The 72,089-nt window shown below is 38.7% G+C and overlaps 3 protein-coding genes and 1 pseudogene across 3 annotated transcripts; all 4 read right to left on the reverse strand.

Moving 5' to 3' along the window:
- Positions 1–4,565: 4,565 nt before the first annotated feature.
- LOC131932060 (uncharacterized) lies at positions 4,566–15,796 on the reverse strand. Its single transcript, XM_059288929.1, has 8 exons — positions 15,601–15,796; positions 14,381–14,532; positions 10,395–10,643; positions 9,360–9,486; positions 8,094–8,228; positions 6,684–6,785; positions 5,802–5,879; positions 4,566–4,848 (listed from the first exon to the last, which is right to left on the reverse strand). Exons 2-8 carry the CDS (start codon positions 14,502–14,504, stop codon positions 4,566–4,568), a joined length of 1,098 nt encoding a protein of 365 aa, XP_059144912.1. The 5' UTR covers positions 14,505–14,532; positions 15,601–15,796.
- A 939-nt stretch (positions 15,797–16,735) lies between these two features.
- Positions 16,736–28,864, reverse strand: LOC131932063 (procathepsin L). Its single transcript, XM_059288931.1, has 8 exons — positions 28,737–28,864; positions 27,904–28,009; positions 25,258–25,410; positions 22,725–22,848; positions 22,053–22,153; positions 21,269–21,421; positions 17,823–17,941; positions 16,736–16,986 (listed from the first exon to the last, which is right to left on the reverse strand). The coding sequence occupies exons 1-8, from the start codon at positions 28,862–28,864 to the stop codon at positions 16,887–16,889; spliced, it is 984 nt and encodes a 327-aa protein (XP_059144914.1). The 3' UTR covers positions 16,736–16,886.
- A 9,823-nt stretch (positions 28,865–38,687) lies between these two features.
- LOC131932061 (QRFP-like peptide receptor) lies at positions 38,688–56,167 on the reverse strand. Its single transcript, XM_059288930.1, has 7 exons — positions 55,955–56,167; positions 46,901–47,003; positions 43,915–44,015; positions 42,803–42,931; positions 41,018–41,302; positions 39,665–39,846; positions 38,688–38,732 (listed from the first exon to the last, which is right to left on the reverse strand). The coding sequence occupies exons 1-7, from the start codon at positions 56,165–56,167 to the stop codon at positions 38,699–38,701; spliced, it is 1,047 nt and encodes a 348-aa protein (XP_059144913.1). The 3' UTR covers positions 38,688–38,698.
- A 14,877-nt stretch (positions 56,168–71,044) lies between these two features.
- On the reverse strand, positions 71,045–71,943 carry LOC131932062 (protein N-lysine methyltransferase METTL21D-like; annotated as a pseudogene).
- Between the last annotated feature and the right edge of the window lie 146 nt (positions 71,944–72,089).

Here is a 72,089-nt window from a genome sequence, read left to right on the forward strand (position 1 = left end):
AAAACTATGTTTCTCTGTCACAGGGAGGTGTAAAACGTCGAGATTTGCAAAAATTTCGATTTTTTTTAACCCAATTAAAATACTTTCTCTATACTTCGTATATGAGAAAGAAAAAACAATCACACATTTTATTCATTAGAATATTGAATCGCAACGATCGTGTTTCTTCTTCGTTCATAATGTTAGTGTTCTATGGCGCATCGAACACAATTAAGTACAAGTGTCAACTGGTTATGCGCCATTGACGCCGTTGACTCAGATTTTAGCCTGCTACAAGGCAGCAGTTGTTTGATTTTGGAGTTGTCTCTCCTAGAATAGGTGCTGTCCCCTGAGGGTTCGACCTCGAGACTTTTCGAGTTAGCAGCCACGAGCTTTACCGACTTGACCACGCCGACCACGATAACATTCGAATGAGAATATATACCGAATGGTACCCTTGAAGGAAATATTACTAGTAGATTCACTGTAGATCTACACACTAGCCACGTTGTACCGTAATGTGACACGATATCTGAACGTATAGCGTGTTATAATGGAGCTGTTTACCAACATGTAGCTACCCTACACACTGGCTGCATTGACACGGGTGTAACATTACTCTCTAAGTGATCAGACTACTATAGTTACATATACTGACCCTGCTCAATAATTCGTACGGTGATATGTGTAACGATTTTCGCCTAAACCGAAACCACAACATGGGCTTATATATTGCTTTTAGGAATGAGTTAGTAAGAAAAACTAATGGCTTTAATTAAAGAGTTCAATTTTCGCTTAGTTGAAAGTAAAAAAAAAAAAAGCAGCTTACCATTTCGCAACCTTACATTTTATGAGGCAGGTAAAGTAGAGTTCACGCGTTTTAGTGACCTCAACATATAAGTGATAATATGGTCAGCATTATGCACAGCCGCCTTTACTTTCCCTAACGTGAGTCAGGTACCCGCCAGAGCTGGGTTGACTCAGGGACGTCGTAATAAGCCAGGGGATCCGAATTTGAGATTTTCAGCTCATTAGTCATAAGCTTTACCACTCAACCACATTGATTCCAGTAGCATGTACTAATGATTGAAATATATAATTCATATAGAAAATATATACTTTTACCAGAGTCGTCCCCCCCCCCCTCGGTGGATTTCAACACACTCCCCATTCGGAAAGTTTCAGGTGCTTTCCCCCCCCCCCCCTCCCACCCCCACTCAAAAAAGAGAAAAACGTCTGAAAGAAACAGTGAAGTGAACTTAAGATTACAATACTCAGAGTTTCTTCCAGGCATCATTTCGGGAAAGACCTCCCCCCCCCTCCCAAAAAAAAATAAGTCTACCACACTCCGAATGAAATGGATTTTATATAGAAAATATATACTTTTAACAGTGTCCGCCCCCCGAAAATTTTATTCCCCCCTCCCCCTGGAAAATTTCAAGTGCCCCAAGGAGAAAAAATTCTGGAAGAAACATTGACAATACTGCTAACTAACTCACTTTTTTTCCGAAAGAAACTATGGTCAGACATAGGTGAAACTAACTCTCTGAGTTTTAAAATGTAGGTATTGGAGTTTTGGCGTTACTAACTATAGACCTACGGATTATGTGGGCGCGGTATTTGACAAGAACTTACATTTACGCGGTTTGACCTCTGATTACTAAAGCCTCTGTCTGAATAAATAGGTCAAGGTTCAAGGACGTGTAATTTTCACCTGACTGGCATGACAGTGAATTGGTCAATTATAGCGCGTGAAATGTCAGTGTCAGTGCTAACTCATCATCCAATCATATTGTCCCAATCGGTCACGTGACCATTTTCGATTATTTTGATCTCAAGATAGTTAATATAATAATAGCTTACTTCATATTTGAATTGTTTTTTTTTTAGTACTTGGTAACAAATGCTCACAGAAAATCATAATGGAAAGAAGTGTAAAGACGTATTATGAATTGGGTTGGGGTTGATAATGAAAATGTTCGGGGAGGAGGGGTTGTGGCGAGGGTGGAGGTGAGGTTGTTTGAGTATTTTTCCTTAAAGCTTCCGAGCGCAAACTAGTAAAAAAAGCGGGCTTCACCGTGCCTCCCCCCCCCCAACCTTCCTTCAATCCAAAGCAAGCACGCCCCTCACTCGAAAGCAAGTCCACCGCCTCCTCCCACCCTGAACGATATATATATATATACATATACATATATATATATACATATATATATATATATATATATATATATATATATATATATATATATATATATATATATATATATATATATATATATATATATATATATATGGCCTGCATTGCATAATGTATAGTGTTTTTTTTTAAAATTCAACCTAAGCGCCCTGTTGTAGAAATTGTCATTTAACTTGAGACAAGGCTCAATTGGGGGGGGGGGGGTGCTAAATCCCACACTAATTCCCTCATCCCGCCCTCTCCCCCCCCCCCCCCCCTCCCTCCTTGCATACAACACTTTTAATAACCAAAATCATACTGTTCATAAAATTCCTACTTAGGAAATAATTGAAAAGAAATCATCACTAAAAACTTCATAAAAAATTTTAAAAATTTGCAAGTAAAAATACCCTAAGATTAAAGGAAAACATACCACATATGATAGATCACAGCCAAATGTATTAATCTGTCAAATATCTGTCAAATTTTTACTCTGTTACATAACGACGCGTGTCGTACCGTCTTGTTTATATAGCCCAGAACACATCACCTACAAGCTTTGTGTATTGACACAGCGGAGATGACGTATGTGATCACATTATAGGGGAATCCCCTTCCGATAAGATAAATGCCGGTAGTTATTTTTAGCTCGAATGGCTTTCCCAACCTAGATTGTGACACCGCGAAGTGTATTCAATAATATTTGTAAAGCTAAATGTAAGATATCCATACATTTTAGCACTTGGACTTAATATCATAGACGGAAGTATTTTAGATATATTTAGATATAAATCAACTCATAGCCGTATTGTATATAATTAAGTCAAACTTGTTTATTTTGGACAAAAAATATCCCTAGAAAATGTTATTAATAATTCATATCATAGTTGAATGAACGTAAAAGGTAATTTTGCAACGGCTCTTTAGCTTGCAATGATAATATGGCTAAGTCTATTGACATGAGAAAGCAGTACTATACCCCCCCCCCCCTTCTCCCCCAGCTCACTTAGCTGTGGAGTTAAACAAATAGAGAAAGCAAACTATTTTTATTTCCTATCATCGAGTTTCGAACTCGAGACTTTTGAATAAGCAGTGGTAAGGTTTACTATCCGACAAATCCGTCCCATCCTCTGCCTTATTAACATCATCACTATATTTTCTCGTTTGTGCCCAAAAACACATGGGTCATATGAAGTAGAGTTCACTTGTTTCTGTGACCTCGGCATATGAAGAGATCGTGTGGTCAGCACTTTGCCCGGCCGCCTTTATTTCCCCAACGTTAAGTAAGGTACCCATAAGAGCTGGGTGGAATCAATGACATTATACGAACTGACATTTTCCCATCATAAAAAGCTAAAAATATACTACAGAGTATAACAGTTGAGTTTAACTTGAACTGTATGTAATTATAAGACAAGTTGGTTTTTTAATGTACATAAATGATTATAATATTGATATAATAACGCTTTACATGTAGCCATCAGAACTGGTGAAAGTTTGGCTTAGAAAACGATTAAATACAGACATATTACATACAATTATCATTTTATTGAATGTAGAAATTACTTAATTTTGTATAGGTAACAAGTTTAGCATCGTATGTATGTTATTCATTGTTTCATCGTTAGTTTAAAGACGTCATATAAGTTTTAATGTACATCGCATTGTGTTTGTTTATTTGTTTTGTGGTCGAGTTTATCATTATTTACAATTAAAAAACATTGAGGGGAGTTAATCTAGGGCGTCGTTAGTCAGCTAAGGGAGATAAATCTAGGGGTCGTCAATTGTACAAGGGGAGTGAACATAAAGCTTCGTCAATCCACCAGGGAGTTAATCTAGATCGTTGTGTGTCTACCAAGGGGAGTTACTCTAAAGGGTCGTTAGTCCACCAAGGGGAGGTAACCTACAGCATCCAAAGCAGAGTTTATTCCAGGCATCTCTTCGCCCCTCCCCCCCCCCCCCCCCCGAAGAAAGTCTACCGAAATGGAACTATATAGGAAATATATACTTTTAACAGTGTCCCCCCCCCCCCCCCTCGGAAATTTAAAGAGCACCCCCAGGAGAAAAAGTCTCGAAGAAACTGATCCACAGTAGACATAAGGGAGTTAAATCTACAGCGTCGTCAGTCCAACAAGGGCAGTTACCCTAGAGAATCAGTCCAACCAAGGGCAGTTAACCTAGAGAGTCATCGGTAGAACAAGGGCAGTTAACCTAGAGAGTCATCAGTCCAACAAGGGCAGTTAACCTAGAGAGTCATCAGTCCACTAAGGGCAGTTAACCTAGAGAGTCATCAGTCTAACAAGGGCAGTTAACCTAAAGTCATTAGTCTAACAAGGGCAGTTAACCTAGAGAGTCATCAGTCAACCGAGGGTAGTTAACCTAGAGTCACCATTCCAACAAGAGGATTAACCTAGAGAGTCGTCAGCCCCACACACGAGTCACCGTCCAGCTCTTCCGTGGTGTCGCTCTCATCATCCGGTGACCAGTCATGCGCATGCGCGCCAGATTTCCCAGCCAACTTCCGGGATTTCATTCGCCGGTATCGTTTCACGCCATGCAGCGTTTCTTCGGACGATACCGATGCCATTCTAGACAAGGGATCGAGGGATTTTGTATTCGATACCTTGTCTATGGAATCGTCGGATTTGTTGGAGGTTTGGTCCGATATTTGAGCTCTTGGTATTTTATAAAATCTGTTGGGAATAAAATAAACAAGTTATGTAAAACATTGAAACAGAATAATAATGCATCAATTTCATAGTAATACAACTCCTGAATCATTTTGACTTGTATGCAATTCTAAAACTATAATTCAAATGCAATTATCTTATTCTTCATCCTTAATTGTATTATTGGGTGGGATTTTCTCCAATACGTGGCAAAATATTTTCTGCCATAGAGACCATTGACGCCGACTACAGCTTGCTTTTTTAATTGATTTGCTTCCATAGCCTTTGTCCACCCTAAGAATAATATGAAACGGGTCAGTTGTTTGATTTTTTAAATTCTCTCCTAGCTGCGGTCTCCAGCTAACGAACCTCACCTACCCGGGGTCCGAACTTGGGACTTTTGGAGTTCGGTATCACGCGCTATCCTTCTATGGCCATTAGTTAAGTTATTATTAGCTCGTTCTTATTAGCTACATTTTGTTCCGTGTGGAAATTATTAAATGACTTAAATACTCTTGGTCTCATCAGCAGCGCCAAATTTTAGTTTGTTGTTGTTGAAATCATAACTACAAAATAGCTTTGATTATATATAAACTGACAGATCCTACGATCAAAGACTTAACAATCCCTGCACTAAAATCACTCTTCGAATCAATCAATCAATCAATGATCTCCTGCAATCTTTAACCCTTACAATCATTGATTGATCCAATGCCCTCTCTGATCCCCCCAAAAATCATTGCTGCTATTTAAAAATTGAGCCCTAAATTACTTGATCACATGACCTCCACCCCTACAATCAGCGATTCGAAAAAAACAACCTTCGACCCCCACAATCTTTAACTCCTACAATCATCGACTTCATAAAGTATTAGACCCCAAAAATCAACGATCTTACAAAATCTCCGACCCTTAACATCACTGATCCCATACAAACTGCGACCCCTACAACCTATGAGTCAGTATCAGCGTCTCACCCTGACTCCCCTAGGGCTTTAAGACTCGACTGACTCCACTTGAAACCTGGCGTCTCCATCTGTCTGTTCAAACTTCGCCTAGAGGAGATTAAAAAGAATATTGTGTTATGTGGATCAATATAAGAGATAAAACCTTAACCTCTAAAACAAAATTGTATTGTTGTAACATCGATGATCATAGTATGTTACATAAAATATTTAAAAAAACCATTTTAGATCAACTTTGTGTGACTATTTAATGTCAAGGTCAGCCACTTGTCTAACCATCTAACTATAAGACCATAGCCAAGCAAATGACCAAAGCATACAAAGTCTAGCAGGTATCCGATCATCTACTTACAAGGTCAACCAAAATACCAAAACTAAATGTCCAACTAATTTATTGCAAGGTCAAGCAAAAGTAAAACAATTCACTAAATGTCAAACAATTCACTAAATGTCAAACAATTCACTAAATGTCAAACAATTCATTAAATGTCAAACAATTCACTAAATGTCAAACAATTCACTAAATGTCAAACAATTCATTACATGTCAAACAATTCACTAAATGTCAAACAATTCACTAAATGTCAAACAATTCATTACATGTCAAACAATTCACTAAATGTCAAACAATTCACTAACTGTCAAACAATTCATTAAAAGTCAAACCAATGTCTAACTGCTTACAAGGAGAAGGTAATTTGCAAAAAAAAAAAATTTACAAAGAGAAGGTAATATATGAAAAATTACAAGGAGAATATAATTTGTAAAAATATACAAGGAGGATTTAATTTGTGAAAACTTACACAAAAAAGAAAAGTAAGTCTGTAAAACTTACAAGGGGACGGTAATTTCTAAAAACCTATATTACAAGGGAAGTAATTTGTAAACACTTACTGTTGAGCCCAGGGCACGTCGTAAAATTTTTCCGAGTTTGTCTGCTCTTGTTTTTTCCATCTGTCATAGGCGTCTTCATAGAAGGAGGGGTTCAGGTAGGTGCTGGCGAGAAGATACAAACGATTGGAGTAGAGAGATGTCGGACAAAATTCCGACAGCTAAAAGGCCGACATGGGCAAATGGCCGACAAAGGCCTGATATTCATATCTGCGTTATATCTAGTAAGTCTTTAGAGAATCGGCTTTTTGGGTATCGGCCTTTTGGTTGTCGGCATTATGTCGAGTTATGGTACGTTGGCATTTCGTCCATGTGGGTCTTTTTAACGGAACCCCGGTTATAGGAAAGTGCCATCTTTATTCGTTCAACTGTTAACAGAAATGATAAATGGATTCAGTTTTCGTTTTAATTAACGATAGGAATATTCAGGATAGTGGGCACAGCCGCCGTTATTTTCCCTAACGCGAGTTAGGTACTCATCAGAGCTGAGTGGAAAAATGAACCCGGATTCGAACTCGGTACTTTCAGGTTAGTACTCTAGCACTCAACATCCAAGTCACGCCGTTCCCTAACTTAACTTAACAGAACACTTTACCTAAGAATCTAAACTTTACCAAGACGCTGACTAAAAAATTTACTTTACACAACAGACATAGATTTACCCAACAAACGGGGTAGGTTTAGAGGGTTTAGGGTTAGGCATTAGGATTGGGCATTAGGTTTAGGTATTAGGGTTAGGGTTTAGTGTTAGTGATAAGATTAGACCTAAAAGCTAGTTTTACATTTCATTAATATTAGATAAATAGGGGAATTTAAGAATCACATAAAACTGTCTCCATAGGGCTATTTGTAGTGAACTACGAGTAGCCGCATCCTACCAAAAACTTAACTTTACTTACCAAACTTTACCTACCTAAAAACTTAACTTTACCCACCTAAAAACTTAACTTTACCCACCTAAAAACTTAACTTTACACACCTAAAAACTTAACTTTACCCACCTAAAAACTTAACTTTACTTACCAAACTTTACCTACCTAAAAACTTAACTTTACCCACCTAAAAACTTAACTTTACCCACCTAAAAACTTAACTTTACCCACCTAAAAACTTAACTTTACCCACCTAAAATCTTAACTTTACCCACCTAAAAACTTAACTTTACCCACCTAAAAACTTAACTTTACCCCACCTAAAAACTTAACTTTACCCACCTAAAAACTTAACTTTACTCACCAAAAAACTTAACTTTACCCTGCAGTACTTTACCCACCTAAAAACTTAACTTTACTCACCAAAAAACTTAACTTTACCCTGCAGTACTTTACCCACCTAAAAACTTAACTTTACTCACCTAAAAACGTAACTTTACCCTGCAGTACTTTACCCACCTAAAATCTTAACTTTACCTACCTAAACACCACCGGCTTGGCGTATGTAATCTCGCTGTCGCTTGTTTCGTTTGTTGACCCGTACAGTCTGTTGCCCACATAGTAGGGGTCAACATAGTTTGACCTCTCTGTTGTCTGGCTGGCCTCTGACAAAGCGCTGTCAACAAAATAATTTTTTTAAATATAAATTTCTAAGGGCATAATTTTTTTTTCGTTATTAATTGAAATACAAAAGGGATTTTCTGCAATAAAATTAAGTATTACATGTTAACATGTTATGCGCAATAGTGTCCGTTGAATACGATTTCAGCATCCTTTTTTTTATGGATTTGCCTCCATATCCTTTTTTTTCCACAAATGAACAATCGGAAAGAAAGCATTTGTTTGATTTTAGAGTTATCTCTCTTAGTTTCATTGCTGTCCCCAGTTAGCAAGACTTATCTGGTAGCGGGTTCGAACTCTAGTCCTTTAGAATTGGAGGTCATAAGCTCTGTTAACAGGCCTTGCCGTAAACCTGAACGTATACAAGCTTCAATGTTCTTAAACATAGGGAAAATAGCGTTAGAACACACACAATGTAAACACTTAACAGAAAGACAAATATGTATAATAAAGATACACACGGGTAAAAACAAATGTAAACGTTGATAAAAGTAAACGTAAACACATTTTAACCCCAATGGTAATCGGATAGAAAAGTACAAAGGTAAACAGACGGTAAACTTAAGGAGTAAACACATTATAAAAACACTGTGTAAATTCTAAACAGAAAGTCAAAACACACACGTGTCCGTGTAAATAAGATAAGAAACACGCAGTGTAAACACACGGCATTTACACACAACATTTACATACATCATTTACACACATCATTTACACACATCATATACACACGGCATATACACACATCATTTACACACGGCATTTACACAAGCATCTGCACACATCATTTACACATGTATTTACACACAGCATTTACACACATTATGTAAAAACACATCATTTACATACATCATTTACACACGGCATTTACACATAACATTTACACATATCATTTAAACACAGCATTTACATACAGCATTTACACACAACATTTACACACAACATTTACACACATCATTTACACACATCATTTGCACACACCATTTACACACACCATTTACACACACCATTTGCACACACCATTCACACACACCATGTACACACAGCATTTACACACACCATTAACACACCATTTACACACCATTTACACACATAATTTACACACACTTTTTACACACATGTTTACCTGAGATCCTTCCTGCGCCCCGCCCTCACAACAGCACAGTAGATGGAGAAGATGACGAGAACGGCGATGCCACATACGACCCCACCCAGGGCGAAGTAAAGTCTGTAGGATGAAATGTCGTGGGATTCTGGGAGAGAATAATTTCAATAAGTGTCTTTACACAAAGTTTGTCCCTATCATCAAATATCCTTAATATTTATTTCGTCATATCGTATCCCCGACTCTAACATTATATATTATCCCTATTCCTGTCAGCCTGCTTTATCCTTGTCCCTGTCATCTCACCTTATCCCTGTCCTTATCATCCTACCTTATTCCTATCCCTATCATGTTTCATTATAGCTGTACCTATTATCCTACTATATCCATGTTCCTATCGTACTATCATTTCCATGTCCTTATCATACAATTTTTTCCTGACCCTATCATCCTAACTTATCTCTGTCCCTTTCATCATAACTTTTCATTGCCCCAATTATCCTACCTAATCTTTACCCCAATTATCCAACCTTATCGCTGTCCCTATCACCCTAACTTATCCCTATCATCCAACCTTATCCCTGTCCCTATCATCTGCCCTTATCCCTGTCCTTACCATACTATTTTTTTCCTGTTCCTTTCATTCTACCTTATCCCTGCATCTTTCATACTACATTATCCCTGTCCCTATTAATCCTACTTTATCACTGGCCATATCATACTATATTTTCCATGTCATATTATCTCTATCCCAATCTTACTATCTTTCCCTGTCCCTATCATCTTACTTTATCGATGTTCTTATCATACTATCATTGTCCTTTCCTTATCATACTATATTTACCCTGTCCTTATGATGCTTTTTCCTGTCCTTATCATAGTATCCTCTCCCTTTCACTACCATCCTGCCTTCTTAAACCTCTCACCATATCTTACACCTCTCACCATATCTTACACCTCTCACCATATCTTACACCTCTAACCCTTACACCTCTCATCGTGTAAGCACTAAAGACTAAATTCTAAACACACAGTCCACAGAAAAACCAAACTGACCAGTACACAAGGGCAGACTAGTGTTCCACTGCCCAGTGCCCAGGCATTCTAAAAACACCGTGTTCCTAGCACGGGCACCGAGAGGGCATTCTGCCTTGACCACGGTGCCCTGAGTCCGCTGGTTGGTGCTCAGCCGGTAGATCTGTCGTTTCCCGGGGGTGGGGGTCGTGGTGGTGACCCCGGTGGTGTGGTTGAAGGTGATGCTGATGTTGTCCTCGTTGAGAGGAGGACATTTGCTGGGCTGTGGGGCTGAAACGAAACTCGGTGAGTTTAGATGTCTATCTTTGATCAATTACACTGGTCGATGTAACAGGACTTTTGGTGTGGTCGATGTCATAGGACTCTTGGTATGGTCGATGTAATAGGACTTTGGTCGTTGTAGTCGATGTAATTAGACTTTGGTCGCTGTAGTCGATGTAATAGGACTTTTACAGTGGTCGATGTAATAGGACTTTGGTCGTTGTAGTCGATGTAATTAGACTTTCGTCGCTGTAGTCGATGTAATAGGACTTTTACAGTGGTCGATGTAATAGGACTTTTGTTGCGGTCGATGTAATAGGACTTTGGTCGCTGTAGTCGATGTAATAGGACTTTGGTCGCTGTAGTCGATTTAATAGGACTTTGGTTGCTGTAGTTGATGTAATAGGACTTTGGTCGCTGTAGTCGATTTAATAGGACTTTGGTCGCTGTAGTCGATGTAATAGGACTTTTACAGTGGTCGATGTAATAGGACTTTGGTCGTTGTAGTCGATGTAATTAGACTTTCGTCGCTGTAGTCGATGTAATAGGACTTTTACAGTGGTCGATGTAATAGGACTTTTGTTGCGGTCGATGTAATAGGACTTTGGTCGCTGTAGTCGATGTAATAGGACTTTGGTCGCTGTAGTCGATTTAATAGGACTTTGGTTGCTGTAGTTGATGTAATAGGACTTTGGTCGCTGTAGTCGATTTAATAGGACTTTGGTCGCTGTAGTCGATTTAATAGGACTTTGGTCGCTGTAGTCGATTTAATAGGACTTTGGTCGCTGTAGTCGATTTAATAGGACTTTAGTCGCTGTAGTCGATGTAATAGGACTTTGGTCGCTGTAGTCGATTTAATAGGACTTTGGTCGCTGTAGTCGATTTAATAGGACTTTAGTCGCTGTAGTCGATGTAATAGGACTTTGGTCGCTGTAGTCGATTTAATAGGACTTTGGTCGCTGTAGTCGATTTAATAGGACTTTAGTCGCTGTAGTCGATGTAATAGGACTTTGGTCGCTGTAGTCGATTTAATAGGACTTTAGTCGCTGTAGTCGATGTAATAGGACAACTGTGGTGGTCGCTTTAACAAGGACACTGTTGCGGTCTATAGTACGGTATACTATCTTAATCGCTGTAACGGGACTAGAATTGCCGTTGCTGTTGCGGGACTACTGTTATGGTAGTTGTGACCAGGCATTTTTAGGTTCGTGTTTGATTTTACCGGCTAATTATTGGTTAACGTGGTCGCTCTAACGGGACTACTGTTATGGTCGCTATAACGGTACTACTGTTATGGTCGCTATAACGGGACTACTGTTATGGTCGCTATAACGGTACTACTGTTATGGTCGCTATAACCTTTTGTTAACTACTGTTACGGCTACTGTTATTGTTGATCAGTGTGATAGATGAACAGACACAATCGTTGAGTTGGCTGCACGTGAAATGAACACCAATTCAGTTACCGTACCCAAACATTTGACCAACAGGGGTAGATTACTCTTGTTTGGACATAACGGTGTAATGTAAACACTGTATACCTCGATAATTTAACCCCACACATCAATATAGCCTTGAGGACGGAGTGGCCTAGCGCTAGAGAGCTGGACTGCTACACCGTAAGTCTCGAGTTCGAACTCTGATGGGTACTTAAACTCACGTTAGAGTAAGTAAAGGCGGCTGGGCATAGTGCTGACCACACTATCTCTTCATATGCCGAGGTCACAGAAACAAATGAACTCTAATTCACTTGCCCTATAGACCGTCAGGTTTGATAAAGGAACTTTACTACTTTACTTACATCAACATAACATTAAGTTAGAGTACTGTTAATCTAAAATACACTTTTTTACTAAAGTACTACAGTAATATTAAATCAGATCCGTATTTGTCGATGCCGCGGGCCAAGTTTAATTAGCCGTACATGATTCAAGCTTAATGTATAACCGACGAGGTAAAGTTTTTAGATGATGAAATTATCTTCAAATAAGGGCGTGTCCATCATTGACGTCACGCTTTTCCCCATCCCCACTACACTTACAACCAGTGGCGTAGGCAGGGGGGGGGTTAGGGGGGGTCATAACCCCCCCCCCAATAGACCCCTCGGTATATATAAAAAGTATGAGGGGGGGTGCAAATCGAAAGTTTGAGGGGGGGGGTGCAAATCGAAAGTTTGAGGGGGGGGTGCAAATCGAAAGTTTGAGGGGGGGGTGCAAATCGAAAGTTTGTCCCCGGGTAAAGATTGGAACCCCCCCCCCCTTGAGACGATCCTGGCTACGCCACTGCTTACAACGCATACAGTTTTTGATCTTTGAAAATACAATATGTTAGCTGCACCACCCCTTCCCCCTCTCTGTCATACATCTTCATAAAATACCGCCCCGCCCCACCTTGTGTGTGTGACGTTACTTATGTACGAAGCACCAGAGTTTATTCCAGGCATCAGTCATCTTTTCGGGGGGGGGGGAGAGAGTGGGCATAACCAGTTGACACGTAACGCTTAATTGTGTTGGAGGCGTGGTCAAGTCGGCAAAAAGCTCATGGTTGATAAATTCGAACAAAGTCTCGAGTTCAAACCCACTGGCAGATAAATCTCGATCCCTTTCAACACTAATAATTAAGAACGAAGAAGATATAGATAATATACACTTTTAACAGTGTCCACCCTCCCCCGTAGAAAAAAGCCTGGAAGAAACATTGCGACACACGTTGATTCTACACAAATAATAAAGAAAAACACCCCCCCCCCCCTCCAAGATTTAAATAAAACCCGAAGCCTCAAATCTCTGCTAATTTAATTAACCCTCCGCTTCAATTAAACAACCAACGACAACCACTCACCGAGTACGATTTGACTGACGTGTTTAGGTCATCCCCCTCCCCCTGGGGACATACACACCCAGCCCACACCTTGTGATTGATGAGTGTCGTTTCTTCCTAGTACACACATACCTATGACGTCATCGTGTGTTGGGGGATACATTTGCTAATTATTTTTTTTAACCCCTAATCCTTATATTAAAATTAATCGTAATTTAAACTTTCAATGTAGTACTTGCGCTAATTTTAATCAATATTTCTAAACAAACGCATGATTCCGTCCATGTTTTAAAAAAACAAAAAACAAACTACCAGTTACCATTTCGAACCTGTAGGTCCATAGACCAAATGAAGTAGAGTTCTTCCTTCTGTTTTACGAGCTCAGTACATGAAGGGACAGTGTGGTCAATACATACGCCTAGTGGTTTCCACTCAGCTAACTCAGGGTCAAGTACCAATTAGAGCTGGGTGGACTCAGGGAAATTCTATGGCTTGGCTTTAGAGTTTATTGTCGTGCGCTTTACCATAGTATTGCAGCGTCCTATATCCCCTTTATCATAGAACTGCACCGTCCCATATCCCATTTATCATAGAACTGCACCGTACCATATCCCATTTATCATAGAACTGCACCGTACCATATCCCATTTATCATAGAACTACACAGCCCCATATTCCGTTTATCGTAGAACTACACCGTACTATATCCCTTGTATCATAGAACTGCACTGTCCCATATCCTCTTTATGATAGAACTACACCCTATATTATCTGGAAGTTAAAATTTACGCTTTTACTTTTTATATTAAAAAAATTATCTCACATATATATTATAAACAAATAAGCCTTACATTAGCATAATGGTACACAAAATTATCCCCCTTTTTTTCTGCGTTCCTACTTCATTCATGGATGACAGTACTTACTTGTAGTTGATGTTGTTGTTGTAGTTGTGGTCGAGGATGTGGGTGTGGTTGACTCTGTGGTTGTGGACGTGACATTAACAGCCGTCTGTGTGGAGTTGACCAGTGTCCTTGTAGTGGACATCATGACGTCACTGGCACTGGACACTGCAGTGCTAGAGCCGGAAGAAGCGAACAGAACTGTGGAACTTGTTAAACACCCAACCAGTAGAAGACAAAAGTTGATATTATGTTAAAATCTAATTTTAAAGAACGTCTTTTTTTTTATTTAATTTATTACAAGTAGGGTCAACTTCTGTACACAGAAATAGTGGTAAATTAAAATAAAATAATGTATTTTTTTATTTATTTTTTATTTTTTATCTTATCTTTACTATTAATAATAATAATAATAATAATAATAATAATAATAATAATAATAATAATAATAATAATAATAATAATAATAATAATAATAATAATAATAATAATAATAAAAATATTATTATTATTATTAATATCATTATTATTAGTAGTAGTATTATTAGCATCATCATTATTGTAATTCTTCTTCTTCTTCTCCTTATTATTATTATTATCATCATTATAATTATGATTATGATTATTATTATTTTTTTAGTAGAATTTAAAATTAACGGCATTAAATTGTTTGTCCTTCTAGCTGCATGTACCATTTTTGATAAACGTTTTGTCTGTATTGAAGTTCGAATTTATATATATATATATATATATATATATATATATATATATATATATATATATATATATATATATATATATATATATATTTATATATATATATATATATTATAATTAAGGTTTGTGTTATAATTAACGTTAGGGTAGAAGTTTAGAACTAATGATAGGGTTGGAATTAAGGTTATAGTTACTGTTAGGGACAGCACAAACTCTCGTGAACCTTTAGAGAGCAAGTGTTAGAATCTTTTCTTATGTTCTGGGCGGAATTATTTTCTCATTGTTAACGACACCGAGTAGCATAGAAAATGAATTACAATACATTAATAAAAAAAATTAAATCAATTTAAACAAATCTAGTTATGCAGGTAGTGATTTTATTTTTTATAAAGAATATCTTTGATCTAATTTAAAATGTAAAAATGTTTAAGGAAAACTACAGTTCGTCTAAAAGTATGACTAATTAAAATAAATTAGCAAATTATGACGAATTTGTTTAATAATTTTTTTATCATGCTAAAACTTACCTGGAAGAAAGAGATTAACTCGATAAAGTCCTTTGATTTATTTAGGTAAAGTAATATCTTCACATTATCTTTCTTTATTGTGTGTGTTTACATCAACATGACGTAGTTTTACAGATTTTCTTCTTGAGTCATAAAAGTGAGGACTAAAATCGTGTGACGAGACACACACACAGACACACACACAAACAGGTAGAGAATCGTGACCTGATCAAGACGACATCAATACCTGGACCTGTTCCCCCCTCTCATCCCCTCCCCTCGCCCCACCCCCTGGGTCATGAAGAAGGAGGAGACGATCACCTGCCTAATGATGCGTGACGGAAGTTGTTTTTTTTCTTTCTGTATCGAGCACGTTCGTTTCAATATAGATTGGAAAGTAGCTGTGTATTTTACTTCTAATTGAATTAAATTCACGGACAGGTGAATATATATATATATATATATATATATATATATATATATATATATATATATATATATATATATATATATATATATATATATATATATTGCCTTGAGATACGAGAAATTTGACAAAACGAGCAATGTTATGAAACGGTTTAGACTCGTATCTAGAGGTACCCCTGTATATGGTAAACTGCAACCTTTATTTAACGACATCCCGATAATAATAATATATACCGAAGCTCGTCGTCGCCATGTAGCGTATGGTGATGGACATTTTGAATGTACACGGGGTTCGAGTGAGGGGGGATTGTGAAGTGTATCTAACCCTCCTTTGTTTATAAACTAAGTTTTGTTATACAAATCCAAAAATGAGTTTATAATTGTGTTTGATAGACTTTGTTCTTGATAGAGGACACCAACAACTTATTCAGTTTTGATAATCCACTTGGCATAGTGTGAAAACGTGTTTTATTTTAAAACTCAATAAGTCACTTTTTTTTTTTTTTTTTTTTTTTTTTTTTTTTTTTTTTTTTTTTGAGCGTGAGTGTGAATCTCTAAGCACAAACAAGAAATCTCGACGTAATGCATGAAAGCAATTTCAAATATATTTAATGTCATGAGCTTATATTTCAGAAAAAGTGTTTGTTAACTGTTTATAAACAGATACTTTTTTAATGTCTAAGTACGTTTTTGCTTTCTGAAGTGTATAAAAAAAACATAATAAATGTTTGTTTTAATAATCACATTTTATTATAGTATTTATATCTTCTACTACATAGATATCTGGTTTCATTTTCATAGTGAAATTATTGAGTTATTTCCCTTATAATGTGTGGAATAATCTATTTGGTCATGCCTATTTAATTGAGTTCTCTCCCCTAGACTGTAGGATAACTTGCTGAGGTAGCGATGCCGCAGTTGTTTTTCCTGTTCCTGGACATCATGATGTAACCTTTGTCACCCCATGATGTGCCCCAACTGAAAAAAAAGAGACTATAACAAATAACCTGTACAAAAAGAAACTATTCGACAGATTTTTATAAGAATTCAGTTTAGCATTTTATACTGATGAAAATTTTTTCAGTCTCTTCACATTTTTTTCTCGCTTTTTCTTTACTAGCCTATAGTTTTTATCCATATATTCTCTCCCCTGTTCTACACTAGTTATTTCTCTTGTTTTCTCTGTACTACACAGTTTTCTCTTCTCAATTGTCTCTTTATGAGTTAGAAATTTTGCCCTTATTTTCCCTTCACTAGACAGTTGTCTGTGTTTGCCCTTATTTTCCTCACCTGTTCTTTACTAGCCAGTAGTCTTTACACATTTCATGTTAATATTACCTTTGCCCTTTGCCCTTATTTGTCTCACCTGTTCTTCACTAGCCAGTAGTTTTTACACATCTTGTGTTAACATGACCTTTGCCCTTTGCCCTTATTTGTCTCACCTGTTCTTCACTAGCCAGTAGTCTTTACACAATTCGTGTTAACACGACCTTTGCCCTTTGTCCTTATTTGTCTCACCTGTTCTTTACTAGCCACTAGTCTTTACACATTTCTTGAAAACATGACCTTTGCCCTTTGCCCTTTTTTGTCTTAACTGTTTTTTACTAGCTAGTAGTCTTTACACATTTCGTGTTAACATGCCCTTTGCCCTTTTTTTCTCACCTGTTCTTCACTAGCCAGTAGTCTTTACACATTTCGTGTTAACACGACCTTTGCCCTTTGCCTTTATTTTCCGCACCTGTTCTTCACTAGCCAGTAGTCTTTACACATTTCGTGTTAACATGACCTTTGCCCTTTGCCCTTATTTTTCTCACCTGTTCTTCACTAGCCAGTAGTCTTTGCCCTTATCGCTGCCGTAGCCTACAGCCAACACACCATGATCAAGGGCTGTCTCGCTACACAGGTAGCTGTGGTACACCCCACCTTTGTACAGCTGCAAGGTATTAACGTGGCAAGGTATAATCTAGGTAACAAGGTAGCATTGTCTAGGTAACAAGGTAGCATTGTCTAGGTAACTAGTTATACTCTTGGTAATAAGGTAGCGTAGTCTAGGTAAAAAGGTAGCACAGTGTAGGTTACATGGTATAATGTAGGTATCAAGGTAGCATAATCTATGTGGCTAGGTAGCATAATTTCGGTAGTGATGTAGCATAATATAGATAGCATAGTGATAATAAGTAGCATGATAGCACAATCAAGGTCAGAGTTTCTTTCAGGCATCTCTTTTGAAAATAATATATATATATATATATATATATATATATATATATATATATATATATATATATATATATATATATATATATATATATATATGTATATATATATATATATATATATATATATATATATATATATATATATATATATATATATATATATATATATATATTTATATTTATATAGATTTTTTTATATATATATAGCGTACCCGTCCCCCGCGCGTTGCCGCGGGGACAGAAGAAAGTTTGACGAAATGTATTAGAAGGATTTCACCAAAGCGTTACCAATTATAATTATATATTCTTAGACGCGTGTCCGTCTTTTCTAAAAGTGAGTTATTTAAATATAAACAATGCCTGCGCTTAAATCATAAATATCGGGACACGGGTTTACCTACACTACCGCATGAAAACATTGACCACTCACCGAAATAATGTTAGAGCACACTTCGGTGACCGCCCATGTGTCAGAGACACACAGGGGCGCTCTCAGGGCCCCCACCCCCCGATTAGACTACCGCATAGTCGCGGCGTATGACCCCTGGCTCCTTAAAAGTAACTGGCGCCATCGTGCCAAATAGCATCCTGTTAATAATGATGCAAATTTCGTTATTCGCTAAAGTGACACAAATGAACAGGATTTTTTTTCTTTAACACGTAAAAAAAGTATTTGACGTGTTTTAAACATCAGTGTGACTGATGCGATAAGCTAGCGTTACTAATGGTCTATTATTAGATGCTTGATCTCAATTTCTGACTGGCTTGTCTAATAGTAGAAGCGTATTGCATCATTCGCAAAGTGACGAAACTCTACAGTAGGCTCCTCATATTCAAAAAGTTATTTTTTCATCTTTCGCAACGTGACGAAACTGTACAGAATGATTTCATCGCGTTACAAAGTTATTTTTAGAAGCCTGTTGTAGTTTTACCGCTGAATATAGTAGTACCCCTTACTCGCTATGCAGGACGCTCGATTAACGGATGCTAAGTGCCAACATAGTCGCTCTAAAACTCTGGGTGCCAAACCGTGTATTGACGAAAGTTGTACCCTATATGGCGCCGCCCATAAGAAACTTTAGTTTTCTTTTTCGCAGAAATATTCTCGGGAGTATTCTCATCTACTCCCTAAAGTTACATGGCACTCGGATGAACCGCATCCGAGTTTTATTTTGTATATACCGTGTATAGAGAGAAAAAAATCGCTCCCCCCCCGGAGGGCGCCGCCCTTGCAATATTAAACAATTATTTTTTTTGCAGAACCCACTATTGAGTGATCTAATCATCTCCCCAAAGTTTCATGGTACACGGATGAACGGTGTGAAACCGAAATAGACTTTTATTTTTATAAACCGTATATAGAGAAAAAATCGCAGCCTCCCGTTGCGCTGCCCTTGCAAAATTTAAAAAGGATTTTTTTTTACAGAACCCTTCCCTGAATTGTTCTAATCAACTCCCCCAAAGTCTCATGGCTATCGGATAACGGTGTCACACCAAAATCGACTTTTATTTTTATATACCGTATATAGAGAAAAATCGCACCCTCCCGTGGCGCCGCCCTTGCGAAATTAAAAATGATTTTTTACAGAACACTTCCCTAGAGTGTAATAATGAACTCCCCAAAGTCTCATGACTATCGGAAGAACGGAGTCACTTCAATTCACTTTTATTATTTTTATATACCGTATATAGAGAAAAAACGCACCCTTCCGTGGCGCCGCCCTTGAGAAATTAAAAATTATTTTTTTCATAACCCTTTTCTAGAGTTTTATAATGAACTCCCCAAAGTTACATGCCTATCGGATGAACGATGCCAAACCAAAATCGACTTTTATTTTTATATACCGTATATAAAAAAAAACAAATCGTGCCCTGTCGAGGCGCCACCCCTGCGAATTTGAAATATTTTTTTCGCAGAAACCTCCCCAGGAATATTCTCAACAACTTCCAAAAGTTTCATGGCTATCGGATGAACGGTGTCACTGCAATTCACTTTTATTATTTTTATACACCGTATATAGAGAAAAATCGCACCCTCCCGTGGCGCCGCCCTTGCGAAATTAAAAATGTTTTTTTTACAGAACCCTTCCCTAGAGTGGTATAATGAACTCCCTAAAGTTTCATGCCTATCGGATGAACGGTGTCACTATAATTCACTTTTATTATTTTTATACACCGTATATAGAGAAAAATCGGACCCTCCCGTGGCGCTGCCCTTGCGAAATTAAAAATGATTTTTTTACAGAACCCTTCCCTAGAGTGGTATAATGAACTCCCCAAAGTCTCATGGCTATCGGATGAACAGTGTGAAATCAAAATAGACTTTTATTTTTATATACCGTTAAGAGAGAAAAACAAATCGCGCCCTGTTGGGGCGCCACCCCTGCGAATTTGAAATTTTTTTTTCGCAGAAACCCCCCCCCCCCCCCCATAATATTCTCAACAACTTCCCAAAGTTTCACGGCGATGTGATAAGAGGTGTGGTAATGCATAAAAGACACACACACACAGACACACACACATACATTGCTTTATATATATATATATATATATATATATATATATCTATATATATATATATATATATATATATATATATATATATATATATATATATATATATATATGTTTTTACCAGTGTACCACTTTTCATGGAAACGAAAACTTAAGTGCGTTCCTAAGTTTCGATTCACCCCCCCTACTTAGAGGAAAATGTCCGGGAAAAACAACTATCTTAGCTTAATCAACCTTGTTGGATACATAATCAGGCATATTATAGGCTAGAGCTTGACATTGAAAGGTAGACAATCTAATCATTTATAGGCAGCCACGTAATATCTAGTTTAATTAATACATAATTACCACCCTTTTATTCTCTTGATAAAAAAAGTCTCGAGTTCAAACCCTCTGGCAGAAAAGGCTCGATCCCTCCCTACACTAAAAAATTAAGAACGAAGGAGAAGAAGATTCTTTTGATAGAATCTTGCATAGGGGAGCTAACCAAATAAATATTTCTCTCGACGCAGTTCACCACGAGTTACCTGGAAGCTCTCGTGGCTGGCGTCTATGGCGACTGAGATGGGGCCCACGTTGGCCACGGCGTCTTGCAGGGCGCCCTCGTCCTTGGACTTGACGTCAACGAACCCGCTGTCTGTGGCACCGACGTTGGCAGACTGGAACCGGCAGGTGTCGTCCTAGGGGAGGTCAAGGCCGAGAGCAAGGTTAAGGTCAAGGTCACTGGTTTTAAAAAGTTTGTCAGACTACACTTTAAATTTAAAATATAGTCAATACCAAGGTCAACAAGGTCTACAAATACCTTGTCCACACCATGTTTCTAAACATACCTGGGTCAACACAATGTTTCTAAAAATACCTTGGTCAACACCATGTTTCTAACTAGGTCAATACCATGATCCTAAATTGAACCTACATATTTTTAAATTCCATTTCATTGACATCTTACCTTAAGGAAAAACAACTAACTGTGCCCAAATTTGAAGAAAAAAAGTTAACTGTACCTAACTTTGAAGAAAAATAACTCTACCGATCTTTAAAGAAAATTAACTGTACCTAACTTTGAAGAAAAAAAAACTGTATCTTTAAAGAAAATTAACGGTTCTTAATTTTGAAGAAAAATTACGATACCCATCTTTGAAGAAAAATAATGGTTCTTAACTGTGAAGAAAAATAACGTTACCTATCTTTGAAAAAAATTAACGGTACCTAACTTTGAAGAAAAAATAACCTGTACTTAGATTTGAGACAAAACTACTGCGTCTAACTGAAGAAAATTAACTGTACGTGATACTATCTAAAACTACTCACAATGGCTTCATATGGGTATGAGGTCTCTGTGTCGATGCCATTGTTGACCTTGATGTAGGTGAAGGCCTGGTCCATCCAGCCGCCATTGCAGCCCTGGTTACCTGGACAACAACAGAGTGGTAAATAATGCCAGAGGTTTGAGGAAGTAGAGTGGGGAAAATTGTTTAATAAATCCAGAGTTTTGACAAAATGTCTGCTAATACTAGAGATTTTTTAAAAACATTTATTGCGACACAAGGTTTGCTAATGATAGAGATTTAAAAACATATGACGACCAAATATTTTCCAAAGGCTAGAGAAGATGTTATACTGATCCGGAGAGTGTTCAATGTTCAAAAGTATAGACACTTTTTGTGTTGAGGTATGTGAGAGTTAATTAAGACTTTCCATGTACATATATATATATATATATATATATATATATATATATATATATATATATATATATATATATATATATATAATATGTTTCTAATTTAATTTTTATTTATTTATATATGGAGCATATATTCTATTGGGATTATGGATAAGGAAAAGTGTTGCTTTATAACATTTAATAATTTGGATTATAAAAGCAACATAAGTTCACTTTGGTCAAAAGCTGTGACTCTACGTTAAACAACTGTCTTTTTTGGTGGCCAGTGGGGGGGGGGGGTTCCAGCCCCGACTCACCTTGCTTCTGGGAGCAGTCGACCAGGTTCTGCTCCGACAGTGACGTCAGGTTCCCGGTTTTCTTGAAGTGCTGGCCCTCCAGGGAGCCGGTGGTGGAGAAGGCCCAGCATGAGCCGCACTGGCCCTGAAAGTTAGGCAGACAAGATGGGTTACCTGACACGTCGACTACTGCCATCAGAAACCAGTAGCAGACAAGATGGGTTACCTGACACGTCGACTACTGCCATCAGAAACCAGTAGCAGACAAGATGGGTTACCTGACACGTCGACTACTGCCATCAGAAACCAGTAGCAGACAAGATGGGTTACCTGACACGTCGACTACTGGCCACTAAGTAACCATTAGTAAACTCGAGATAAACAGACACGTCAGCAACTACTAACAGAATGTATTAGCAGACACACGATGAAGTAACAGACATACCAGCAACTACTAACAGAAGATAATAGCAGACACGAGATTAAATAACAGACACATCAGCAACTACCAACAGAAGATAGCAGGATAGAATATCTGCAAGTATCAATAGTTAATAGTACTGATCTCGGTATATAAAAGACGTGTGATCAGCTATGTGTCTAGCAACATTTACTGACCTAAACCTAGATTGGGTACTCATTAGAGCTGGGTAGACTCAGGGGCGATTAAAGACGCATTTACTAGCTTATTTTTTGTAAGATACATTTTAGATCTAGGGCTTTAGGTCAAGCTATGTTTGGGCATCAACGTTGGTATGATCGGGAACAAATACGTGGAATTGTTTTAGGCATCAAATAATAGCATTTATATGTAATAGATATATGCGGTAGAGCTGATTATAAAAATTATCTAAAACAAAAATGTGTGCAACTGTTAGTCAGAATTCGTCACACGAAAATTTAACCTGTAGAAAATTATTTGTTGTTTTTTTTTTACTTCCTTTACCTCTAATACCTCACCTGTACGAGACCTCATTGTTTTTAATTAGACGAACTGGACTCGTCTGACACACATTGCACACTGGTTCTTGACTTCATTGACGTCTAACACACATTACACACGTACCTGGTTTTAGAACGTCATTGACGTCCAACACACATTGTACACGTACCTGGTTCTTGACGTCATTGACGTCTAACACACATTACACACGTACCTGGTTCTTGACGTCATTGACGTCCAACAGACAGTGCACACGTACCTGGTTCTTGACTATCGTCCGACACACATTACACACGTACCTGGTTCTTGACGTCATTGACGTCCGACACACATTACACACGTATATGGTTCTTGACTATCGTCCGACACACATTACACACGTACCTGGTTCTTGACTATTGTCCGACACACATTACACACGTACCTGGTTCTTGACGTCATTGACGTCCGACACACATTACAATCGTACCTGGTTCTTGACTATCGTCCGACACACAGTACACACGGACCTGGTTCTTGACGTCATTGACGTCAAACACATTGTATACGTACCTGGTTGTTGACTAACGTCCGACACACATTACACACGTACATGGTTCTTGACGTCATTGACGTCCGACACACATTACACACGTATATGGTTCTGGACTATCGTCCGACACAAATTACACACGTACCTGGTTCTTGACTATCGTCCGACACACAGTACACACGTACATGGTTCTTGACGTCATTGACGTCCGACACACAGTACACACGTACCTGGTTCTTGACTATCGTCCGACACACATTACACACGTACCTGGTTCTTGACGTCATTGACGTCTAACACACATTACACACGTACCTGGTTCTTGACGTCATTGACGTCCAACAGACAGTGCACACGTACCTGGTTCTGGACTATCGTCCGACACAAATTACACACGTACCTGGTTCTTGACTATCGTCCGACACACATTACACACGTACCTGGTTCTTGACGTCATTGACGTCCCACACACATTGCACACGTACCTGGTTCTTGCCGTCAGTAACGTCATACACACATTGCACACGTACCTGGTTCTTGCCGTCAGTAACGTCACACACACATTGCACACATACCTGGATCTTGACGTACACACGTACTTGGTTCTTGACGTCATTGACGTCGTCCCACACACATTGCACACGTACCTGGTTCTTGCCGTCAGTAACGTCACACACACATTGCACACATACCTGGATCTTGACGTACACACGTACTTGGTTCTTGAAGTCATTGACGTCCCACACACATTGCACACGTACCTGGTTCTTGCCGTCAGTAACGTCATACACACATTGCACACGTACCTGGTTCTTGCCGTCAGTAACGTCACACACACATTGCACACATACCTGGATCTTGACGTACACACGTACCTGGTTCTTGACGTCATTGACGTCCCACACACATTGCACACGTACCTGGTTCTTGCCGTCAGTAACGTCATACACACATTGCTCACGTACCTGGTTCTTGCCGTCAGTAACGTCACACACACATTGCACACATACCTGGATCTTGACGTACACACGTACTTGGTTCTTGACGTCATTGACGTCCCACACACATTGCACACGTACCTGGTTCTTGACGTCCGTGACGTAACCCTTGGTCCTCCAGTCCACCTCGGCAGGCAGGTCCTGCAGGTTGCCTGCCACGTGCACCAGGTTGCTGTAGGTTGTCCTCTCGGCGAACCTGTAGCCGTTCATCGTCCTGACGAACTCTTCATTGCTCTAGAGGTTTGAAAAATTAAAAGTTAAGGTTATCTTCTCGTGATGGTAAATGGGGTAGGTGAAGTTGAGTTTATATGTTTCTTGAAAACAAAAATATGAAGTGATATTGTGTGGTCAGCACTATGTCCAGCCAGCTTTACTTTTCCTAACGTTAGTTAGGTACCCATCGGCAGTAGCGTAGCAAGGGGGGGGGGGGACGACGACATATGTCCCCGGGCGCCGAACTTAGGGGGCGCCAAAATGGGTTGGAAAAATAAATTGAAAGGTTGAGGGGGGTGCAAATTGAAGGTTTGAGGGGGGGGGGGTTGCAAATCGAATTCTTGAGGGGGTGGTGCAAATCGAAAATTTGAGGGGGTGTGGAAATCGAAATCTTGAGGGGGGGGGGGTTGCAAATCGATAGTTTGATGGAGGGTGGGGTGTGCAAATCGAAAAGTTTGTTCCCGGGCGCCAGGAAGGGTCGCTACTCCTCTGCCCATCGGAGCTGGGTGGACTCAGGTACGAAAATGTAACATTGTTTTTACTTTTTGTTTTAGAGAGTAAAGCTATGATTGAAAGGGCATACATTCTTTGTGAGTGAGCTTCAAGATCTACAACTTTGCCAAATTTCAGTTCAATTGGAAGATGGGGCGTGGGTTAAATTAAAAATCAAATATTTGCGGAGTTACAGACACACACAAACACACACACAGAGGGAGACAGACACACAGTAGCCTAAACAAAAATATTGGAATACAATTTTCCCTAAAGGATATTGTTTGAATGATTTAAGTATTTCTTATCATCATTCGACATTCTGTTGACATAGAATTCATACAACTTTTCTTAAGGTAACAGTTTTTTTATTTATTTTTTTTTTTGGACATGTTGCCATCCACCAAATAGCGAGACTCAACTGCCCGGGATTCGAACTCGGAGCACTTGTCATTAAAGACCATGAGCACTCCCACTCGACCACTGCGGCCCCAATTTTGACAGTTCTTTTTGTTTTTTTTAAATTTGTGAGCTTTTTTTAAGACGTTGAAATGTATTATTTTTTTTTTGGTTCTGTTTTTCAATAAGCAGCTACGTGATTTAATTTTTTTTTTCATATTAAAACAGAACTAAAAATTCTGTTATTCAACTCCCTTGCACTCCCCTTCACACACACACACACCCTCAACCACACACACCCTGAACCACACACACCCTCCACACACACCCTCCACACACACCCTCAACCACACACACCCTCCACACACACACCCTCAACCACACCCACACTCAACCACACACCCTCAACCACACACACCCTCCACACACACCCCCTCAACCACACACACCCCAAACCACACACCCTAAACTACACACACCCTCAACCTCACACACCCTCAACCACACACACCCTCAACCACACCCACCCTCAACCACACACCCTCAACCACACACACCCTCCACACACACACCCTCAACCACACCCACCCTCAACCACACACCCCCTCAACCACACACACCCCCAACCACACACCCTAAACCACACACACCCTCAATCACACACACACCCTCAACCTCACACACCCTCAACCACACACACCCTCAACCACACACCCTCAACCACACACACCCTCAACTACACACACCCTCAACCTCGCACACCCTCAACCACACACACCCTCAACCACACACACCCTCAACCACACACACCCTCAACACACAACCTCAACCACACAAACCCTCCACACACACACCCTCAACCACACACACCCTCATCCACACACACCCTCAACCACACACACCCTCAACCACACAAACCCTCCACACACACTCCCTCAACCACACACACCCTCAACCACACACACCCTCAACCACACACACCCTCAACCACACACACCCTCAACCACACACACCCTCAACACACACCCTCAACCACACACACCCTCATCCACACACACCCTCAACCACACACACACCCTCAACCACACAAACCCTCCACACACACACCCTCAGTCACACACACCCTCAACCACACACACCCTCAACCACACACACCCTCAACCACACACACCCTCAACCACACACACCCTCAACACACACCCTCAACCACACACACCCTCATCCACACACACCCTCAACCACACACACACCCTCAACCACACAAACCCTCCACACACACACCCTCAGTCACACACACCCTCAACCACACACACCCTCAACCACACACACCCTCATCAAACACCCTCAACCACACCCACCCTCAACCTCACCCACCCTCATCCACACACACCCTCAACCACACCCACCCTCAACCACACACACCCTCAACCACACACACACCCTCCATACACACACCCTCAACCACACCCACCCTCAACCACACACCCTCAACCACACACACCCCCAACCACACACCCTCAACCACACCCACCCTCAACCACACACATCCTCAACCACACACACCCTCAACCACACCAACCCTCCACACACACACCCTCAACCACACACACCCCCGTGACCTACCATATCAGCGTACTCGTTTTCCCCGAGGAAGTAGCTGAAGTCCCCTCTCTCGTAAGCGTCGTTGTGCGCTTTGATAAAGAACATATTGGTTTCCCAGATTTGGCGTCTGTAATTTAAAAAAAAAAGCCAAAATAGTTTTAATACGCACCAAAATATTTTAATACATAATAATATGTCTTATTGGTTATTGTGCCTGCAAAATTGATCCAAAATAGATGATTGACTATATAGTTAGTTATTTCTTGTATGTGTTTGTGTAAATATATCAAATATGAACATACATCGTGATATTCAGAAATGATGAAGTAAATGGTGAGACTGACTCAAAAACCTTTTTACACAAATTTCAACTTCTACAAGATTAATAGAACTTACAGAAAAATACACACAGTTACTTCCACTCCAGCTGATCCTATTATATACTAATTGGTTCTACCCCCCCCCCCCCTTAATGAACGTTTATACAAAAAAATGCTTCGTTTCAATACCACAAAACTGATTTTATTCCATCTAATACCTACGCAGGCTCTATGTCCCATAAGAAATGAAAATAAAAATTATGATAGATACATGCGCAACACTATCTCAGAGGCATAGCGACCCTTCCCGGCGCCCGGGGACAAACTTTCAATTAGGCGCCACAACCTTTCAATTTTCAATTTGCACCCACCCCTTAAACTTTCAATTTGCACTCCCCTCCTCCCCTCCCTCAAAATTTCAATTTATTTTTCAAACCCATTTTGGCGCCCCCTAAGGACGGCGCCCGGGGACATAGTACCCCCCCCTCGCCACGCCTCTGCACTATCTACGGTTTCTGTCGGTTGAAGGCCTACCTCATGAGCTCCTCCCTGGCGTTTTGATACACCTTCCTGTAAGTGGTTTTGAACCTGGACCATTCAGCATCGAGTTGGGTGCAAGACACCAAGGCCACCAGGCCTAATGACAGCACAAGTTTCAACATCTGAGGGGAATATTTGATTAGTTAATTAGTTAATTAGCTTGATGGAGCGGCGTGGTTGGGTGGTAGAGCGCACTAATACTAAGCCGAGGTATAGAGTTCGATTTGGGTTCGATTCTGCAGGTCATTCGTGAGTTCAATGAACTTTTTTGAGTATCTGGTGATTCACGTTTGTAAAAGTATAAGCAGCTGGACATACATATAATGTGTTTGCCTAGGTTACAAAAAACAGATAAACTCTACTTCATCTTACTTATGGACAGTTAGATTCTGAAATTATTTTTCTTCAACTACGATCATCACAAATAAAAAAAAAACACGTTAAAGTAGTTTATAAATGCACTACATATTTTAAAAAAACTTTTTTTTTTCAAACTTAGTCTATTTAAAGCAACAATACATTATTTACTAGTTTTAGTTTTTTACGTTTTTGGATATGTTTTAGCTGCTAAAGCTAAATGTGATACGAGTTTGTCGAAAAAAATATTAATGTTTGAAATTATACATATTTTAACAAAAACCTCTACAAAAGAAAATTCTAATAAAGGTGGGGAAAAATCACTGCAAAAAAAAGTTCTAATAATGATAGGAAAAAAAGCATTACCGCTGTGAAAATAGTGAGCTACTCCTAAGCACAAGAAAAAAATAAGGCAGATAGATAAACATTTTATATAACGTTTGTAAATCTCGTGTGTGTACCTGGCACGCGAGAAGATACTTGACTTGCCAGATAGGATAGTAGAGCTAAATGTCAAGTCAGATTTTACCTCGTTTACGTTACTCAACATTCTATTTTATTTAATTTTTAGTGTTGGAAGGGATCCCCTCCAACACAATTATCCATTGCATGTCAACTGGTTATGCACCATTGACTCTGATTTCAGCCTGCTTTTCTTTTTGGATTTGCTTCCATAGTAGTTGATGTTGTCTCTTCTAGAACAGTGGCTGTCTCCATCAAACGAGCCTCATCTGCCTAAGGATTCGAACTCAAGACTTTTCGGTTTAGCAACCATGAGCTTTTACCAACTCGACCACGGCGACCTGTTGGAAACTGGTATTGCTTGTTGTGTGAATGCCGCATTGTTTTGTATGTGAATGATACGTTGTATTGATATATTGTTAGTATCCTAAAAAAAATTAAAGACAATTAATTAGTGCAGATACTAACACTATCCGTGTTATTACTCGTTTCTTAAACCTCACTGCAGCTACCATTTTCATTAATTGCAATCTAGGGGCATTAGCAACTTGTTTGTTTTTGTTCCGTGTGACGGTACCTCACTACTTTGTGTTTGTGATAACTATATCTATAATTCAACACAGCATGTTTTCGACCCTGCTTGTGCTAAGGTATGCTAATTTTTGTCGTCTTAATTAGCTGCGAAGCTCGAATGTTTGATCAATTTTTTCAACATTATCATTTCTTGTTAGCTATGTACTCGTATTGATTTTTAAAAATGTTATTAGCTACTTTATTTAAATTTGAATAATCGATGCTTTATTTACATTATGTTTTTAAAACTCGATTTTATTTTTTATAAAATTCAAAGTTTTCGAGTTTCAATAAATTTCGATGAAACGATGTTTTAACTCATTTACAATTTGGCACGAATTGCTGTAACCTTCTTATCTTTGATATCTGTAATTAGGACGACCACCTGTAGACTCTCATTGCACAGGACTTTGATTTTTTTTAACATTTTTTTTTAATTTCGATAAGAAAACTTAAAAGTAGTGCTGATGACAAAATTGACCACATAGAGATGTGTATCAAAATTGTTCTCTGCGCATATACTAACGTCTGAACATGTTTCTAGCAATACCTTACACAACCCAAACAATATCTAAACGGCTGTTAAAAGTCCTTATGTTAAATTTAAAAATAAAAATAAAAAGCAACGAAAAATCTGATAGGCTATCCGTCGTAATTAATTTTTCTGCACCTAACAAAGGGAACGAATCCATCAAACAGAAGCGCCTTACCTATAGGACTGGTAATAATGTCAACAACCAGTTCTACAGCTCGATAAAACTTGCATGAGCCATAGAACTGTTTATTGACCTACTTACCACCCTATAGTAAAGTGGATGATTTAACAATATGCTATCACCTGATATGTACGTGGAGTGAATATTAAAATATCGTTGAGAAAACGGAATTTCGTGGACAATTCTAAGTTTTGTGTTCGGGTTCCTTCCTTATAACTGACATCTCTAAACAGTAACTGACTCGAACTGGCCCTATTTTAATTCATATTAAAAGTTCTCAGAAACAGATGAACTCTACTTCATTGTCCTTATAGAATAATACATTCGAAAAATCTCTTTAACCGTTATCTTTAACTCGAAAACCGATCTGACTCACGTGTAGAATATTAAAAAATTTTAAGCATTCGTTAAAGAAAATAATTTTTTTTTAAAAATCCGTAGGTTTTATTATTGAAATTTGAAATTATAATTTGTTTAACTTTCGACATACTTTTTCACAGATGATTTTTTTCAGCTTGGGTGTTTCAAATATTTACAAAACAGGGAAAATATATGGAACGAGTGAAATACTAATCAATTCAATGACACTTGTAGATTGTTGCAAATTTTTCTATACTTTATGAAATACTTTTGGGTCTGTGTGTGTGTATGTATATACAATCGTCCATTCATTATTCACATACATTCTTTCAAGTATATCCTCCTATATACAAACACAATACACACATACACACATTCACATATTTTAATTATTTTTTCTAAAATGAAAATAGAAAAACAATCTTCTGAATTTATTTTATTTAAACTCCACAATGTCATAAATTCCATATACAGCATCACTATAGCAAGATACAATCTTTTTTTTTTTTACAATTGAATTGAAAGGGACGTTACTCGAAAAAAAATCTTGATAAAAACATTAACACGAGAACACGAATGTTGTTTTGAATATAGGCCCTACGTCTTACAAGCTGGGAGAATGGGTTTAAAGGGAGTTCACTGGTGTTTAACATTCTCCACAAAACTTAGGGTTAATCTATCTAGCTCCCAGATTGTATTTGTTCACTTTGACTGTGTCAATATTAGACAGCTTCTTCCAAGCATCTCCTCAGCCCCCCCCCCCGAAAAAAATCTACCGCCCCCCCCCCCCCTCCCCCGAACAATATGAAATTTATATAATTTTATATAGAAAATATATACTTTTAACAGTGTCCGCCCCCCCCCCCGAAGAAAGTCTACCGCCCTCCCTAAAATTTCAAGTGCCCCCCCCCCCCCCCAGGAGAAAAAAGTCTGGAAGAAACACTGATATTAGCTGGAGAGACAACCCATTTATCCTGAGTACCTGACACTAAACAGATCTCGGTGTATGTATAGCAAGGAACAAAAGAAGAGTTTCTAGCAGACATCTCTTAGGGAGAGGGGACTGAGTTCATACCCCTCCCCCCAGCCCCCCTCCACCCCTCACCCTCTACACCCCGAACGAAATAGAATTGATACATGAAATATATACTTTTACCACCAGTGTTCCGCCCCCGCCCCCTATGCAGAAAATTTGGTCTGCTCCCCCTCCCTGAAAATTTCAAGTGACCCCCTCCATCTCCCACGGAGAAAACATTCTGAAAGAAACACTGAACACAAACAACCGACAGGGTGGGTGTTTTGTAGCAGCGGACAGTGTACATGAAAATATCGAGCTCAAGTTCATAAGACAACTTTGAGTCGCCTCAGCCCTAATGAGTACCCAACGCATGTTGGGAAAAGTAAATGTTACTGAGCATTTAGGTGACAACACCTTTTTCTCAAATGTTAATGCACACAAAACGGTTGTACTCTTTCTCCACTATACAGCGCCACGTAGGAAAAAGGCAATTTACTTTTTACTATGAACTATCATTTAAAAAACTGAGTTTACTTAAAAAATATCACACTGTGTTTACACGTAGAAATGGACTTTATAAAGGGATTCTTCGGCGTGGCCTTAAGGCAGAGCACTAGACTGGCAAGACTGCTAACCCGAAATCTCGAGTTCAAATCCGAGTCAGTAGAACTTCATTGAGTCGATCCAGCTCTGATGGGTACATAACTCGCGTTAGGGAAAGTAAAGGCGGCTGGGCATAGCGTTGACCACACTTTACCTTTATATGCCGAGGTCACAGAAACAGATGAACTCTACTTCATCTATCCCATGTGTCCTGAGCACGAAGATGAGAATGGATTCGTGTTTAACTAGAAATATGCTAAATAAATTGTATCATGCTACAATACATAGTAATTCTTTTGGTAATGAAATTTTAAAAATAGTTTTGTCTTTGAAATATTTTTTGGAAAAAAAAAACAACACGTGTTACACATATCGCATTTCAAACTTTTGACAAATGCTACGTTATATACATTTATGACAAGTTTTATTTTCTGTCAAGTCAAGGCAGTATTTACCAATGACAAAAAAACAAAAGTAACAACAGTGATACACCTTTTGGTGTTATTCTGAAATATAAACACACACACAATTTATCATAAAACACATTTTGGCACAAGTCATACGTCATTAAAAATGTATAAATAACATTTTTAGAGATGATAAAAAACAAGTTTAGAAGTTCAGGTACAATGGTAAAATGTATATTTGTATGCGTTCGTTTATATATTATTATGTAATAAACACTCAAACGAACACACACATATATATAAAGTATATATATATATATATATATATATATATATATATATATATATATACTAAATCTAAGTGATGCCCTGTGTCAAAAACAAAAGTGAGAGACACTCTACATACAAACCAGTGAGAATAAAATACTTAAAAAAAACTTTTTAAAAAACCACGTTTTTCTTGTGGACTAAAAAGTAGAAAATAACTATTTACATACATTTGATGACAAAAAACGTGGGTACGTTCACCATCAAATTTCCCGACCCATTTGCCCGACCCACGTTTTTTGTCATCAAATGTATGTAAATAGTTATTTTCTACTTTTTAGTCCACATGAAAAACGTGTTTTTTAAAAAAGTTTTTTATATAGTTTATTTTCTACTTTATCTAATGACTTGATTAAGTATGAATTGACTAAGTGTTTATAAATACACGGACTAAAAAAATCTTGAGCGACCAGGATTCGAACCTGGGTTGTCGCGGCCACAACGCGAAGTACTAACCACTATACGATCACGGCCAGCGCGCTCACATCGATTGGGGCCGAAGTAACTGTGTCAATAAGCCTCCAGTCTTGTCGGTATCTTTAGAAATCATGTCCTCAATTTTATGGTCCTTTGGGCGTAATTAAATTAAGCTAATTACGGTCTCTAATTGCTAGTTTTTATGATTGCATCTGAAATTGTTAGGCGAAAGAAGCCTGCATGCCAAATTTCAGAACTATAGAACAATCAGAAGTGGGCTAATTTTCGATGTCAATTTTAACAACAAACACACTAACGCGAAGCTGAGTTAATAATAAAATACTTAAAAAAAACTTTTTAAAAAACCACGTTTTTCTTGTGGACTAAAAAGTAGAAAATAACTATTTACATACATTTGATGACAAAAAACGTGGGTACGTTCACCATCAAATTTCCCGACCCATCTGCCCGACCCACGTTTTTTGTCATCAAATGTATGTAAATAGTTATTTTCTACTTTTTAGTCCACAAGAAAAACGTGGTTTTTTAAAAAGTTTTTTTTAAGTATTTTATTTTCTCCTTTTTAGTCCGTTGCTACACATGAAAAACGTGGTTTTTAAAAAAGTTTTTTATATAGTTTATTTTCTACTTTATCTAATGACTTGATTAAGTATGAATTGACTAAGTGTTTATAAATACACGGACTAAAAAAATCTTGAGCGACCAGGATTCGAACCTGGGTTGTCGCGGCCACAACGCGAAGTACTAACCACTATACGATCACGGCCAGCGCGCTCACATCGATTGGGGCCGAAGTAACTGTGTCTATAAGCCTCCAGTCTTGTCGGTATCTTTAGAAATCATGTCCTCAATTTTATGGTCCTTGGGGCGTAATTAAATTAAGCTAATTACCGTCTCTAATTGCTAGTTTTTATGATTGCATCTGAAATTGTTAGGCGAAAGTAGCCTACATGCCAAATTTCAGATCTATTGAGCAATCAGAAGTGGGTTAATTTTCGATGTCAATTTTAACAACAAACACACGCGAAGCTGAGTTAATAAAAACGTGTTAAAAACGTGTTAAAATGTTATCATGACGCATTTTATAATGAGGAGAGGTCAAGACAGGTAAGGGGAGAGAAATACAGCAAAACTTTCAGGGCAGCCTGCTTGTAAAATGTACATCAGGGGTCTCCAAACTACGGCCCGCGAGGCCATTTCATCCGGACGATCTTTTTGTCCTCTGAATAAATGTTGTTAGAGGTGACTTAGCAACTTTGCACACAAAATTCAAAACAATTTGAAAATGTAGCTTTGGGTGCAAATACCATTGCCCGCCGTGTTGCAGACATTGGTGAAAACATCATGACTCAAATAGCGAAATATGTGAGCAAGCTTCGCCATTTTTCAATTGCAATGGATGAGTCGCTGGACAGTTGTTCCAACTCAACTTCTTGTGTTCATTAGAGTGGGTATAGAAATTGGCCTCTGCTACAGACATAACTAGTCATTTAAATTTTCTGAACCTAAATCGGCAAGAGAGGGAAATCTACTTTCTTATCCACACACCCACTTAAAGGCCTTCAGATTCAAACTTGTCATGTTTTTGGAACAAGTACAGGCTAACAACTTGACGCACTTTCAGCAGTGCAAGTTCTTTATGGCTGAAGCAACCAATGAATTTTCCACGTCATTTACATATGATCATCAAAGACTTCCAGCTGCAGTTTCAGTAGGTTCTCTGACTTGGATTCAAAGGCAGAAGAAGTGAGACTGCTTCAAAGCCCATTCGAAGCAAATGTGGCCAGTTGCAAAGATGAACTGCAGCTGGAGGTCATTGAATTGCAAGAAAATGACTTCCTTAGAGACACGTTCAAAGAAGGGCAGATGGGTTTTTATAAGTTTTTGCACAAGGAAGACTTTCCTAATATTATTAAAAGTTCTGCATCAAAGTACCTTTCAAATTTTGTGAAGAATATTTGAAGAACAATTTGAGAGCAAACTTGGACCCCGAGTGTGTTATCGACACCCGAAAGCGTTTCTTCCAGACTTTTTTCAACGTGGGGGTGGGGTGGGGTGGGGGCGGGGTAGGGGGTGGACACTTGAAATTTGTAAATATTTCTATATAAATTATATTTCGTAGGGGGGGGGGGGCGGTAGACGTTCTTCGGGAGGGGTGGCGCCCCCTCCACGAGGAGATGCCTTAAAGCAATTCTGGCCCCCGAACTGTGAACAGTTAATGCGGCCCTCGGACTGAAAGTTTGGAGACCCCTGATGTACATGATAGATTATTTATTTCATTTATTCCTTAGCCTTAAATGGCTATTCCCGAATAATTAAAAATGTCACAAATCAAATTAAACTGAAGCGTCATGTTAAACATTGCGTGTGGAATGTATATTTGCTTTTAGTTTTTACATGTCATTTATAGATTTGTATTAAATTATGAAAAAAAATATTTAGTTCTTACAATCGATAAATCCAATTTATAAGAAACGTTTTTTTTAATTTTTGATAGCAATATGATACAATATAGATTTAAAAGATAATTAAAACTGAAAGATATAAATAAATAGAACAATAATCTTTTAAATTGAGTTACTTCCCCTTAATAAAAAATGAAATTAAAATGTGTTAAGAATCAGACCGAAACACAACGTAGTTCGTATTTTAAAATCACACAGACAATATTTTCAAAGAAGCTTGGTCTTGAGAATATAGAAAAACATAAAACTGTATGTAAATACGTAACCGATATACATTATCTAACATAAAGGATTGTCTTTAAATGAATTGGCACCTCTGTTAAGCAGGACACATCTCTTCAAAAAACACAACTTTGAAGCAGTATTAAAGCAAAAGACAAAAAACATAAAATATAGACTAGTTACTTTGTTAGTCAGCATGGACGTAAACATATTTTTAAGTTAAATTTTATACAGAGTAGAGAAGTTTATAAGTTGAAATGAAACCAGCAATATTGAATTGATCTCCCATTAAAAATAGTATTTAAAAGACCAAACACCGCCCAGGGCTTCTAGACCTTAAAGGTCGGATGAGGGGGAGGGGGGAGAGAGAGGGGGGTGGTCGATGGAAAAGTTTACATATTTTTCACTTGTTAAAATGCAAAAAATAAAATAAAAAGAAAGAAATTTTGTTGATATTTTTTTTCTGCTAAAACTCTTTTTTTTTTTATAAATGAGTTATTTTTTCAGTATTGTATTCAGCTTTATTTTCATGTAAAAATGTATTCATTTTATTTCTAAACAGCATTTGCGATGTAAAAAAAAATACAACATCGTTCATTTAAAATGTCATTTAAATTTACCAGCCAAATCTAGTGTATTGTGTTGTATTATATTTTTTTTTAAGGAAGTGACATAAGGTGTAATAAATCAGCTAAGCAACACGCAAAAAAAAAACTTTTAGTAGAACGCGCACCGTTATAAGGTGTATATATAATTCAGACTAAACATCCGTATAAAAGATTTAGAGTGAAACTCGTCTTATCCTCCCAGCGATAATAGTGTAGACACGCCTCTTTTTGAGATTTGATAATATTGGCTTGAGAGTATATGCGTTTGTGTGTATGTGTATGTATGTGTTAGTGTGTGCATGTGTGTGAGTCTGTGAGTGTGTGAGTGTGTGCGAGTGTATATGTGTATGTGTATGTTTATGAGTGTATGAGTGTATGAGTATGTGTGTATGTATGTATGTGTGAGTGTGTGTATGTGAATGAATGTGTGTGAGTGTGTGCGTGTATTTACGTGTATGAGTGAATGTGTGTGTGTGTGTGTGTGTATGTGAGTGTGTACGTGTATGAGTGTCTGTGTGTGTACATCGATGGAGTAGTTAACCTTATAAAGCCGCGTGTGGTAGCCACGAACTGGAGTTCAAAGGTCGTGAGCTTGGCCCCCTAATCAAGACCAGAAGAATAGCGAGGGTGTTGTGGTTAGTGTAGGTAATGGCTGATGATGTTGCTGAATTCTTCTCTAGTTATATGTATAGCTGATTATATATTTCGAGTTTTGTCTTAATGTATGACAGCAATTCTTCTTCTTTCTTCTTCGTTCTTAATTTTTAGTGTTGAAGGGGATCGAGATTTATCTGCCAGTAGGTTTGAACTCGAGACTTTGTTCGAATTTTTCAACCATGAGTTTTTTGCCGACTCGACCACGTCTCCAACACAATTAAGCGTTACGTGTCAACTGGTTATGCGCCATTGAGGCCATTGACTCCGATTTCAGCCTGCTTTTCTTTTTGGATTTGCTTCCATAGCCTTCGTCCAACCAAGAACAAACTACAAGGCAGCAGTTGTTTGATTTTGGAGTTGTCTCTCCTAGAAGAGTGGCTGTCCCCAGCTAACGAGCCTCATCTGCCCGAGTATGATAGCAATACTGTCTGATTGTATTGCTGTCTGGCTGTAGAGCTGTCTAATTGTATGGCTGTAAAGCTATGATTGCATGGCTTTACACCTGTGTCTCTGCGAATATGTCTATTGTGCTGAGTATTTTCCGTTTTGCTGTCTGTATCGCTGTCTAACCATAAGGCAGCATGACCTTGCAGTTGTATGGCTGCATGGCTGTATGGCTGTAGAGCTGCCTAGCTGCATGGCTGGCTGGATGTATAAGAAATGCCTGCCTGTGTACGACGAAACACGTCTTGAGTCGAGGAGTTAACTCCCCTGTTTGAGAGAGTTACATCTCCCTTCGTCATTTAGTGTCTTATTTTACTGGAATGACGTCTGCACCTGAAGATTATAAACACAGAAATAAATATTTAAGAATGGGGAAATGACTGATAAGAATAATTTTTAAAATGTCATGTGTTAAATTACTGCTTCCGATAAATCTTGCGTATTTAAAATTAAAACTTAAGGCGTAAGATATGACATGTTTGGTTCGTTTATTTCAATGGTTGATTTCTGACAGGGTATAAAAAGTATATCGGATGGTGTAGTCGATAGAGCTTACGTCTGTTAACACGAAAGTCTCGAGTTTGGATCTCAGACTCGAGTCTGTATGACTTCCCTGAGTCGACCCAGCTCTTATGGGTACCTGGCTTACGTTGGGTAATAAAAAATATAGTTCGGAAAAGTGCTAACCACATCATCCTTTTGTAAGCCGAGGTCACTTCTTTCTTCTTCTGCGTTCTTAATTTTTAGTGTTTGAAGAGATTCCCTCCAACACAATTAAGTTTACTAGTCAACTGGTTATGCGCCATTGGACTTCGATTTCAGCCTGCTTTTCTTTTTGGATTTGCTTACATAGTCTTTGTCCAACCAAGAACAAACTACAAGGCAGCAGGTGTTTGATTTTGGAGTTGTCTCTCCTAGAAGAGTGGCTGTCCCCAGCTAACGAGCCTCATCTGTCCGAGGGTTCGAAATGGAGACTTTTCGGTTTAGCATCCATGAGATTTACGGAAAAGACCACGCCGAACCCCCTTTAAGCTCAATAATACAGACGAACTCTACTTCATCTACCCTATGTGTCTTTTGGGCACGAACTTGAAAAGCGAAGAAAACATAAAAAACATGGCTAAATTTTACAATCTCTAAACACAACAGTAGACTATTTTAACTCTATCGCTGTTGCATCTTTCTGTAAACACCAGTGTATGTGTATAATGACACGAAAGTAAAGAACATGTACACTGAGATAGAGGCTGAGAACCCGCGGTTACCTAGGCAACGAGAGCATGAAGGCGCGCCGGAACTTGGGCGACATCCACGCGTAGATGACCGGATTTCCGGCGCTGTTGATGTAGGTCACCATTCGGGAGAAGGACAGGAGGTTGTAGTAGGTCTCGAACCCGAGGGAGGCGAGGTCATCGTCGGTGGCGAAGGTCAGCCACATGGTCAGGATCTGAGGAGGGGGAGGGAAGAAAGTTCAGGGGGTGTGGCGAAAAGGTCATTTAGTGTAGTAAACAGAAGGTCACTAATGTAGTTAACAAAGGTCATTTGCTGTGGCGAACAGATCATTTTATGTAGTAAACAGAAGGTAATTTATGTAGTTAACAGAGAAGGTCATTTGCTATGGCAAACAGAAGGTCATTTCATGTAGTAAACAGAAGGCCATTCGCTCTTGCGAATTAGAAATCGTTCACTGTTGCGAAAGAAATGGTCAGTCGCTATGGCGAACAGAAGGTCAACCACATGGTCAGTATTTAAGGAGGAGGGGAAGAAAGGTCATTGTATGCAGTTAAAAAGGGTCATTCGATGTGGCGAACAGAATGTCATTCTCTGTGGTAAACAAAAGGTCAGTCGCAGGAAGGTAATCAGTGAAGATAAGTAATTATTTGAATTAATGAAGTCATGTAATTACGTTTATTTGTGAAGAGATGTAAAAATTATTATTTGTAAAGGGGGTAGTTGTAAATCAATAAAGGTAGAGAAGGTAGATGTAAATATTATTGTAAGGTAGGGAACTATGTAAATTTGTAAAGGGATGTAACTATGTTAATAAGTGCAGACAGGAATAAAATTTTAATCAGTGCAGGGAGATAACTAGAATAAATAATACAGGGAAACAACGATGTGAATTCGTGCAGTTTAATAAATACACTAACCAAAACAAGAAAATTATACAATTAATCAAGGGCAGGGATTTCGGTACAGCCTAAATATGTGTATGAAAATTAGCTTATAAATAGTCAGCTTTTTACAATAGTTGCTTTTGTGTGTTAAATAGCCTACTGTTGTATTGTAGACAAGGTTACCCCAATGTTGTTTTCATTATTCAGGGAAAACAAACTAAAAATAAATTTTAAATTTTAGATGAATATATTAATACCACATAATATTTGGTAAACTTTTTGCAATTTTTTTTTAATTTATAAAATAAAAAAAAATTAATTAATTAAATTAAAAATAAATTAAATAAATTAAAAAAAATAAAATATAAATTAAAAATAAATAAAAAGTGGTAATGAAGATGAAAAGTGTGACAAAAAAAAAGACAAAATTGGTGCAATGCATGTTAGAAACATAATGTTTCCATGGTAACGTGTAAAACAACATGTAACCAAACAACATACCTTGAAGGGCATGAAGCAGACGAAGAACAAGACGACAATGGCGACCATCATCTGCGCCACCTGGCGGCGGTTTCTGGCCGTGGCGTGGTGGATGCCGTTCCGGGACTCGTCGGAGTTGACGATGCCGGAAATGGAGACGTCGCCGGTGCAGCTGAGCCGGCGGAGGGTGGTGATGACGGAGGTGTAGAGGAAGAGGAGGAGAAAGAGGGGAGCCACGAACATGATGAAGAAGGTGACGACGTTGAAGATGCGGAAGTGGGTTTGTCCGGCTTCGGTGCGACACGCCTGTGGGAGGAGATGGTGTGGTTAGGTGGTGTGGTGGTGGTGTGTGATGGTGAGTGTGTGGGCGGTGGGTGTGTGGGTGGTGGGTGTGTGATAGTTGGCTTCGGTGCGACACGCCTGTGGGAGGAGATGGTGTGGTTAGGTGGTGTGGTGGTGGTGTGTGATGGTGAGTGTGTGGGCGGTGGGTGTGTGGGTGGTGGGTGTGTGATAGTTGGCTTCGGTGCGACACGCCTGTGGGAGGAGATGGTGTGGTTAGGTGGTGTGGTGGTGGTGTGTGATGGTGAGTGCGTGCTGGTTGGTGTTGATGGATGGTGTGTGATGGTAGGTGTGTGATGGTGGGTGTGTGCTGGTTGATGTTGATGGATGGTGTGTGATGGTAGGTGTGTGATGGTGGGTGTGTGCTGGTTGATGTTGATGGATGGTGTGTGATGGTAGGTGTGTGATGGTGGGTGTGTGCTGGTTGATGTTGATGGATGGTGTGTGATGGTAGGTGTGTGATGGTGGGTGTGTGCTGGTTGATGTTGATGGATGGTGTGTGGTGGTAGGTGTGTGATTGTTGGTGTGTGATGGTGGGTGTGTAGGTGGTAGGTGTGTAATGGTTGGTGTGTGATGGTTGGTGTGTGATGGTGGTAGGTGTGTGATGGTAGGTGTGTGATGGTTGGTGTGTGATTTTTTTGGTGTGATGGTTGGTGTGTGATGGTTGGTGTGTGATGGTTTGTGTTTGATGGTTTGTGTGTGATGGTTGGTGTGTGATGGTTTGTGTGTGATGGTTGGTGTGTGAAGGTTGGTGTTTGATGGTTGGTGTGTGATAGTTGATGTGTGATGGTTGTTGTGTGACGGTTGGTGTGTGGGTGGTAGGTGTGTTATGGTTGGTGTGATGGTTGGTGTGTGATGGTTGGTGTGTGATGGTTTGTGTGATGGTTTGTGTGATGGTGGTAGGTGTGTGATAGTTGGTGTGTGATGGTTGGTGTGTGATACTGGTCTGTTTTTGTTCATGATCAGTGTCTTCACTGTCAGTGTGTTATTGGGACTGTTAGATAGTGTTTTCTAAAACGTTGTAATGAGTAAAATCATTCATACAAACTCTGCTCAATAAACATGTAAAAAAAAGCTAAGTATGATCAAAATTTGGTTATGATTTTATATAAATATACTTGAGACTTAATATGTGTATACCTATTATGTTATTAGGCACTTTGTAAAAATAAAAATAAATCTAACCCTTTTTGCACAGGAAAGACCATGGGGCTAACGAAGTAGAGTTCACATGTTTCTGGGATAGTATGATCAGCAAGTATTCCCAGAAATCTTTACTTCCCTTAACGTAAATCATGTACCCATCACAGTTGTGTGAACTCACTATAGACTCTGATCTCGAGACTTTTGGGTTAGCACCCGTGTGCACAACATCTGACCACGCCGTTCCATTTTACATTATAAACATACTTAGAGATTACGTATTTTTCTTAATTATTTCGACCAAAAGATAATGAGTTCACTGACCTCTTTGGCGCCATCCTGATGTTGCTCCAGATTCAGGTGGGTCAGGAAAATAAATGGAATGGCCAGGAAACACGACAAGGTCCATGCAGGTATGATAAGCAGACAGGTGTGGGACGGGCAGATCTGAGTCTGGGGGTGGGGAACAATTCTTTAGGGTGGCATGTGAGTGTTTCGTTCAGGAAAAGTTTACCACCGGTGGGTGGATGAGTTCGTAAATATTTACCGTGGGTGGGCTGGTGGGTTGGTGGGTGAGGATTTGGTGGATGGGTGGATGGATGAGTGGATGAGTGGGTGGGTGGGGATGTGATGGGTGGTGAATAGGTGGGTCGTTGGAAGTGTAATATGTGGGTTGGTAGGTGGATGGGTTGGGGATTTGGTAGGTGGATAAGGAATTGGGGATTATGTGGGTGTATTTGAGGCTGGCTGGGTGATTGGGTGTGTGAGTGGAGATGCAATTTTAAACTGCCATTGTAATCGAAACAGGGTTTGGCTGGCTATATTCGATGGGCCCGAGAAATTAAATACAATCATAGATCACTTTTTTTAAGCGTTGCTTTCAAGCACGGGGTATTCTATTCGTATTACTTTAATCTTTGCACTCTATAAAAAAGATGGAGTGGGATCTGCTACACGCATGATAGTAGCAAAAAGATGTAGCATATGGTATTTCTTACACTGGTGTTACCAGCCGTTAAGATCTATACCTATTTTATTTTTTAATTGCCTAATTATTAACCGCAGCCCACTAACAGCACACTAACCACGATTCACAGAACGCAGCCCACTAACCACAGCCCACTGACCACCCATTAACCGTGGCCCACTGACCACCCACTAACCGTGGCCCACTAACCACGGCCCACAAATCCCAGCCCACTAACCACAGCCTACTGACCACCCATTAACCGTGGCCCACTGACCACCCACTAACCGTGGCCCACTAACCACGGCCCACAAATCCCAGCCCACTAACCACGGCCTACTGACCACCCACTAACCGTGGCACACTAATCGTGGCCCACTGACCATTCACTGACCACCCACTAACCGTGGCACACTAACCGTGGCCCACTGACCATTCACTGACCACCCACTAACCGTGGCCCACTGACCTGAGGCCGGCACAGGATGAAGTATCGATCAAACCCAATCAACAGCAGGGTCAGCACTGAAGCATGGAGAGTCCAGTGTTCCAGGAATGGTACCATCTTGCCTGTGGATCAACACGCACAGTTAGACAACAAGGGGGTGGTGAGGGTGGCGTTAGTCGGTTTGGGGAGGGAGCTAGCTGAGGGGGGGGGAGTAGCTGGGTAGGAGGAAGGGGTATTAGCTTGGGGGTAGATGGGTGGTGGGAGGTGGGAGGTGGGAGGTGGGAGGGAGTGCTAGCTGGGGGGGGGGGAGCTGGGTGGTGGGAGGGGGTGGGAGGGGGTGCTAGCTGGGGGGTAGCTGGTTGGTGGGAGGGGGTGGGAGGGGGTGCTAGCTGGAGGGTAGCTGGTTGGTGGGAGGGGGTGGGAGGGGGTGCTAGCTGGAGGGTAGCTGGTTGGTGGGAGGGGGTGGGAGGGGGTGGGAGGGGGTGCTAGCTGGAGGGTAGCTGGTTGGTGGGAGGGGGTGGGAGGGGGTGCTAGCTGGGGGGGGGGGGGTAGCTGGGTGGTGGGAGGGGGTGGGAGGGGGGTGCTAGCTGGAGGGTAGCTGGTTGGTGGGAGGGGGTGGGAGGGGGTGCTAGCTGGAGGGTAGCTGGTTGGTGGGAGGGGGTGGGAGGGGGTGGGAGGGGGTGCTAGCTGGAGGGTAGCTGGTTGGTGGGAGGGGGTGGGAGGGGGTGCTAGCTGGGGGGGGGGGGGGGGTAGCTGGGTGGTGGGAGGGGGTGGGAGGGGGTGCTAGCTGGAAAGTAGCTGGTTGGTGGGAGGGGGTGGGAGGGGGTGCTAGCTGGGGGGGGGGGGGGGGTAGCTGGGTGGTGGGAGGGGGTGGGAGGGGGTGCTAGCTGGAGGGTAGCTGGGTGGTGGGAGGGGGTGCTAGCTGGGGGGGGTAGCTGGGGGGGGGGGGTAGCTGGGTGGTGGGAGGGGGTGGGAGGGGGTGCTAGCTGGAGGGTAGCTGGGTGGTGGGAGGGGGTGCTAGCTGGGGGGGGTAGCTGGGTGGTGGGAGGGGGTGCTATCTGTGGGGGGTAGCAGGGGCAGGGGCTCTCAAGACGCTAAAATAAAGATTTGATGACTTCTATTTTAATACAGGAGACGGCGAGATCGAATGATAGAGTCTATGACTGCTAACCCGAAAGTTTCGAGTTCGGATCCCGGGCTCCTGTCTGTAGTACGTTCCCGAGTCCTCCCAGCTCAGATGGGTACCCGACACACGTTAGGGAAACAAAGGCGGCTGGGTATAGTACTATCCATAGTACACCCTCGTATGCCAATGTCGTTTAAGTAGACAAACTCTAATTCGTCTTCTTTAAGTGTTTTGTTCACACACGGGGAAATATTGTGACAAAGATTATAAAAAATATCTTGTCTCTGCACTTTATAAAAGATTTGTCAAATTATTAAGTGAAATTGATTTACATCCTAAAACTATGGAAAGAATTAGACCAATATACCATACACTACAATAATGCATGTTTCTAAATATGACACGATCGATAGGACTTTATATGCCTGATGATTAGGGCAAGTCATTCTATTATGAAATCGCAGACGAGCATACCCGGATCATTTAATATAAATCGGATATTTCTTCAGGCGTACACTTTTTCATCATCCTGAAATTTTCTAAATTTGGTTTCAATTCACAAAATTGAAACAAAGTCATTATTTTTTTAAGTTAGGATCTTTATACGGTTTTTCGAGTTTCTTTCAGTCATCTCTCTTGGGACATTGCCCCACCCCTCCCCATTAACTCGTCCACTTCGCTCCGCCCCGGACAAAATGAAAGAGTATATTATTTGTATAGAAAATCATTGCTTTAACTTGTCCTGCTCCCTCCTTACGAAGGTTTTATAATCCCCCCTCCTAGAAGAAAAAGTCGGAAAGAAACTGTGTATTTTTTAGTTGTTTTTATTTCTGCATATGTATGTCTATGTTACCGTGTGTGAATATGTTTTATTTATTACACGGATTGGCCTAGCGGTAGAGAGCTAGACTGCTAATCCGTAAGTCGAGTTCGAATCCGGATTCAAGTCAGTAGACCATCCCTGAGTCCACCCAGCTCTTATGGGTACCTAACTCACGTTAGAGAAAATAAAAACAGCTGGGCATAGTGCTGACACTATGCCAAAGTCACAGAAACAGGGGAACTCTACTTCCCTTGTCCCATTATGGTACTCACACATACACGTGTATCAAGGCGTATGGGTACTCACACATACACGTGCATCAAGGCTTATGGGTACTCACACATACACGTTGATCAAGGCTTATAAGTGTACTCAAAGATGAAACTGCCCAGCACCCAGATACTCACACATGAAACTGCCCAGCACACAGATACTCACACATGAAACTGCCCAGCACCCAGATACTCACACATGAAACTGCCCAGCACACAGATACTCACACATGAAACTGCCCAACACCCAGATACTCACACATGAAACTGCCCAGCACACAGATACTCACACATGAAACTGCCCAGCACCCAGATACTCACACATGAAACTGCCCAGCACCCAGATACTCACACATGAAACTGCCCAACACCCAGATACTCACACATGAAACTGCCCAGCACCCAGATACTCACACATGAAACTGCCCAACACCCAGATACTCACACATGAAACTGCCCAGCACCCAGATACTCACACATGAAACTGCCCAACACCCAGATAATCACACATGAAACTGCCCAGCACCCAGATACTCACACATGAAACTGCCCAACACCCAGATAATCACATATGAAACTGCCCAGCACCCAGATACTCACACATGAAACTGCCCAGCACCCAGATAATCACACATGAAACTGCCCAACACCCAGATAATCACATATGAAACTGCCCAGCACCCAGATACTCACACATGAAACTGCCCAGCACCCAGATAATCACACATGAAACTGCCCAACACCCAGATAATCACATATGAAACTGCCCAGCACCCAGATACTCACACATGAAACTGCCCAGCACCCAGACCTCCCTCGTGTAGAACACCAACATGGCGATGGGCTGGCAGACGACCAACACCAGGAGATCCGCCACACTCAGACTGGCCTGGGAACAAAACCACGCAGGTATAGAACATTGTACATAGAACATTTTATATAGAAAATTTTATAAAAAGCAATTTATATAGAACATTTTACAGAACATTATATAGAACATATTATATAAAATATTTTATATCGAACATTTTATATAGAACTTGTATATAAAAGTTTTAATATAAAAGATTTTCTATAGAACATTTTATATAGAACATTTTATATCGAACATATTTAGAACATAAAACATACTATGTAGCACATATAAAAAAGTTAATATAGAGCATTTTCGTAAAAAATAATATTTTCTATAGAACACTTTATTTAGAAAATTTATTTAGACCATTTTATTTTTATCAAAAAAAAACACTAAATGTAGTACATATAGACATGTTTATATAGAACACTGTAAATTTAATTTTATGTATAATATTTTAAATAGAACATTTTAATTTGACATTTTATACACAACATTTTATTGTAGAATATTAGTATTAAGAACATCATAAAACCCCCATATATCTGCATATAACATTTACTTATACAACATTTAATTTAGAACGTTGTTTTCGTAATGTTTGGATCCTACTAAATAGACAATATTTCTGTATTTAATCAATCTGTAATTTTAGAATAGAGCATTCTAAACATAGTGATACGTAAAATATTGTAATATATTTCTGCATAGAAAAACGCGTGACGGGTAATTTCTGGATGATCCCAATGTTGATTCAGCATTCAACTAACATTTGATATTAGTGTAGGCGATACGTATGAGACGGCAGGATTTCTCAGGGAAATCTTAAAACACCCCTAGAATGTATATCCTATTTCCCCACAGATTTTCTTTTTCTAGCGTCGTATTTCGATGAGCCAAACATTTTTTCTCTGATAAAAATACATTGTTTTACGTCACATTTCTTACATTCATCAGTTTGCTTTCGATACATACGTGCAACGATTTCACAACGCCCCGCCCCCAGTTCATGTGACACGACAGCTTCGGGTTTAACTTAAAAATAAATGACGTCATATGATTCATAAGACGCTACAAAACTATATACAGACATCATTAGTGACGTCAGAATACGCCCCCACCCTCCACGCTTATCCCCTTTGTTGACCTAATTTCATTATGTTTCCCAACTTCACAGACATTTAACTGTATCTCTAATTAGAATATGGTCGAATTGTTAAGCGTTAGTTTGCGTTAGAATACGCCCCCCCCCCCACCCACCATGTTTATCCCCTCTGTTGACCTAATTCCACCCAGCTTTCAGATCTCACAGACAATCAACTGTGTCTCTAATTAGAGCATGGTCAAATGGTAGAGCGTTCGACTGCTAACCCGAAATTTTCGAGTTCGTGTCCGTGGCAAGAGTCGTAGCTCGTCCCTGAGTCCACCCAGCTCTAACGGGTACCTGACCTACTTTAGGGAAAGTAAAAGCGGCTGGGCATAGTGCTGACTTTACTATCTATTCATATGCCAAGTTCACATAAACTGGTGAACTACTTCAACTGCCCCTAGAGCCTTCAGGTTCGAAAGGGTAATTTACTAATTAGAATAATGAGCCCTTCTTGTCATCTTGCCTCATAGACGACGTGGTACGCTAATTACCTAAAACAGTTAGAAGACGAGTAAGTACATGAAAAAAAAAATCTTAAAATAATTTTTTTTTTTTAATATTGTCACTCCAACATTCAAGAAAAACGAAAATCTATATGTGACGTTAAATATAGACTATTTTATATTATACTAATTAATTTTAATTACTTAGAGTAGGCTAATTAGACGGACGAAGCGAAGTAACGTTAGTGTAACGAATCACTAGGGAAACAAAGATAAAAGATTTTGAAGAACACACATTATTACATGCAAAAGAAAATATATAGAAATAACATGATGTGAAAACAAAATACAGCCCCAAACTTACTTCCTTTGTCAGATACATACATCAAACACAACGCTATCTAAATTAAACTTTCAATGTTCCAACGCCCATTTATTTTTCTTACCAATTTCCGCCTGTTCAATGTTTGAACTGACATTCAATATGCATATAAGAGAGGAAACAAACAAAAAAATCCCAACAGGATATAATAATATACTGTGATCCCTATGCAATAACAGTAGGACAAATCTCGTTCCATGTGAATTTACGTCATATGTCGTTCGTCTGTTACAGCTCTTGTCAAACTTGATGGGATCCCATACCACACCCACCCACCTCCCTTTTCAAAAACACTTCCTTTCTACTAAGCTCTGAATTTTAGCTCAAAAAAAACAATAAAGAAATAAATGTTGAAGTTAAACAGAAAGTTAAGAATGTAGTCAATTAAAAGCTAAATCTGCCCTTTCTCTATTGGCCGATCTACCCCCACCCACTCCATACGTCCACCTAACCCCCACCCCCTGCATACGTCGACCTGACCCCACCCCCTTCATACGTCCCCTCCATACGTCCACCTGACCCCCACCCCTACCAGATAACCAAGGTCATCAGGAAACCATACGATCTAATTTGAAAACTAAATTATGTTTTAACATTACCATTGTATTACAAGCTCAATATGTCGCAGTCTCACAATACGAGAAGAAAATAAAATGAAACACCTCAAAGATAATGTCATAAAATTGTAAGGAGAACAACTTTCATCTAATTTAGTAAATGAAACTAAGACAATTACTGTTGCATTAATATTAAACGGTTTTTTAAAAGCGTTCTACTTTTTCAAAAATTGTTCCAGTCTTATTAAACATTTGATCATAAAACTTCATGTTTCATTTTGTAAACGAAATAGTATAATTTTAAAAATGTTTATGCGATCATTCTTTTTAGCCTCTTCTTGAAAAATTTCCATTTAACCATTTGATAAACTTTACATTTACGTCTTATTTTCTATCCAAATTCGTTAATGTCTTGATCTTCAATTTCCATACCCCTGACCTTACACAAACCCACACCCCTCCCGTCAACCAGCTCCATACCCCCCCCCATTCCTCCCCTCACCACACCTAGCCCCTCCCTTCACCCAGTCTCACCCCCATCACCCAGTCACTCACCCCTCACCGAACACCAAACCCCCTCCTCATACCCAGCTTTTACCACTACCACCATTACCCCCCCCCCCCCCCCCCCCCAAGACTGATTTTTTCCATTGAGAAATACCCAGACTTAACTGACAATAAAACGTCACTCAGTTATTTCCCGTTTGTTCTCCATTTTTTTTTATTTTTATATTTGTAATCTAGGAGCGGAAATTCTTCCCCCACAAGCAAGAAATCCGTTTCAACTTGTGATGCACCTTATGGTTCATTAACTCCGACATCCGCCTGTTTTACTTTCTAGATTTCTTTCTACAACGTTTTTCCACCAAAGATCAAACTATAAGGAAGTCATTATTTGATTTTGGAGTTGTCTTTCCTAGATGGGTTGCTGTCCTTGGCTAACGAGCCTCATCTGCCCCGGGGGGGGGGGGGGGGGGGTCTAAACTTGGGACTTAAGTCCGGAAGAACTCCAGGCTGTTGGGTCAGCAGTCGTGTTTCTAATACCCGACCACGTCTTAATATTAACAGAGAATAAAACGCCATATCACAGCACTAGACCTTTAATCACTATCTGATAAAGGGTCGGACTATAAAAAATGTCAAATATCCACTTAATATAACGAACATTAGCAGCGTGCTTATGTAGACTTCGAGTAACTGTATTAGTGAGCGGTGAAGGAGGGGGTGGGGGTGATGTGTAGCTTTTCTTTCTTTACGGACTTCACCGGTGTCTCCTGAGTTTTTTATAGGCATCTCCAAGCTACCCCCCCCCCTAAATGTCTACTGCTCCCCCCCCCCCTAAGAAAAACGAATGGAATTTATATACAAAATATATAAACAGTGTCGCCCCCCCCCCCCGCCGGAAATTTTAGTCTGTCCTCCCCCACCCTCCTCCCCGAAAATTTCAAATCCCACCCCCCTCCCCCACCCCCGGGAGATCAAAGTCTGGAAGAAACACTGGGTTTCTCCCGGTCGATTCTTTTTAGCTACACATATACTGTACATTAATCAACGGGTAATTTATCCCCCCCCCCTTCCCCCCCCCCCCCCAAACACTCATCTGTAGATCAGTTCAACGCTTTAGCTATATACTGTGAGAAACATTAATAAAACGGCTTTCATAAAATATATACTCGAAATTTCATACTCTCTGGAAGATCTAAATGCCAACCCCCCCCCCACCCAAAAAAAAAGAACTCTGTAGATCTGTTCAACGCTTTAGCATTATACTGTGAAAAAAAAATCAATAAAATGGCTTTCATATAAATTTACTCGAAATATTTCAAACCCTCTGTATTAATAGACATATTTTTCCACGAATGTTTGACAAACATTTCTGGAAGATCTATGCCCAACACACCCCCCCCCGCCCCTTCTTCCCAACTACCGAATCGATCAGGGTGTGTGTAAGCTAGTAACGTATCAGATACGTCAAGTTAACGGGCTATTGTTTAACAAAGTCAAACACCACTATTTGAACACTAGGCTAACTGCATCACATACTAAATCACAGATCACCCACGCAGTTCTCGCCCTTTGTAATGGCACCAAGGAAAATATCGAAGCCAGACATCATAATGAGATACCATCTATCACTGTCTTTTTTTTTTTCCTTTCCTGAACCCACATATAGAGTTACTTCCCTTTTTTAAAACCATTTTCTTACTTCCCTTTAAATGTCAACATACTAGGCTGCCTATGTTAAAAGTCATGAAGGGTGATTAGTCCTAAGTATAACCTCTATGTTGATAATCAAGGGAACTAATGAACTCACTAATACGGGACTATTGAAAAAAAATTGTAATGACTTTTAAGAAGGAAAATAAATTGTGTACGTAAGTATAAGACGGTTCAGTTCAAAGCGGGTATTTCAAATTGGCTATTTGCACATAGTCTGAGATTGAGATAAGAAATACAAAATTGAGAGTGTATGTGGGGGGGGGGGGGGGGGGAGGGGGCAGTGTACTTGACACAAAAAGGTCATAGGGTCTGTATTTGAACGTAAGGCAGCGGTCTCACCCTCCCCCCTTCAATCCCCACCCCATTCCCTCCCCCCTCTAAAAAATCGCCCTACCCTCTCTCCCTCCCCTTTCGCCCTCCCCTCCCTCCCTCCCTACCGTGTTAACATAACGTGGCGTGTACCCAGAAAAAAAAAATCCGGGTTAAATTAACAAATGATAATCTCTTACATCTGTCTCTTTTTAGTCCACCCAGGTTAAATGTAATGACTTTAAGTACCCCTAACCTATAATTATTTAAAACACGAATGTGAAAATTGAAGCAGCATCATCCTGATAGAAAAGAAAAAAATCTAAAAAAATGTACTTGAGAATAATGTACTTAAAATGTTTTATAAAAAAAAACGACACTCATTAAACTTTTAGAACTCATGATCCGTCACAATTTTCAAAAATAATTTGAAATGTAAGCAGATGTTTACTTTGTCCTAACGTATCAAAAAAAAATTCTATAAGTGTATTTTTTTGAGAACAATGTAGATAGAACACTACTTTTTAAATTACTACATACAGTGCTTCAATCACATTTTTTCTCCGCGGAAGGACATATAAATTGGTCTCTAAATTCCATTTCTATAAGGGACAGGAGGAGTGGGGGTAGGGGGGGGGGGGTAGAAGTAATGCCTGAAAAGCTGCCTGAAAGAAACACTAGCTGTATAATGACACACATCAATAACTTTAGAATCCGTGACCTCTCGCTTTTTAAAATATCAAATTCAAATCTTTAATTAGGGGGAGGTTAAGTGGGTTCGTGCTGGTTGCCTTTGTATGGGATTGCTAAGTACGTTGGTGGTGTTTTGGTTTGTATATGAATGCTTAAGTATGTTCATTTTCTTCTTTCTTCCTTCTTCGTTCTTAATTTTTAGTGGTGGAAGGGATCGAGCCTTATCTGCCAGAGGATTTGAACTCGAGACTTTTTTCGAATTTATCAACCATGAGCTTTTGCCGACTCGACCACGCCTCCATCACAATTAAGGATTACGTGTAAACTGGTTATAGGCCATTGACTCCGATTTCAGCCTGCTTTTCTTTTTGGATTTGCTTCCATAGCCTTTGTCCAACCAAGAACAAACAACAAGGCAGGGGTTGTTTGATTTTGGAGTTGTCTTTCCTAGCAGAGTAGCTGTCCCCAGCTAACGAACCTCATCTGCCCGGGGGTTCGAACTCGAGACTTTTCGGTTTAGCAACCATAAGCTTTACCGACTCGACCACGCCGACACCCTATGTTCATTTTGATTAGGTGTGTGTGTGGGTAGTTAGGTTTGTGATGTGTGTGATTTGGATTGTGTGTGTGTGTGGGTGGTTAAGTATGCTCGTGTTGATTATGTACGTGTGTGGTGGTTATGCTCGTGTTGGTTAGGTATGTGTGTGGGTAGTTAGGTTTGTGATGTGTGTGATTAGGATTGTGTGTGTGGGTGGTTAAGTGTGCCCGTGTTGATTATGTACGTGTGTGGTGGTTATGCTTGTGTTGGTTAAGTATGTGTGTGGGTAGTTAGGTTTGTGATGTGTGTGATTAGGATTGGGATGTGTTGGGCTAAGGTTGCGACATGGATTGTTTGTTTTGGTAGTATCCGACTACTGATAAAGATCCACACTTCAAAAGAGTGCAATAATCGATTAAATGTATCTAAAAAAAACTAATTTGATAAAATAACTAGGTAAAATAATACCAGTTATATTGTCTCTTTCATTTCAATTTTCCCCAAGATACAAATTAAGAACGTGTTGAAAACTTCCACTGGTTTCATATGCTAATATATATTTCCTCTTGAAAGAGAATAGTTGATTGCCACATTGTACTTAAAATGTAAATTGCTTGATTGATCTTGTAATTTGCGATAGCTCCTCTTTGATTCGACAATGTTGATCGCTCCGAATTGGCTGTTATACTCTTTGTATATTCTCTTTGTTATTCTGATTTGTTCTGGTTTGTTTTTAGTTGTTTTAAATTGAATATATCCTCCAAAACAATTTATTAATACGCTGATTCAAGATTTGAACCTGTTTGTCCATCTGGCTAGGCTTCCGTCTAATGTTTCCAATCCGCAAGGCCGCAGTTAATTTGTAGTTTGTCTTTTCTAGATGGGTTGCTTCCTCTAAATAACGTGGGGGTACGAACTCAGGACATTTGGTGTTAGTAAGCATGTGCTATCCATCCCGATCACAATATCCACTAGTCCCCATTCTATTTGATTCCCTAAATATTGTGTCTCCTTCTCCGTTCTTAAAGGTATGTTGGAAGTGATTTCCTCCAATAAATTGAGTATTACGAGTCAACTTGCCATGTGCCATTTAGGCCGTTGACTCCAATTTCAGCCTGCTTTTCTTTTTAGATTTAATTCCTTAGCCTTTGTCCATCAAAGAACAAACTACAAGGAAGCAGTTGTTTGATTTTGGAGTTGTCTCTCCTAGAAGAGTGGCTGTTTCCAGCTGTCGAGCCTCATATGCCTGGGGTTTCGAAGTCTGGACCTTACGGTTTATCGACTCGACCATACCGACCCTTATATATATATATATATATATATATATATATATATATATATATATATATATATATATATATATATATATATATATATATATATATATATATATAAAATTGGCAACTTGTCCTTATTTTCTTGCCGTAGATATCGACGTGAGCCACGTGACTATTACGTTGTCTTTAGACACCCTAACGGAACCAGACCGAGCTTTAGACGAAATGGGAGTGACCCCCGTCTGAAGCTTAACCTTAACTTAATCTTAATCCAGTCCAGTCGTTGAACCAGAAGACTTCACCAAAAACTTTTTTTAAACAACAAAAACCTGTGATTCTAAAAAAAATTCAGACGTTTTTTTATATATAAAATATAAACAACAAATTATCCAAAGAGGGCTGGGGTCATATTGACCCCATGGTACCAGGGCAGACGTAACTTCCCCTAACCACAAACCTAACTTGCGAGTAGCTGCAAATCAGATTCAACATCATTCAACTGCCGACAGCAGGTCAAAGTTCAATGACCGTCGACATGCACTGCTTGGCTTTATTAATGCAATAGGATATTGTGTTGTGTGTTCACAAACAAGGCAAGGACAGGGTGTGGATTGAACAAGTGCTGTGGTGGATGTCTCGGGTCGTGTTCATGTGTTCATATGTTCATGTGTTCATGTGTTCATAAGTTCATGTGTTCATCAAGGCTAGAAAAGTGTCCAACAGTGCATCCGGCGGAGTTACCAATCTGACCTAACAGTTGTGTTTTTTTTTCTGATCTTGGTGGGTGTTGTGAAGGGGTGGGGGTGATGGTCGATTTTTACGTTCAAAATATGATACAGGGGGAGGGGCGGTGAACCTGAAGGTCTATAGGGCAATTGAAGTAGAGTTCACTTGTTTCTGTGACCTCGGCATATGAAGAGTTAGTGTGGTCAGCACTATGCCCAGCCGCCTTTACTTTCCCTAGTGTGATTTAGTACCCATCAGAGTTGGGTGGACTCAGGGACGGTCTACTGACTTGAACCCGGATTAGAACTCGAGACTTACGGGTTAGCAGTCCAGCTCTTTACCGCTAGACCACTCCGTCCCCAGGTGAGGTAGAGTTCACCTGAAAGCATAGTGCGATCGGTTTCACGCCAAGCCACCTATACTAGCACTAACGTGAGTCAGGTACCCGTTAGAGCTGGGTGGGCTCAATGACATCGCTGGACGGGAGCCAGGGATCCGAAACTTTTTGGTGAGCAGCCCAGTGTATCGAAATCTCCTCGGTTTGGAATTGAAACAACGAACAGTTTAAGAGAAACGAATATTGTGAAATAGCGAAATTAAACTAAAATGACTAACTTTTACTTATATTCATCTAGCTTTCTGCACTCTTTACAACGCCAGCTATTCACAAAATCGTCATGAATACCTACCAAGAAGTAGTTCACCCTCGTCCTCATGATTCGCATGCGCACCATCACCAGCAAGACCATGACGTTACCGATGACGCCGACAGCGAAAATGATGACATTGAGAATCGTGACGTAAGCGTACATGTAATCAGGGGGAGACAAGCTACCGACTGAGGTCGTATTGGTAGAGTTATCCTGCATTGTTTTTATCATCTGGGTCGTAGTTGGCTGCATTTTCGTCTGAAATAAAAATAAAAATTTCGAATTTCTAAAAAAATATTGTTTTTTTTTAACATCAAACGAAGTACGGTTTTATTTTTTTATTAAATCTTCAAACAAATGTATTAACTTTAATTACTTTTGGTGTCGTAATTTTAAAATGATCATTATAAAAAATACGGTTTTGGTTTTTTTTTTATTTTAATTTAATTATAAATGTGAAATTTTATCAAACATAGGATTAGATTATATAGGTGAGCTTTGATTTAAATGAAAATAGGATTTAATTATAGAGGTGAATTTAATGGTGTTAATGGTGAATAATTTTTGGTTCGAAATTAAACAGATATTAGGTGACGGCGAAAAAGCACTTTTACTTCTTTGTAATTAATGGCTACAAACAGGGATTGATATGAGTGTTTTGGTTGTAGGGTGGGAGGGGGAGGGTCGGGGGTTAAGAAGACATTGTTAGGATGATAGTTTTGTGACTAGGTGGTCGGGTGATACATCAGTAAAGATAGTTTAACAATACATGAGTTCGAATCAAGTTAGTAGTAAGAGCCTGAAGGACGTAATGTTGTTGGGTATAAAACTATTTCTAGATCATTTGTTTACAGAGAAAAAAGAGGATTTCACTCGAGTGAATCAATGGTGCGCGCGCATGTTTTTTAACAAAACGTGACAGTACTCACCTTTGCTCACACAAACACTTAAAAATTATATCAAACAAATATAAATACATTCATAATAACAAGCCTTTTATACCCTGAATATAAAATGAATAGCTTTCTTCATTTATATATTTGGTCGCTTATAAAATCCCTTACATTTTTTATCGACAAAAGCTTTTATTAAAGAAAGCAAATTAATTACATTTTTTTTTCATTTTCAGTTAATTTAAAACCTTGTTATTGTAAAGGTTTTTATGTTTGCGGGTTTTTTTTTCCAATTTTTTAGTCTTTGCTCGAAATAAAGTTGATGTTACAAAGTCTACATCATAAAAATATTTTAAAAAAAAGGAAAAGTAACTTGTGATCAGTAAAATACAGTTATCTGACCTTACAGAGTTCATGGTCGTGTATAGGGCGAGAAATCATTCATCCGTGATAGACAGTTCACCCTCGACAGCGCTCTGATCAAACCGTCGCTAGCTAGTGTTTTTTTTTTTATCTTAGCTCCCTTTTTAGTGTTGGATATAGTAATTTTTAAATTACATTGTCTCTCTAATTAGATTAAAAATTCGATACTCTTGCATTGTCATCGAAGGAGAATGTATCTGGACAGTTTGAACAAAATTGGTGCCATAGAAGTGGCCAAAATTGAGTTACAAAATTTGTCACAAACACACAAACAAACTGACGGACTTTGTGAACTAAGTAAAGAGTTTTTTCCAGGCATCTTTTCGGGAGATGAAGAAAGTCTACCCCCCTCCCCCCGAACGAAATGGAACTTATATAGAAAACATATACTTTTACCATTGCCCCCCCCCCCCCCTCGGAGAAAAAAGTCTGGAAGAAACACTGTGTACAATGGCTTGTATAATAACTTGTAATATAAACAGCCACCTACGTTTTTCATAAACCCTTGGTTGGACTATTTAGGTGATGAATTTCTGTTAAAAGTGAAATTGCTGTTCGTCCATAAAAGTGTATGTGATCGTCTGTGCTGTGTGGCATACGTTTAAAGTATGTAAATGTGTGCGTTTGTGTGTGGTTTTTTACGCGCATTTTTTCGTATGTGTATGGTTGCGTATGTTAATTCAATAGTTTTGATTATTCATGCTTTTCAAAAAAAAAAACCGAGGCGTTAGTAAATGCGCACATTAAAGAGATATTATTATTTTAAATACATTTTTGTTTGTTTTTAAAAAAATAATTAGGAAACTCTAGACGGCAGTGGACGTAATTATTATTTAAAAATAAACAAAATTACCACCTTTGTTTCTGTTTTTAGCCATGCCTACTTGACGCCTATTTTTGACGGCAAGACGTAATTGGGTTTCCGCACTTTAAGAATAGCTGATAATAGACTTTTTAAATCGATGTTTAGCAATTATTTTATTTAAAAATAAGATCTAACTTTAAAAACCAATTCCCAATTACGTTGCTACGGAATAAATCACTTTTAACTAGCGTCTATACTTGACTGAAAATTTAGTTTTAAAAATAAACAAAATGGTAAAAAAAAATAAGATATTCACGGAGTTGGCAGTTTGTGAAGAAACCTAAAAAATTGAAACGAGTTCAAATTGAGACACGTCTTTCTAACTCACACGTGAAATCCTCGTGCACGTGCGACGACTGAGCAAGGTCAATGCCATTTAATCATGGGATCATTATCTGCAGTGTTTCTTCCAGACTTTTTTCTCTGCGGGAGGGGGGGGGGGCACTTGAAATTCTCAGGGTGGGGCGGACTAAAATTTCCGGGGGGGGGGGGGGGCGGACACTGTTAAAAGTATAAATTTTCTATATAAATTTCATTTCGTTCCAAGGGGGGGGGGGGCGGTAGACTTTCTTCGACACAGCCCCCCTGAAGAGATGCCTGAAAGAAACTCTGATTATCTGTTATCCTGTGCAAGCAAACTTTGACGGCAATGATTATGTTTATTTATTTATTTTTAATTTTTTACAGACTATATTCAAAATTTATTTGAATGGATGCATACATGATTAAAAAAAAACTATGTTAAAGTTCTCTTTCGAACCTGACGGTCCATTGGGCAAATGAAGTAGAGTTCACCTGTTTCTGTGACCTCGGCCTATGAAGTGATAGTGTGGTCAGCACTTTACCCAGCCGCCTTTACTTTCGCTAACGCGGGTCAACGGATTATTATAGTTGGATGGACTTCAATCTGAATTCGAACTCAAGACTTCGCTTTATAAAAAACAGGTTTTATGTAGGCCTAGTCTCTCTCTAAAATAAAATCCCACCATTATTTTATAACCACTTACAAAACGCTGGTAGTTTTAATTAATTGGAATTTCTTCACAGATAAATTATCTGAAATATTGTGATGTCTAGACACACAAAGACCATCTAGAACTGGAATATCTTGACTAAATGATAAAATAGAACTTTGGAATATCATGATACAAGCATCATCTAGAACATATGGAATATCTTGACACAATAGTTATATAGAAATTTAAAATATCAAGATTCAAAGATCATCTAGAACCTTCGCATGGTTTTACACAAAGATCATATAGAACTTTGGAATATCTTCAGAAAGATAAACTAGACTTTTGAAATATCTTGACACAATATTCATCCAAAACTTTGGAATATTTCGAAGCAAAGAATATCTAGATCATTAGAATATATTGACACAAAGATCATCCAGAACCTAAGAATATCTTGACACAAAGATCATACAGAACCTAAGAATACCTTGACACAAAGATCATCCAGAACCTAGGAATATCTTGGCACAAAGATCATCCAGAACCTAAGAATATCTCGACACAAAGATCATCTAGAACCTAGGAATATCTTGGCACAAAGATCATCCAGAACCTAGGAATATCTTGGCACAAAGATCATCTAGAACCTATGAATATCTTGACATAAAGATCATTTAGAACCTAGGAATATCTTGACACAAAGATCATCCAGAACCTAAGAATATCTTGACACAAAGATCATCCAGAAATTGTAAATATCTTGACACAAAGATCATCCAGAACATAGGAATATCTTGACACAAAGATCATCTAGAACCTATGAATATCTTGACATAAAGATCATCAAGAACCTAGGAATATCTTGGCACAAAGATAATCCAGAACCTATAAATATCTTGACACAAAGATCATCCAGAAATTTTAAATATCTTGACACAAAGATCATCCAGAACCTAGGAATATCTTGACACAAAGATCATCTAGAACCTAGGAATATCTTGACACAAAGATCATCTAGAACCTAGGAATATCTTGGCACAAAGATCATCCAGAACCTATAAATATCTTGACACAAAGATCATACAGAGCCAAAGAATATCGTGACACAAAGATCATCTAGAACTTTAAAACATCAATCTCCCTATGCACGTAGCTACACCCTCATATGACATCACGCGACATCCCTACTTTAATCTATTTGCTTCTGCTTGCTCGAGGCGACCCGTCCAGTTTACTTAAACCCGAGAACATCGTGATGTTTTTAAGACCGGGTAACGAGCTCATGCTGCGTACAACATTAAACGATATGAAGCGGAAATTGAATAGGAATCAATTTCGTTTTGGGGTAAAGGGAGATAACTGTACATTTAAAAAAATAATTTAATAGTGTTTGACGATTGTCTAGATGGATTTAATTATCTTAATTAAATTGGGTAAAATTTACAAAATTTGAACAGTTAAGTTTAGATAAAAAAAAAGAGATTCAGATAAACATAAATTTATGTAAATTGGATACTTCAATTTAGATTGACGAATGTGATTAAGTTAAATACATTTTCTTTCAATTTAATAATTTAATCACGATAAAAAAAAAGATTAATATGGACACATGTTGTATAAACTGATTTCATTATTTCGGACGTACAACATATTAACAAAATGACTAAATCAGTTTAGATGGATAAAATGTATATAATTTGCTCACATTAATATAGATAGAACAATTTAAAAGACACAGAAACTGTATCCATTAATCATATTTCTATACGTTGTTAAAACAAAATGGTATTTTCTTCAAAAAAATTTCGAATACGATCTACAAAACAAAATGCCACGATTTTTCTTAATAAAAATTTCGAATATGATCTACAAAACAAAATGCCAAGATTGTTCTTAATAAAAATTTCGAATACAATCCACGAAACTGGTTCAGATGCGACCAACGATCCACACATTTTCGAACCGCATTTTTAAAGTACACCTCTTTAAATACAAAGCCATGCAAATCTCCTTAGCGGAGTTCTGTCTCTAAACCTCTCAATTCTCGTCAGTTCTCGATTTATCTCACAAAATCTTTCCCGTTTTCAGCCAATGTATATACAGGGGGGGGGGGGAGGGTTCTGTTGTTGTTTTTTTAATTCTTTTTTTTTTTTTTTTTTTTTTTCATTTTTTTTCACAAAATTTTAGATTAACGTCACACTTTGCTTAGCCGTACCACTCAAGAACGAAGAAGTTGGGTTGGGGCATAAGGAGCAGGGTTAAGTTTTCAATGCCTAAAATAGAAGAAGACCTTAAAAGCAAATAGCGAGCCCTAAATAAAACACCGTATCCCCTCTAACCCCCCACTGCTTCCCCCAACCCCATTATACCCACACATCCCGTAAACGTAGAAGACCTAATAAGACAGAAGACCTAAAAGGTCTCGGGAGTCAGGTCACACAGATAGAGTGCAGACATGAGAGTGATTGGGGGCCCATGTGAATCGAGTTCCCCCAGCAGCTTACGAATAGCGTGATGCGACCCTGCCGAATAGGATCATACACATTACGTTATCACAGTGTTAACCTCAAATTTTCTATTACCAAATAGAAAATAAACCGGGAGTGATCTCCCCTAAACTTTCTCGAATATTCTTATATAACTTGAAATATAGACATGATTTTTAATTACTTAAACTTTTAAAAATAGAATAGAATCTCATAGAAAAAAGAATTGCGCACCAAGCGAACGCCAAAACAAAATGTGCATAATAGTGCGCAATATTATTAGTACTTTATAAATTTACATGCTCTTTTGAGAAATCAAAAATAGCGTAAATTAGTACTTCCGGTCAACGGAAATTACTCAAAATTTGACAGAAGGTAGAGAATTAGATCTTTTTCTTACATGTGAAATTTCATTTATCTATCTGAAATAGTACTCAAGTTATAGGCTTTTGAAAAATTCAAAGTAGAAACAGTACCATTTCCGGTTATCGGAAATCGCTCAAAAGTTGATCAGGATCTAAGATTTTGATAAAATACTTATATATGAAATTTCATCACCCTAGCTGTAGCGGTACTTAAGTTATCGTGTTTACACACAGACAGACAGACACACAGACACACAAACATACGGACAAGATTGCAAAATTATGTTTTTCCGTATCAGTAAGGTGTAAAACGTCGAGATTTGTAAAAATCTCGATTTTTTTTTTTTTTTTTGCAAGATTACAAGACTTTCTCTATACGAGAAAGTAAAAATAGCAGATAAAGTTCTTACAATGTAGCTTATCACATGTAGTTAAATAGTTAACTACTCATTTTTTAAAACAAACTGTAGGGGTCGGCGTGGTCGAGTCGGTAAAGCTCATGGTAAACCGAAAAGTCTCGAGTTCAAACCCCCGGGCAGTTGAGACTCGTTAGCTGGGGACAGCCACTCACAAAGGCTATGGAAGCAAATTCAAAAAGAAAAGCAGGCTGAAATCGGAGTCAATGGCCTCAATGGCGCATAACCAGTTGACACGTAATCCTTAATTGTGATGGAGGCGTGGTCGAGTCGGCAAAAAATTCGAAAAACCAAAAAAAAAGTCTCGAGTTCAAACCCTCACATGTTGTTAAATAGTTAACTACTCATTTTCAATCATTCAAACTGTCAAATACCTAATAGAAAGTAACAATAGTAAATCAAATTCTTTTCAACGTATCTCATAGTTAAATAGTTAACCCATTCAATTTCAATTTAAATTTTGTCAAATACCAAATAGAAAAAGAGTAGTAGATTTAATTCTTTACAAATTACCTCGTTACAAATAGTTAAATAGTTAACTATTCATTTTTAAAAGAAACTGCTAAATACCAAATAGAACAAAATAGTAGATAAATTTATTTCACTGTAGCTCATAGTTAAATAGTTAACTATTCATTTTCAACACAAAATAAGTCTAATACGAAATATAAACGAAAAAAAATAGTATATCATTATCAAGTTCCTTACAACATAGTTAAATAGTTACATTTTCATTTTCAGCACAATTTTTGTCAAAATCCAAATAGAAATAAAGCGTGAGTTAACTACGGCGGATGGCAACTCGGGATATAGACATGATTTTTAAACGATTTTTAATTACTAAAACTTAAAAAAAAAGAATAGAATATCGTAGAAAAAAGAACTGAGCACCAAGTGAACGGCAAATAATGTCTGTATAATGTCTGTATACTAGTGCGGAACATTAGTACTTTATAATTAATATTCGTTTTTTTTTTTTTGAGAAATCAGAAATAGCGTAAATTGCTACTTCCGGTCAACGGGAAATTACTCTTTTACTTACATATGAAATTTCATTTATCTATCAGAAACAGTACTCAAAATATAAATATCAAAATTATGGTATGAGCAAAGGGGTGAATACAAGTGTAGTTATAAAGGTTATAGTAATTGATAATTTGAAAACCGTTTACTGTTTGTTGATATTCGTTTGTTCAGACCAATAACTTATTTTTGTTTCTGCCTCAGACATGTTATTTACAGTATCTGATTTACAATAGTAATACTTCTTTCTTACTTGTAGCCTACTTTAATTCATTTAAGATGGTTTACTTATACATAGACCTAATACACAGCGTCTAATTACAATTTTTTTTTTTTAAATTATATATATATATATATATATATATATATATATATATATATATATATATATATATATATATATATATTATAAAATAATTTTAGTTGTTAATACCATTGGTTTTTTTGTTGGCAGTATTAATATAAAGAGATAGTTCATTTGTATATACATGACTTATTTAACTCAGCTAAGAGTTTTCTTTTTTTTTCAACATGCAGTAAATCTACCACATTAAAATAATAAACGTAGCAGTCTTACATTTATAACTTTAAGTATTAATAGATTATCATAAAACTCTTATTACCTTAATTATACTTTAGTGCTGTTAAATGTTTCAACTTTAAGCGTTTTTGGTAACTCAGTTATAAGTTACCTCCCTTGTACATAAAAAAGTAGTCATTACATTTCTTACGACGAAGTTTATAGTTAAATTGTTAACCCATTCATGTTCAATTCATTTTTTTTCAAATACCAAGTCATTTTCAATTCAAACTTTGTCAAATACCAAGTAGAAAAAAAAGTAGATAAAATTTCTTACAACTTTGCTCATCAAGAATAGTTCAATAGTAACCCCCATTCATTGTCAACTCAAGTTTTGGCAAATACTAATTAGAATAAGATAGTAGCTCTAGTTCCTCACAATGTAGTTAAGCTCTGTACATTGAATATATTGAAGTAGTTTACCCATTCATTTTCAATACAAACTTTGTCAAAAATGTAGTAAGATCATTTTAGATAATTGTTTTGTGTTCAGAGGCGTAGCGATGGGGGGGGGGGGAGGGGGCAGGGGGTACATATGTCCCTGGGCGCCGACCTTAGGGGGCGCCGAAATGGGTTGTAAAAACAAATAAAAAATGTTATTTTAGCTGCATTTTTGCATTATATATAGTTTATTGGGGGATGCAAATCGAAAGTTTGAGGGGGGGGGGGGGGTGCAAATTGAAAATTAGCTCCCGAGGGGGGCGCCAAATTTAAAGTTTGTCCCCGGGCGCCGGGAAGGGTCGCTACGCCTCTGGTTGTGTTAGTACTAGGAAGATGAGACTCGTTAGCTGGGGACAGCCACACTTCCAGGAGAGACAACTCCAAAACTAAAACATTTGCTGCTTCAAAGTTTGTTCTTGGTTGAACAAAGGCTATGGAAGCAAATCCAAAAGAGAAAAGCAGGCTGAAATCGGAGTCAATGGCCTTAAATGTGTGGGAAGGGATCCCTTCCAAAAAAAACAACACTAAAATTAAGAACGAAGAAGAAGAAGAAAACGGATGCAGATTGTTCATAGGTGAACTGAGGCAATGCAATCAAATCCAGCAAAAATAGTAGGCTGAATAGTAGACTAGTTGGCTAAATAGTAGGCTAAATAGTAGACTAAATAGTAGGCTGAATAGTAGGCAAAATAGTAGGCTAAATAGTAGGCTAAATAGGAGGCTAAATAGTAGACTAGTTGGCTAAATAGTAGGCTAAATAGTAGGCTAAATAGTAGGCTAAATAGTAGGCTAAATAGTAGGCTAAATAGTAGGCTGAATAGTAGGCTAAATAGTAGGCTAAATAGTAGGCTAAATAGTAGGCTAAATAGTTGGCTAAATAGTAGGTTGAATAGTAGGCTGAAGTCGGATTCAACTGTTTTTATGATGCTAAAATATTGATACGCAAGCCTTAAGGTCCAATCATAAAGTTAAGAAAGAAAAAGTTTATTTAATGTCTAACTGGAGGTATGGGTGGAGTACTTAATCGTCTTGGAGGATATTCCTTCTAATACAGGAATTAAGAACGACGAAACAAAAACACACACGCACTCACACACACTTACACACACACACGCACACAAACACACACAATTACTCACATACACACATTAAAAAACACTCACACAACCAACTGTAGACCTAGAAAATGTTTAACTCAAGGACAGCAATGAAACCCACATCAATAATTTATTGTAAATTTATAATTGAGCTCATTCTGTCGTTTGAGTATTTCCCCTACTAATCTCACACGTTATTAAAGCTTCAGATTTCCTCGTTTATATGCTAAAGAAAAATCAAATCAACATAGAAATATTAAGAAATCTAAAAAATATTTTCTAACAATGTAACGCGATTCTGCCATTATGACTTTTTTTTTATTTTCACAAACGAAAAAAAAGTTGGATTTCTTTTGCGGTCAGAGAACTGAAGGTCAGTAGGACAGGTGAAGCAGAGTTCAGCAAAATGAAGCTTTAAAAAAACGCAGTTCATATGTTCCTGATAAGATGTAATGTAGTTATGTTGTCAAGTATGTAGAGAATGAAATAGTATAGGTGATGGGCATGAGTTTAAATCCTTGACCAATTCTATAAAAATTACCCGATTCCAAATCCGCGTAATGTTTTAGGGCAGGTTAAACCCCCTAAATAACTCATTTAGATCAGAAATTTCAATGTTTCAACAAATATTGCGGGGACAGCCACTCTTCTAGGAGAGACAACTCCAAAATCAAACAACTGCTGCCTTGTAGTTTGTTCTTGGTTGGACAAAGGCTATGGAAGCAAATCCAAAAAGAAAAGCAAGCTGAAATCGGAGTCAATGGCCTCAATGGCGCATAACCAGTTGACACGTATCGTTTATTGTGATGGAGGCGTGGTCGAGTCTGCAAAAAGCTCATGGTTGACACATTCGAACAAAAAAGTCTCGAATTCAAAAACCCTCTGGCAGATAATTAAGAAAAACAATTAAGAACGAAGAAGAAGAAGAACAAATATTGTTTTTCTAAACTACATACAATTCTGGGAAGTTTTTTTGTTTTTTTTTTCGGGGGGGGGGGGGGGGGTTGTGTACGTTGAGTCCGTTCATATGCCGAGGCCACAGAATTAGTAATTAATTAACTAATTAATAAAGTCAAATGTGCGACGTAGATTGTCATAGGCTGAGGTCACAGAAACTGTTGAACTCTACGTCCTACGTATTAACGCCATTCATATCTACTAGGATAATTACATTAGCCTTAAATTTACATTTCAAACTAAAGATTTTTTAAAATTACAAATCCGATCTGATTTCCACACACAATGAAGCCAAATACTTTTTGAAGCTGTGTTACTGTGCATCGATCTGAATCTACAGCCATGTATGGCCTAAGCCAGGGGTCCTTAAACTACGACCCGCGGGCCGGATGCGGCCCGCGAGGTCCTCTTATCCGGCCCGCGGAGATCTTTTTGTCCACGGAAAAAAAAAGTGTGTTGGTGATGGCTGAGGAACTTCGCTCAGAAAAATCAAAGACATGCCTGGAAGAAACTGGCCCCCGAACTGAACTTTGATACTTAATGCGGCCCTCGAACTGAAAAGTTTGGAGACCCCTGGCCTAAGCCATTACTCTTTTGGGCATCCTAGTAAAAAGTAAATGGGACGGAGTGGCCTAGCGGTAGAGAGTTAGAATGCTAACCCGTAAATCTCGAGTTCGAATCTGGGTTCAAGTCAGTAGGACGTCCTTGTGTCCACCCAACTCTGATGGGTACCTAACTCACGTTAGGTTGGGAATAGTACTGACCATAATACCCCTTGATATACAGAGGTCACAGAAATATGTGAACTCTGCTTCACTTGCCCCATAGACCGTGAGGTTTGAAAAGGGAACAATATTTTCTGTTAATAAAAACTAAAACATATTTTTAAATATAAATGATTATATATATATATATATATATATATATATATATATATATATATATATATATATATTAATTTATTTATAATACTTACTTACAATGCAATGATTTATGTATTTAACTAATAAAACAGTACGAGGGGGTGGGGTGACAACCCAAAACTTACAAATTTTGGGAGTGAGATATGATCAAATCCTCAGTTACCCCCCCCCCCCCCGGAAGATACCCCACATAGTCACGCCACTAGATTACTCATCCTTGCGTATTAAGTTATAGTAAAGCACTGGATGACACCCAACCTAGTGACGCCACAAGAGGACATATACTGGCGTACAAAGTTGTACTGAAGCTATTAAAATTACAACGCAAACGGGTAACCTTAGGTTTTAACTATATCGAAAATTTGACCTTTATAGGTATCACACAGTACATACATACTAACCTTAAAATATAACCCTTTACTTTAAGTTCAGTATCCTTATCATAAATATCAATTACACGATTATGTTAGTTTGTATAATCGATAATAATACTTTACAAACATACATAGTATCGATTCCAGTGTCACCACAGTTCAGACGCACTTCCCAACCTATCTTACAACATATGCGGAGAAAAAAAAAGGGAAATAAATCCTGGCTTCATTAAACTCGAATTATCCCACTTGAGTGCTGCCCTATCCAGACGGCTCCTAGATTGGCCCCTGCGGCGACGGGCAGACTCGCGGCCCAGTTGGCGGTCAAAACCCGGAGAAGTGGTTTCATTCTGGTGGGTGAATCAGATAGCGGCCCACATGTCGCTTCGGTCAAAACAGTAGTCCCTATGTCGCATCACTCAGAACAGTAGTCCAAATGTCGTTTCGGTCAAAACAGTAGTCCAATGTCGCTCCGGTCAAAACAGTTGTCTGAATGTCGCATCACTCAGAACAAAAGTCCAAATGTCGCTCCGGTCAAAACAGTAGTCCATATGTCGCATCACTCAGAACAAAAGTCCAAATGTCGCTTTGGTCAAAACAGTAGTCCATATGTCGCATCACTCAGAACTGTAGTCCAAATGTCGCTTCGGTCAAAACAGTAGTCCATATGTCGCATCACTCAGAACTGTAGTCCAAATGTCGCTTCGGTCAAAAAAAGTAGTCCATATGTCGCTTCACTCAGAACAGTAGTCCAAATGTTCTATTAATCAAAACAGTATTCCAAATGTCGCTTTACTCAAAGTAGTAGTTCAAATGTCGCAAAGCTCAGAATTGTTGACCAAATGTCGTTTCAGCCAAAACAGTCATCCAAATGTCGTTCTAGTCAAAACAGTAGTCCAAATGTTCATGTCGCTTTTCTCGAAGCAGTAGTTCAAATGGCGTTTCTCTAAACAGTAGTCCAAATGTCGCATCATTTAGAACTGTAGATCAAATGTCGTTTCACCAAAACAGTAGTCCAAATGTTGCTCTAGTCAAAACAATATTCCGAATGTCGTTTTACTCGAAGCAGTAGTCCAAATGTCGTTTCACAAAAATCGGTAGTCCAAGTGTCGCATCAATCAGAACTGTAGACCTAATGTCGCATTAATCAAAAGAGTATTTCAAATGTCGCTTTACTCAGAGTAGTAGTTCAAATGCCGCATCACAAAAAACAGTAGTAAAGATGTCGCTTTACTCACAATAGTGGTTCAAATGTTGTATCACTAAGAACTGTAGTCCAAATGTCGTTTCACTTAAAACTGTAGTCCGAATGTTGTTTCGGCCAAAACAATAGTCTAAATGTCGCATCACAAAAAAACAGTAGTCCAGAATTCACTTCAGCCAAAACAGTAGTCCGAATGTCGTTTCTCTAAAAAATGTAGTCTAAATGTTGCTTTACTCAAAAATTTGACTACATGTCTTTTCTCTCAACAGTTATCCATCTGTTCTATACGTTCATAAATTATATTTTATTGTCATTTTTTTAAAATATGTTATAATTAAAATAATTATTGTAGATACCAATGTACATTGGATAAAAAGAGTAACATTAAACGTGTCCAAAGAATACATTTTGACGCGATGTTTTTTATTCATGGTGTAAAACATAACATGCGGAGTGCTCGCCCTTTACCACTGAGTCTGTATACATGAGCAAAGTTTTTAGACCAAGCTGTCTAACTGTCTGAAAAATGTATCCCTACAGCTGAAGCTCAATCCCATTATACCTGAAAAATCAAATCACTTTTTTTTTTCCTTCATAACTTGGCTTAGACAAACTGGTGGTTGCCTTGGTTACGGTGCACATCTTCTAAGTAAGTGTCCATTCTATTTTTTTTTTACTTTCTCGTAGACAGAGTATAGAGGAAGCGTTGTAATGGCGCAGAAAATCGAACAGAGACTATGGAGATTTTCATAATCTTGACGTTTTACAACTCCTTGAGTAAGAAAAACTTAGTTTTGTAATTTTGTCTGTGTATCTGTGCGTCTGTGTGTGAGTGTCGATATGTGTGTGTCGGTGTGTCTGTGTATCTGTACGTCTATGTGTGTCTGTGTCTGCGTGTCTGTGTGTCTGTGTGTCTGTGTGTCTGTGTGTCTGTGTGTCTGTGTGTCTGTGTGTCTGTGTGTCTGTGTGTCTGTGTGTCTGTGTGTCTGTGTGTCTGTGTGTCTGTGTGAGTGTCTGTCAGTGTGTCCGTTTGTCTGTGTGTCTGTAAACACGATAACCCAAGTACCGATTATGTTATGTTGACGAAATTTCCTACGTACGTATTAAATCAAATGTGTAGTGATGTTTCAATTTTAGAAAGATTTCTGGTTGGCGGAAGTGGTACTTACTCTAATTTCGGTTTCTGGGAAAAGGCAATAACTTGAGTACCGTTCAACGTAGGTAGGCGAAATTTCAGGTAAAAGTTTTACATTGTATGCACACTTTTCTTTCAAATTTTAATCGATCTCCAATCAAAGGATGTGCTTTTTAGCGCAATTTCCATACGGACAATTGCGATTATTAACTCGTCATTTCTGGATGGATGTATGAATGAATGGATGGATGTGTTTCCGCAGCTTTAAGTCGTATCTCCTCCTCAACGAAGCAATATCGAGGACTAGTTTCAAAAGCAAATATGTTAAGCAAGTTCCAAGGATGATTGTGGGCCAAAAAATTCCCGGAATTCCTTCCTGGATTTCCCTGGACCTATGAGACTAAACATTTATGCATGACAGGACGTTTAAGATTACGGGTTGCATATACGTAGACTGGACCTATCAAAATTGACCTATAATACTGGACGTATAAGATCTCTGGACGTATGAGATGACTGGTCGTATAAGTTGGTTGGACGTATAAGATTGGACATATAAGATTGGACTTATAAGATGATTGGAGTATAAGATTGGACGTATAAGATGACTGGACCTATAAGATCTCTGGACGTATGAGATGACTGGACGTATAAGATTGGACGTATAAGATTGGACGTATAAGATGATTGGACGTATAAGATTGGACGTATAAGATGACTGGTCGTATAATTTGACTGGACGTATAAAATTGGACGTTTAAAATGTCTGGATGTTGTTTTTTTTTAAACTTAAGATTTTGTTTAACAGTTATTTTAAGTTCTTTGTATGTACAATTAATCAGCTTCAAAAAAGTTTGTTGATTATATTTAAGTAACTATCAGCAGAACCAAACTCACAGGAAACAGGATCAAAATAACCATTTGTATTTTTTATTATAATTTGTATTATTATTTTTTTTTAAACAATTGAAAATTTTATTAAAAAAACTTATAAATGATTTGGATTTGTTTTAAGAACCATTTTCATAACATGAATATCAGCACAAATGTAATGAGGATCTTGGGATGATTGTGGAATTTCTGTTATATCAAAATATTCACCAAGCATCTTAAAAAATTTACACTGTAACTCAGCTTTAGTTTCTCTTTCTTCATAGGAACACAGGAGTTGACAGAGTGCAGGATTGTGTCCACTAAACTCTCCACTGACTCTTCATAGTAAACACAGTCAGTGGCGTAGCCAGGATCGTCTCAAGGAGGGGGGGGTTCCAATTTTTACCCGGGGACAAACTTTCGATTTGCACCCCCCCCCCTCAAACTTTCGATTGCACCCCCCTCATACTTTTTATATATATACCGAGGGGTCTATGGGGGGGGGGGGGGGGTTAATGACCCCCCTACCCCCCCCCCCCCCCCCCCTGCCTACGCCACTGAACACAGTCTGCAAGTAGAATGCAATCAACTCCAGTAGGGAAATGAGCTTCATTGACATTTATCATCTGTTGCTCATCTCCCCATGAGACAACTGCTGCTTCACATGATCCCTTTAACTTCTCATTGTTTAAGGCTATATTGTGACTCATCAACGGTAACAGCTCCACAAGATCTGTAATCACTGCTCTAGACCCTAAGCAAGCAGCAGTTAATCCAACAGCTCCTGATCCAGATCCTAATTCCAAAATATATTTACCCTCCCAACCCATTTCTTGTTTTTTTTAAATCAATGTAACTACACAGTACTAATGCAGCGTCCCAAACAACACATCCTACATCTCCGAGTGATGACTGGGCGAATGTTAGTTCTGTTCCATCAGAAAGTTCAAAGTTGCGACAGAATAACAACTTCTCTTCAAGCTCTATTGATGTCATTCTTCTTGTGTATAGTCACTATATAGTATTATAGAGCTTATTTAAAATAATGTTAGATCTAGATCTATATCCTATATAATATATAGTATATAGATCTAGATCTATTATTTAGTCCCCATGGCCATAGTGGATTTGGTAAAATGACAACAATTTCGAATTTCTAT

This window comes from Physella acuta, unplaced genomic scaffold, assembly GCF_028476545.2.
Source record: "Physella acuta isolate Inbredline_101_S28 unplaced genomic scaffold, ASM2847654v3 ptg002080l, whole genome shotgun sequence".
Taxonomy (NCBI): domain Eukaryota; kingdom Metazoa; phylum Mollusca; class Gastropoda; family Physidae; genus Physella; species Physella acuta.

Bases quoted from the DNA above. Each gene is read 5' to 3' on its own strand.
- LOC131932063 (XM_059288931.1), bottom strand. From the start codon at position 28,864: ATGTTGAAACTTGTGCTGTCATTAGGCCTGGTGGCCTTGGTGTCTTGC. The intron at 22,154-22,724 runs GTGAGTCGGGGC...GTTGTTGTCCAG, and splicing joins CGACTGCTCCCAGAAGCAAG to GTAACCAGGGCTGCAATGGC. The intron at 21,422-22,052 runs GTGAGTAGTTTT...GACCTCCCCTAG, and splicing joins CATACCCATATGAAGCCATT to GACGACACCTGCCGGTTCCA.
- LOC131932060 (XM_059288929.1), bottom strand. From the start codon at position 14,504: ATGATGTCCACTACAAGGACACTGGTCAACTCCACACAGACGGCTGTT. The intron at 8,229-9,359 runs GTAAACATGTGT...TTTTGTTGACAG, and splicing joins GGGCGCAGGAAGGATCTCAG to CGCTTTGTCAGAGGCCAGCC. The intron at 5,880-6,683 runs GTAAGTGTTTAC...AATCTCCTCTAG, and splicing joins GACGTGCCCTGGGCTCAACA to GCGAAGTTTGAACAGACAGA.
- LOC131932061 (XM_059288930.1), bottom strand. From the start codon at position 56,167: ATGCAGCCAACTACGACCCAGATGATAAAAACAATGCAGGATAACTCT. The intron at 41,303-42,802 runs GTCAGTGAACTC...CTCCTCCCACAG, and splicing joins ATCAGGATGGCGCCAAAGAG to GCGTGTCGCACCGAAGCCGG. The intron at 39,847-41,017 runs GTATGTTGTTTG...CCCCCTCCTCAG, and splicing joins TCTGCTTCATGCCCTTCAAG to ATCCTGACCATGTGGCTGAC.